We start from the raw sequence: 72089 nt of genomic DNA, 5'->3' as shown, positions 1-72089 counted from the left end.
GCAGCATGAAGACAGTGTAACGTCATCGTTTTCCTGATGTTTGTAAGTTTAGACATATCCTCAAGCTGATGAAGAAAGCTGAAGAGAAAGGTACACTGCAGAGCTTTGTAAAGTGCTGGTCAAACCGCCTACATCTCAGCCAAAATATGTTCCTAACTTCTATGGAACAAAAAGCGTGGTTTGCTGTATGTGGCTTACATTTCATCAAAGACATATTTTTCATTAAGGTGATTGACACAAAGTATTCCTCACTCTCGAATACAACAATAGTTTAGGGGGACAATGGGATACTTATTGCAATCTTCAGAGTACTTTTCTGCCCTTTGAATGTCAGTGAAAAACCTAACTTAAATGGTTTGAGGAACTTAGCCCCACATGATCTATCCTCAAGGATTCCAGATAGTGCTGAATCAAACTATTCAACCCAACAATTTTAAGTTTAAGTTTCAGTGAGGGTGTGCGGGTAAAAATACTCCTTGAAGATTGTTTGGTCTTCAGTTGGTGTTTTTGATGTGTTTTTATCATCTTCATTCAAATAAGGACCATGAAATGGCTTACTAATATCAATGAGAATATCAGTGTGGAAACAGTGCCTGCTCTCAGGCTCACCACCTGAGACACAACACAAAAGGTAAAGTGACTGGGAGGGAGGAGGAGAAAAGCAAGCTCCAGCACTAATTCTTAATCACAGGTACCTTGTGATGAGCAGCAAGAATGAAAAAAATGTAGAAAGCAGCCAGAAGTTAAATCTTTTCTTTTTACAAGGTGTTTCTTTCTTTTCTTTTTGCTGAAACTTGAAGAGGGAGCATGACTGCCCTTAGCAGCCCTGATATGTTCCTGGGACAGAATGCCTTATGGGAATGGCACTACATACTTTGTAGTGTCATTCCAATGGGGCATTCTGCCCCAGGAATGTGGTCAGACAAGGCTTTGATGACCTCATACTTAAAGGTAAGACCGTTTCCCCCACCCCCCAAATCCTTTACATTTCCCCCACCATGGGTCAGTAGTCCCATGAAATGTGTATGGAGAATTAAGTCCAGCTTTAATCTGAGGTGCAACATTGTACATTCCAGTTTAAAACATTTTCGTCCGAAATTGAATAATGCCAGACATTTTGAATTAAAAACAGTAAAAAAAAAAGTACTGTGGTGCCTTAAACCCTAAAGGTTAAGGCACTTAAAAGACTCTTTGCTGCTTTTGCTGCAAGTGACTAATACATCTGTCCTTGAATTAATTACCTCAAATGCCCTTTAGTTTATTCTACAAGCTGCTAAGAATGTTCCCTGTTTCTGATTTGTCTAAGCTAGTAACCAAGTTTTATTGTGTTCCGTAATAGTGATTAATTTGTGAAAGACAGGGAGAGGAAAATCAGAAAGGGAGAGTTCAGTTTTTTAAAAAATATACAATTAATTAAGACTGGAACTTCCTGGCTCTTTCAGTGAACATTACATTGTTTTCCTTTTCTTCTGTTCCATAGATCAGTATCAAGGAACATCACCACAAGTTTTTGTCTTGCAAGTGACTGGTTTCATTAGTTAAGGCCGGTTTGTAAATTGTCATAGCATCCTCTCTTCCCTTCCAGCAATTCACAAAACCATGAATGTTTCCCTTTTCTTGTCATCTTGTCGCTGGTGCTGAATGTCAGGATACAAGAAAGCTTTGGGATAATGGTGACGGCTAAATCAGATTTTGAAGAGCTACTTGCAAAGGAAATCTGGGATGGAAAAATTAATTTCAAGCGTTGTCAAATATTGTAGCTTACAAAAAACAGCAAGCCACCATTCCTATTGGAAACAGGTTATTTTAATTACAGCAAGATTTGCCTTTGTGAAGTTCAAGGGATTTCCAGTGTAAGACTGCACTGCTGGGTTAGATCAAGGCCCAAGTAATCTGGCATTCTTTTGTCACTAGCAGCCAAGCCCATCCTTCCAGAAGCTCAGCAGCAGGCTCCAAAATGTGATGGCCCTTCTCCTGTTCTTTCAGACCCTCCAAATGTCCTTATTTTCCCTGATTTAGAGAAGCCATCTCAGTTTCTGATCTGATCAAAGAATGTCCCACTTTTCCTTAGGATGTCCCTAATTTCATTGGAGAAATGTTGGAGGGCATGGAGTTATCTGACCCCGAACCATCTGAAGGCAATCCTGTTTTTTAAAAAATGTTTAATGTCTTCATATATGTTGGAAGCTGCCCAGAGTGGCTGGGGCAATCCAGTAAGATGTGTGAGGTATAAATAGTAAAATTATCACTATGGAATGGTCATATCTTCATCAGAGAAATGTTGGAGGTTATGTTGCTTATCTTAACAACTGTAAATTTTATTGTTTTACATTAAGCTGTTTTCTACACACACATGCAGCCGTCTTATGCTTCACCCAGGCAAGAATGAGGCATTAGCAGAATTAAAGGGCACATTCTAGCCTAATAAAAACACTAGAGACAGACAGGTAAGGGCTGTGGCCTGGGAAGACGGGGATGGCTAAAGAGAGGCTCCAGCCTTGGGGGAGTCCCAAAGACCAGATAGAGAGGGCTTTAAGGCCACATGTGTCCCCCAGTCTCCGGTTCCCTACTCCTGTCCTAGCTAGATTTTGTTACCACAGAATCAGCAGTCTGGAACTCAATTGTGCATCCATGGTGGAATTCCTCTCTCACCCTATGAACTGATCGGGATCCTGCAATCATCATTTGGGGCCCTTTCTTTTCCAGCTGTGCTGCTAAGAATTTCTGGTGTGGAAGTAGAAGGGAGTTTTTGTTTTATTTTTTGCTTTTGATCCCTCAGATTTGGACAAAACCAGAAAACTGCACAAGCAAATTCGCAGTTTGCAAAATGTGTGCTGTTGCACATTTCTTGTATGGGGAAACATTTTTCCTTTAAAAAAAAAAAAACTATCTACATGAATGCCCTGCCTGTACTTAATTAGCACAATAAAATCATCAAATTGGAAGGCAGGGACAAATACAAAATGGTACACCTTCTGGTATGAATGACAAAGGCCATACAGTGGTACCTCTGGTTACGAACTTAATTCGTTCCGGAGGTCCGTTCTTAACCTGAAACCATTCTTAACCTGAGGTACCACTTTAGCTAATGGGGCCTCCAGCGCCGCCGCGCCACTGCCGCATGATTTCTCATCCTGGGGCAAAGTTCTTAACTCGAGGTACTACGGTACTTCCGGGTTAGCAGAGTCTGTAACCCAAAGTGTTTGTAACCCGAGGTGTTTGTAACCCAAGGTACCACTGTAGTTTCTCCCCATATACAAATTCAAATACATGCAAGTGTGGACTACTCTAGTCTAATTTGAACAGGAAAAAGTGGATTAGCAAATAAATGATGCTCAAATGCGGACAAGTTCTATATCAAGGGTCTTTCTTCTGCCGCATCTCACAGGGCAACCTCAATCCTCCTGTCTCTTGGTCTGGGTCCCACAGATACAGGAAACATCTTTTAGAAGAAGAACACAAAAAAAGAATTTTTGACTCTTAAATGATTCTGGGAACCTCACTTCACTTTTTTAAAAAATGAAAAACTAAGTGGGGAAAATTAAATCAGTTACATAGTTGCATTCTTTGGCAAAAAAAAATTCTTCTCCTTCGCTAGTTCCTCCATGTGTGGAAAGAGAAGTGTTTATTTAATGTCTAATAATAATTTAAGAACATTTTCTTTCAGAAAGCTTCTGCCGTCCTTAAATGTTCCACAGTGCCAATTTCAGCTGAAACGTGGAGGAGAGCAGTTTATTGCCATATTGCCTTCTGCATCTCTAGGATTATTAGGAAATGAGAGGTTGGTTATAACCCTGCAGGGTCACCTGCTTGCTCTCCTTATCCCTTGACTAGAATTGCCAGATGAGTTTGAAAAGGAAATGTTTGGGGATATCCAGGACACATTAGAGGGCTATGAAGTTAACGCAGCAGGTGACATGGGACTTCAAAGCCAACAAGGCAACAACGACAGAAGTGAGAGTAGCTCAGTTGGTAGAGCATGAGACTCTTCATCTCAGGTCATGGGTTTGAGCCCCACATTGGCCAAAATATGCTTGCATTGCAGCAAGTTGGAATTCTATGATTCTATGAAAGGCCATAGTGGGCCATAGTGGCGCTGTGGGTAAAACCTCAGCGCCTAGGACTTGCCGATCGCATGGTCGGCGGTTCGAATCCCCGTGGTGGGGTGCGCTCCCGTCGTTCGGTCCCAGGACCTGCCAACCTAGCAGTTCAAAAGCACCCCCGGGTGCAAGTAGATAAATAGGGACCGCTTACCAGCGAGAAGGTAAACGGCGTTCCGTGTGCTGCGCTGGCTCGCCAGATGCAGCTTCGTCATGCTGGCCACGTGACCCGGAACTGTCTGCGGACAGCGCTGGCTCCCGTCCTATAGAGTGAGATGAGCGCACAACCCTAGAGTCTGGCAAGACTGGCCCGTACGGGCAGGGGTACCTTTACCTTTACCTTTATGAAAGGCCATAAGCCTTAGTAAGCACACATGGAAGTAAACCTCATGGAAACAATGGAAGTTATTTCCAAGTAAGAATGGTTAGGAGTTACTGTGTGTACATGACAAACGGAAAGATGAGAGAACCGCAAATTAAATATCATTCCACAATAAGCAAATTTATTTATTTATTATTTATTTATTTATTTATTTATTTATTTATTTATTTATTTTTCCCTGCCTTTTCCCCAGATGGGCATCTTACAGATAAAGTAAAAGCAACTCTTGGCACCAGTGGGCTTCCTTTGGTACCCCTACAGCCCACTGCCATTCTCCATCTCTCAATCTAACCAACCTCACAAGTTCGTCGTGAGAAATGGAGGGAGAGGACACAAAGTATCATAGAATCATAGAATCATAGAGTTGGAAGAGACCACAAGGGCCATCGAGTCCAACCCCCTGCCAAGCAGGAAACACCATCAGAGCACTCCTGACATATGGTTGTCAAGCCTCTGCTTAAAGACCTCCAAAGGAGACTCCACCACACTCCTTGGCAGCAAATTCCACTGTCGAACAGCTCTTACTGTCAGGAAGTTCTTCCTAATGTTTAGGTGGAATCTTCTTTCTTGTAGTTTGGATCCATTGCTCCATGTCTGCTTCTCTGGAGCAGCAGAAAACAACCTTTCTCCCTCCTCTATGTGACATCCTTTTATATATTTGAACATGGCTATCATATCACCCCTTAACCTCCTCTTCTCCAGGCTAAACATGCCCAGCTCCCTTAGCCGTTCCTCATAAGGCATCGTTTCCAGGCCTTTGACCATTTTGGTTGCCCTCCTCTGGACATGTTCCAGTTTGTCAGTGTCCTTCTTGAACTGTGGTGCCCAGAACTGGACACAGTACTCCAGGTGAGGTCTGACCAGAGCAGAATACAGTGGCACTATTACTTCCCTTGATCTAGATGCTATACTCCTAAAGCATGCCACCCTGAGCTCCTTGAAGGAAGGGTAGGCTAAAAATAATAATGAACAGATGATGTTTTATTTTGGCTTTGTTTTTCTCTGGTAGCAACAAGGGGCTGAAGCAGATTAAGGTACAGGGAAGGCATTCTACGTCATCAGGTCCCAACATGAATTTTGCCAGGCAGCTCAGGAGTGATCTGGCTCCATAACTGGCACTGCACAGCAGTTATGCTGACTACAGCATAGGCATGATTGAGAATAGTGATGCTGCACTACATGTGAGCTTAAGCTGAGGTAATAATAGCAGCCAATGTCTTTTGCACCCAAGCTGCAAGAAGAGTACAGTGGTACCTCGGGTTACAAGCGCTTTGTGTTACAAACTCCGCTAACCCAGAAATAGTACCTCGGGTTGAGAACTTTGCCTCAGGATGCGAATGGAAATCGTGCACCGGCGGTGTCAGTGGGAGGTCCCATTAGTGAAAGCACGCCTCAGGTTAAGAACTGTTTCGGGTTAAGAACGAACCTCTGGAACAAATTAAGTTCTTAACCTGAGGTACCACTGTACCCTCAATCTGGGATGGGGGTAGATCTGGTGACATGACTACAATTAAGGATTATCAGTATACAACCTGAATAAGGGGGCCCTAACATTGTAAGAAGGTTCTGCTAGTAACACCAAGCAGCAGCTCCAAAAGACACTATAATTACTTTCAGTTCAATGTTGGGATGTGTGTGGGGGGGGGGATCAGTGAAATGTATATTGTGTTATTTTCTTTTCCTCCTTTTTTGTGTTGGATGGGTATAACACCCAAGAAGGGGTCTGGCTTGTTCTCTCTGGCATTAGAAGGAAGAGGAAATGAGAATGAAATCCATTTCCAAGCTGACATGAATTACAGATCCTGGAAGAGCATTAGAGAGTGGCAGAAAGCACACAACAACAATGAGGAGATCCTCAGGGGATAGTGGAATGATATAATTCCATTACTTTGACTTTTTACGGTGCTTCGTCACCATCAAGGGCCTGGAGGCAGCACTGTAACAAGAACCTAAAACAAGTGCAGAAAAAAAATATCCCGTTTCAGCATATCCAAGTAAATAAGACGATCGGCAAAGCAAAAGAGAAGGGATGCCAAAATACCCCACACGCTGCGCCCTCTAATACACAATAAATAACAGTCAACTGCACGTTCAGAGTACCACACATCCATGGCCCAGTCTGAAATTGGCAACACACCTCGTCTCACCATTACTATAAAATATTTCACACTGAGTCCTGGATTTAAATTTTCAAAGCCTGATATGTTTTCCTGGCTTCTCAGCCCAGCCAAACTAATGGATTTAATCGAAAGATACAGCTGGGAGGAAAATCATCTTTCAGTGAGAAAGAAGGATTTCTGACAGTGCCACAGAATGTTCCGGAGAGGGTGCCATTTGCCTTCTTCCACAGTCTTCACCTTTGTGTGCCATGAAGAAAAATGAGCCCCTGCTCCAGTCCAGAACAGGCGGTATTCATCCTGACTTTTTGCATCAGGCATAGCAAGGTTTGGAGGTGTTTACAGAAAGCTCAGATGACGCTCTGTGTGTGTGTGTGTGTCCATATGCCAAATTATATCCTGCTGTTTGACAACCAGTTCCCCAAGGAATCGTAGTTCTGTGAGGCGTAAAGCATGGTTCTTTGAGGGAAGCAGTGCACTTTGAATGTACTTTACAAGTATGGTGAATATGCAGCCAGAGAAACAAGGGGATAGAAGGTGTATTCGTTGTTGTCATGGTAAATGCAAGAAGAGGCAGAACGGGGCTTTTCCCAGCCATGGCAAGGCTTTGCCAGGCAAGGATTGCTGGAGAAATGGGTTGGAGGGTAGTGACAGGCATCCAAAGCTGAGAACTCCAAAGGCTAGTCAGAACAAAATGGAGGCAAGCTGGTACCTTCTGACAACTGTTTTGAGAGGAAAGACTCCAAATGATAGTTTGTCCTACCTGAGCCAATAGTGTGTGTGTGTGTGTGTGTGTGTGTGTGTGTGTGTGTGTTTGCCATAATCTCTTTATACATGCACAGGGAGACTGATGATGCACACTTTTCTGGTCCTACCCCTACAATCCAGCTGTTCAGCACAGCATCTGTAAAGGGGAGCCTGTGACTGGACTACAGAATGAGCATGAGTTCTAATTTTCAGATATTGTCATTTGTGGTGGGGCCAGCAGAGCCCATTGGCATGATCCCACATTCACTGCATGTGGACAATGGGCAGTCCGCTCTGGTCTGATCCCTTCTTCTGAATCTACAAGGTGGAATTGATTTTTCTCATTGGATAGAAGAGGTGGAACACAGATAACTCACCTTCATTGTGGACTCACATTGTTGCTTTACATATATTCTAAGGATTAAAAAAAACCCAAAGCCCCTTGATATGGCAGACCTGCCTCAACACAGGCTATAACCCTGAAGAGCCATTTTGGTGTAACTGTGGTTGAAGACTTTCCATATCGTTCATTCTGTGGTTATGCAAAGTGTTTGGCTGCCTCGAGGGCTCAGAATGTGAATCTGAATCATCTGCTAATTAATTCACAGCTAATTCACTGCAGAAATTGTTGACTCCAACAGTTTTGGGGTGAGGTTTCTGCCTGGTGAGCACAATCTTGCCGGCTGGAACTCTGCACAATGAAGAGCTTTTAATAATGTCTATTTTTCCATTCTCCGTATTTAGAAATGTGCCCATGGCCAATTCTTTAACAATCTCCTTTAAACATATTGGATTAGAACCTTATCCACTCCAAATACTGACAAAGTGGATTGTTTATTCTTTTTTTCTGGTTCTCATTATTTGCCTTCTATTTTGCCTTGGGTGAGAACGAAACGGTCTTTTGTCGTCTTCTTGGAGCTGTTTTCAATCGCACACGTTTCCAGAACGGCCAGAAGATTCTGAAGCACCTGATCTCTTTTTAAACCTCAGCTAAAAGGCTAACATTTTACAAGAAGTTTCAGGGGAAATCTATTGTCTTTCAGCAGAATTCACATTAGGTATTTGGCTATTGATATTCAGCTGTGTCCAACTCCAAGAGAAGGGCTCAAGTCCCATGTGGAGAACAATGCCCTTTGAGGGAGAAGGACTCTTAGGGAAGAAGGCATAGATCAAGCGGTAGTGTACATGTTATGAAGTCTCAGGCATAGCTGACAGCTGCATCTCCAGGTAACAGGGCTATAAGAGGCGACTGAGTTACATCCTTTAGATAGCCTGCCTTAGTATGTGACAGTTCCATAAATTGTGTTCTCCAAATCATGGAGAGCCACATGTTGCGATGAGATCACCAAACTGCCTTCTTGTTGCTGGGGTGGGCTCATTTGGATGACCTCCTTGCCTCATTGTTCACCCCTGTGTTACTGGGGCAGATTTCTGTCGCTTTTGGTTTTATTGGCACATAAGGGGCTATTTAAGGGGCTGCACGTGGCGAAGCATCGGGCAGCGGATCTCCTGCCCTCCCTCCCTATAATTTTAGGTTGTGTTTTTGACCTTGCTATGCCTGTCCAGGCATCATCTGTTTTTGGAGCAGGGGCCCGGTAGGAATTTTGCCACTTGGCTGATTGTCTGGTGCCATTTGGTTTTTGCCTACCATGTGGCAAATCGTCACAACTTTGTAAGGTTGGGGGTTAGGCATTGGTTCATTCTTTGGTGGAGGGGATTATGGCTTGGCTGTGCCTGCCCCTCAATTTGGTTGCTGCTGCTAGGGAATTCCCTTAAAGGAATCCAGGGGCTCGATTTGCTCTGTCCAATCCCCTCTTGGGGTAGGCCCATGCCAGAGTTCCTGGGAACATCTGGGGTGAACTAAGAGGCGGAAATCCACCTCTGTGCTCCCCCAGTATGTTTTCCCTTACTGACCTCTGGAGGTTCCAGTTGTCAGTCCTGTTCCTGCCGGCGCAGGTTCAGGTAGTCTGAAACAATGCCTAAGCAACCACTCACATGCTGTAAACAATAAATTTGTGGCCAAATTAATGCCAAAAATCCTAAACAAATCTTCTGTTTCCTGTGTGATTTATTTTGGAGGGGGTTTGGGGGTCTTCACACGCAAGTTCAGCAACTTCTTCAGTTTACTACATTTTAAATCACAATTATAAGTGGCCTGTGCTTTAGAAGCTGCCAAAAAGAGTGAATGCATACGTGCTGACATTTGCAAGCAACAAGAGCACCTTTTTGATTTTCAGCCTGCGAATCTCTCATATATGTTCCATTTTAAAATTAAGGCACATGTGAAATCTCTCCCCCTCCCTCCTTCCCCCAAGATTCTTCTTTCGCATATTAATATTGTCAGTGTGGGAGATAATGCTGAAGAAAAACTGAATCTGCATTCCAAGCAAGGAAGATTCTGATCTGTCTCGGAATGTAAACATCGCTAAAGTTGCATCGCTCCACTATTCTGCCGAGCTTCCTTCAAGACACAAAAATCATGGTGAATAGCATTTGTGCCAAATGCTTTAATTGGAAACATAGTTGTGGTACTTTTAATTAGTGCTGTTCTCCATCTGAAACAGTCTCCATTTCTTTCCTTTTTTTAAAAGGAAAGTGTTTCTATGTAAACACTGAGTGCCAAACCAAAAACTTCTATTTTGCTTCTTTGCTTCCAAATGCAATTAAATCAAGTATGCTATATCGTCTAGTTAATTTGCATGCATATGCTGGCCTTCTCATTAGAAGAGCTTTACGTTCCTCTTACATAACATACTTTCCTTTTTGCTCTTTTCCTTGTATTGCGGAGGCTTTCTGTGCATATGTATCTATCCATCTGCCCAACCACATCCTAAGGGACCCAGGGAGAGAGACAGAGACAGAGGGAGAGAATCTGTTTTATGTCTGTGCAAGTTGTTCCACATCTTCTCTTCCCAGTCCCGCAGTGTAACTGAAAACCTATTAATTTATGTTCTGCAGCATGTATTCCGATCCACACTAATTAAGAATGCCCTTCTCCTCATCCTTGACCACATGCCTGCAGGGCTCTAGAAGCGGAAGCAATGAGGTTCTCTTTTTTGGCACATCCCTCCCTTTCTCTGAGGTTCTCTGCACATTTGGGACCCTCTGTGGTTATCTCAACAATTTTGACAAGGATGTTTGTGGCCGGAGTTTCATAGCTTGAAGGTGACAAAATGAGTAAAAAATAAATCTGTTCACAAATAGTTTTAAGCAAGCTGTGAAACGATCCATTTTATAATTACGTTTTCCTTCACAGAAGAATTTTCCAGTAACAGCTAAATTTATCTTTAGCAACCTTTTCCTCCCTTTCCCCCATTTTCAGGCGGTCAAGCGTTTTCATGTGGCTGAATTATACATGTAAGCTAGCTCGAAGGCCCCTTTAAAACTGGAAATGTCATTTGGGGAGGGACAGCTGAGATCAGAGAAGCAGCAGTGGAGAGAAGAAGCAGATAATAGATGAGATTCTAGTGAAGAAGGTCTGCCAATGAGATGGGGAGCCAGGTACCAGCCAAGGCAACAAGAATTATCTAAATCCTCTAAGGAGCCATCCTAGATCTCATAGTCATTTATTGCCCTTACTTGAGATGGCACATTCTTTACATTTGTATATTTATTTGAAAGCTTATAGAATGGGCTAGCAGTGAGGCTCTTTAGAACTTTAGTAAGATTGCATATGCACAGACTGGGGAGAGGCAGAATGTCTTTGTTCAATCCCCAGTACAGTGGAACCTCGGGTTACGTACCATCCTCCTTACGAATGCTTCAGGTAATGAGCTCCGCTAACCCAGAAGTAGATGCTCCTGGTAGCAAACTTTGCCCCGGGATGTGAGTGGAAGTTGCACGTCGGTGGCGCCGTGGCAGCAGGAGGCTACATTAGCGAAAGCGTGTCTCATGTTAAGAATGGTTTCGGCTTAAGAATGGACCTCCGGAATGAATTACGTTTGTAACCGGAGGTACCATTGTATCTTCAATTTTTAAGAAGGAAGGAAGGAAGGAAGGAAGGAAGGAAGGAAGGAAGGAGGTGATTTGAAATACCTCTGATAGAGACTCCAGAAACCTGCCTCCAGTCGGAGTAGACAACACTGGAGTAGATGGAGTCTGACCTAGTACAAGGCAACTTCCTACCTGCTCATATAGCTACGTTGGTAGAGTATGATCCTCTTAATCTTAAGATTGTGAGTGCAAGCCCCATATTGGACAAAAGATTCCTGCCTTGCAGGTGGTTGGACTAGATGACCCTTGAGGTCCCTTCCAACTCTTCAAGTCTATGATTCTATGATTAAAAGGAAGCAACCCACATTTGCCTCTTTGCACCACACCAGACCAAGGCACTGGTTGGAATATTTTCCTATGAATGCATCTTGGAATGTAGGGCACTAGGGAGCGGCAGCCGCTGTTAAAAACCATGACTGGCAGTAAGAAGCAGCAGATGCTGGGTTCATCCATAACCTCCAACATTTCTCCAATGAAAATAGGGACAACCTAAGGAATTAATCTGATTTGAATTAATTTTATAATGAAATGGTTTTAGAATGTTGTATTTATTTTACTGTTGTTAGCCGCTCTGAGCCCAGCTTTGGCTGGGGAGGGAGGAATATAAATAAAATTTGATGATGATGATGATGATGATGATGATGATTAATGGAGGGAGTGGAACATTTCAGCTTCAAATCAGAAACTGGGACAGCTTCTGTAAATCCAGGACTGTCCCTGGAAAACAGGGACATTTTGTGCCTATATATATCTGTCCCTAATCAGAACATACTTTTCTTCTGACAAGGGATGGTGAGTTGGGATCCTGTGATGCTTACTAGAGAGGCCCGATTGCATATTTTAGTTGGGTTTAATAGTTTATAACATACAAAAAAGACAAAGGTGCTTCGTACAAAACAGCAGCATCAAAACAGTAATATTTTCAGCAGGCCGAAGAAGCTACATGACTATTCAAAGCAAGCTTAGACCACAAAAAGAAACAGACTCAGGCAGAAAAAGCTGGAACCTAATACCTGAAAAATGATCTGGGGAAAAAGGCACTGCAAGAAGACATATTTCATTTTCAGAGAAGAACATTTTGGGAGTAAACATTATTCATACCTTCCCAGAATCACTACAGAGAGGAGGGATGAGGGAAAGAATGAAAAAGAACAGGAGCTGTTATATGTAAATACCTCAGATGTTCTCTGAGCACGTTTGTATAAATTTGCAGAATTAAATGATTGCGGGTTTTGTGTTCTGCTTACTAGTCCCTTCTTTCTTCATCGGCCTCAGTAAATTCTCACTTCAAATTAATCCTAGTGCTTCCACAAGCCCCCCCCCCTTAAGCAAAATAAATGTTTCCCCCCATCCCAACCTATATCAACATTTCAGTAGACATGCTTTCATTTTAAAAACACCTTTTGGCTTTCAACAAAATGAGCACCGAATTCGTCCCCCAAAGTGTCGCCATTTTGTGTGCATAGTTTGTGTTCCCAGATCTTGTCATGACCATGGTGAGCCCTTGGAGAAGCTGGGCTTGAACTAAATGCCTTTTACTTCAAAAGGGAGCGCACTTGCTACTGGACCACACAAGTGTCCATTTGGCATAGAAATCCATTCTATATAGATCAAATGTCAGATATACACACGCAGCACATCTTAAATAACTTGTACGGAGTTCCACACAGGAGTCCAACTGACTCTAATAAAGTGTTTGACATGTGGAAGACTTGCAAGATCAAGTCAATGATATCTGATATTGGAAATTTTGCTTTATAAGCCCATAGCAGATTTTTCCCCCATGGCTTGGCTTTGAGAATAATTGAAAAAGTGCTCAACAATTATTTTTAAAAGCTCTCACAAAAGGAAAAACACAGCTGTTCAATAAAAAATATTTATGATTGGCAATTTTGAAGTGTTCTATGATTTACATTTTAGCAGAATTTCCAAATGCAAACAAACAACATTTTCTATTATTATTATTATTATTATTATTATTATTATTATTAAAATCTGTGCCAAGCATGTGTTTCCATCATCTCAATTCAAGCACAACATGCTTTTTGGGCGAGGATGCAGATTAAAAATCCAAAACAAAACCCAAAGCAAGTTCATCCCTTGATAGCATGGAACTGAAAAGTTAACCTACATTTGACTTGTTATTTTATCAACTTTGGGGCACCCGAAATGGATGCAAAAAGCCAGTAGCAGAGCAGAGTTTTAGATACAAGAATGAAAAGTATCAGAGTCCATGAAAGGCATTTGTGTGCCAGGCCCTGGAATGGGCGAATGCCGCCAACATTAACAATAATTTTTACATTAATTTGTTGTATTTCTATTCCATTAAGGGAAAAAATATGTATAAACCATTAAAGCAGCCAATGCTTTAAATTAAATAGCTGGAGCTAATCTTCAGCCCAGGTATAGCATGTTATTTCAAGCACTGACTGAATACGACTCCTGAAATATTGGTTCGCTATTTTCAGTTTGTGAGCTTGTATCATAATAATGGTGGACAGTCCTTTCGCATGCCTAAGAAGAACCTCTAGTCCATCTCTATGAGAAATAATGCAGTTAGTAACAGGACACACATTGTTTGCAGCCTTCTGTTGGCTGTTTTAAAAGTTCCCCTTTGGAAATTGGAAATAGTATTTATTGGGATATAGGCTGCCGTGTGTATGTGCATATACAATTCATCTGTGGAAGGTATGCATGTTCTCGTTCCTCCTGGTGGCTTCGCATCTCTGCTCTTATAAAACCGTCAGTTTTTCTATTGAAGACCTGCCTGTTTTCCTAGAATTTCTCAGGAATGTTCCTCAGTGGTTGCGTTTATTGTTGAGATGGAATATGTGCTACATTTGGTTATATGCTGCAATCGGGTTCTTTTCCTGTGGGTTTGCTTTTGAATTACAGTGTGCTTTTAAAGTATTAAAGGGAGCTCTGGCTTGCAGCTACTTCTGAAATAAGGCCACCATGTGTGAGGGGCCCATATGGCAGCTTGCGGGACTCCTGTCTTGACAGATGGAGTGGAAACCAAGGCAAGCAGGAATTTGATGGGCTACTGTACTTCTCCTGGCAACAGAGCCTTTGTTGCTTCCTGTGGGTGAGACTTAAGTCCACGAAGAACTTCAGCATTTCTGTCCTTTTCCACTGAAGACAAGGGGACACCTGCAAATTGGTCACTCAGTCCTGGCTACTGAATTTTGCACCAGCAGATGTTTGTGAACCATCTTCACAGTCAGCTCCCATGTATAATATGTTGCAGTAATCTATCATAGATAGGCTTGCCACATGTCTTGAAAATTCCGGACATGCCAGGAAATTGGATGCCTAAAATGGCATCCTGGAGGGAAATTTGAATTTTAAGAGATGTCCAGAATTTCCTGTATTTTCTGCTGAGCAGCGGAAGGAACATACCCCCTTATATGGGAGACCCAAAGCGTGCTTGCTTTTTGATAGACTCTGTGGGGATATACACTGAAAATACAGTGGTACCTCTAGTTACGAACTTAATTCATTCAGAGGTCTGTTCTTAACCTGAAACTGTTCTTAACTAGAGGCATGCTTTCACTAATGGGGCCTCTTGCTGTTGCTGTGCCGCCATCACATGATTTCCGTTCTCATCCTGGGGCAAAGTTCTCAACTCGAGGTAACTCTTCCAGGTTAGCAGAGTTTGTAACCTGAAGCGTTTGTAACCTGAGGCGTTTGTAACTCGAGGTACCACTGTAAATCTTTTCTTCCTGACATGTAGGCTGCCTCCATGTACAAACCAAATAGAAAAAGGAGCATGGGAAGAGTTGAAGTTTATCCCATCCTGAATGTTGTTGTTGTTGTTTAGTCGTTCAGTCGTGTCCGACTCTTCGTGACCCCATGGACCAGAGCACGCCAGGCACTCCTGTCTTCCACTGCCACCCGCAGTTTGCTCAGATTCCAGTTTGTAGCTTCGAGAACACTGTCTAACCATCTCGTCCTCTGTCGTCCCCTTCTCCTTGTGCCCTCCATCTTTCCCAACATCAGGGTCTTTTCCAGGGAGTCTTCTCTTCTCATGAGGTGGCCAAAGTATTGAAGCCTCAGCTTCACGATCTGTCCTTCCAGTGAGCACTCAGGGCTGATTTCCTTAAGAATGGATGCGTTTGATCTTCTTGCAGTCCATGGGACTCTCAAGAGTCTCCTCCAGCACCATAATTCATCCTGAATGTAGCTAACAGTAACTCATAGATCAAGAATCCATGAGGCAAAACTGTAATGTTTGCATGTTTATTGCCCAGTCCAGATTCAGGTAGTGGAGCAACATATGTGACGCTAATTGATGCAACCTCAGCTCCCCATGAATATAAAATGAAAATGGTAATAGCAACCTACTTCAAAGGTTTCTTGTGATACTTGAAGCTGATAATAATGGTTAACTCAACCTTTCTCTTTTTGTGTGATATATTGACAATGTCTCAGAGACAAACTATGAGTTGACAAGCCTCTTTATATACCGTACGCCAATTTGGCTAGCTCCTCTGCATTTGTTTCATAATGTAAACTTTCATACAGTGAAATGAAAACAGATGTGTGTGGGGGGATTCCATCACTCAAGTTTCTGAACAGTGACCTTCAAAAATATATATGTAGTGACTGTGTATTGGCAAAAGGGGGGGCAAAGGTGCTCTGAGAAAGTTGTTTCTTCTATAATTCTGTGTTAGCGCTCTCCAAAGTTTCATATGTTTAAACAAGGATTACACTACACTGAATTTGTTGTCCCAAATGACCATTAAGAATGATGGAGGTTAGTACTCTACAATCTGAGAGTATGTGATAATGACTAATACTTGTCATATATCCAAAATTATGCGGGCCAAACATTTGTACACTAACCAATTTGGCAAGTATTTCCAATAGTAATAACTTTTACAGTGCCAAGAAACAGCATTACTGTATTCAGTATGTTGTACTTTAAGAATAGTATGCTTGCATTATCAGTTCCTATCCGTATTGCCATAAACTATGCATTTGGATTTCTCTAATGTCATGAGGGACAATTAAGAGAACAGCAAAGAAAAGCATATTAATGATTTCCAATGATGATAGGTCTACACATTGTCCTGATTTTTTTCAGGCTGCCTCTCTGTGTGCCAAGATTTTTAACATTATAATATATTTTAACAAATATATTCTCAAACACAACATACTGAATTATTGTTTGTTTAGGTTTTAGGTAACAGTGCTGCTTCAGCTGTTGAACATGTAAGTTATTCTTGGTCACATCTGGAACATCTGCAGAATGAGTTCCAATGGACAGAAGAAGATTGCTCATAGTAGAATACTAATTCATTTTAAAAAAGCAGATAGCTGGATATGTGACCACTTCTAGCTCTTTTCAAGTGATCAGTCTAGAGTAACAGGCAGTGGCGTAGCGTGGGGGGTGCAGGGGGTGCAGGCCGCACCGGGCGCAACATCTGGGGGGGGGGCGCTCGCACTCACAGCTCTCTGCCCCTACCTGGCTCACTCACTCTCTCTCACTGCAGTGCTGGCTGTGCCAATCCGATCCGAGCCGCCGGGTCGCCGCCCACTGTGGAGGGGAGGGTGCCAGGCGTGCGGTGCGGTGTGGAGAGAGAGCGAGGGACTATCTGGGGGAGGGACAGTGCAGCGGTGGGGGGGGGGCGCAAATTACTTGCCTTGCCCCGGGTGCTGACAACCCACGTTACGCCACTGGTAACAGGGTTTTCATTTTTATTGTTGAAGCTAAACAAGACTGCCTCTAGAACAGGATGGATGGGAGACTACCTGTTAGCCATTTGTGCTCTCCTAGAATTGAAGTTATAAGTGTGACTGTGCAGGTAGAAGTAGCTGTGAGATTGACTGCTGAGTCTTTTCAGGATCAGGTCTATGGCAGTATTGGTTCTACGGTAGAGCCAGAAACGAAGTTTCTGAAAGAAAACAACTTGCTATGTGGTACAAGGAATCCTGTGGACAAGTCTACCTTCCAGCTCTTTCCACACCCATGTGCAGAGATTGCTGGGAGGCCAAGCCCAGTGAGGCCCAGGCAACTGCTTTAGTCTTTGGTATAACTCAACTGAGCTTAGTGGGGCAAGAATCATGCATTTCCCTATCCTACGCGGGTGGTGCTGTGGGTAAACCTCAGCGCCTAGGACTTTCGCATGGTCGGCGGTTCGAATCCCCGCGGCGGGGTGAGCTCCCGTCATTCAGTCCCAGCTCCTGCTCATCTAGCAGTTCGAAAGCACCCTTAAGTGCAAGCAGATAAATAGGTACCGCTTTATAGCGGGAAGGTAAACGGCATTTCCGTGTGCTGCTCTGGTGCCGGTTTGCCAGAGCAGCTTCGTCACACTGGCCACGTGACCCGGAAGTGTCTGCGGACAGCACTGGCTCCCGGCCTCTAGAGTGAGATGAGCGCGCAACCCTAGAGTCTGTCAAGACTGGCCCGTACGGGCAGGGGTACCTTTACCTTTACCTTTATCCTATGCTAATGGAGAAATTGTTTTGCGTTATGTGGATTTGTGGGTTTTTGCAGGGTGGCAGCCAACTCCTGGCTAACCAATACAGTGGTACCTCGGGTTACATACGCTTCAGGTTACATACGCTTCAGGTTACAGACTCCGCTAACCCAGAAATAGTGCTTCAGGTTAAGAACATTGCTTCAGGATGAGAACAGAAAATGTGCTCCAGTGGTGCGGCAGCAGCAGGAGGCCCCATTAGCTAAAGTGGTGCTTCAGGTTAAGAACAGTTTCAGGTTAAGAATGGACCTCCGGAACAAATTAAGTACTTAACCCGAGGTACCACTGTATATGTTTTGAAAGCGTAAGATTTTTCTGTGTTGGGCTGAATTAGTTTCTGATAGTGCATCGACTATAGTGTAGTGCAGGCATCCTCAAACTCAGCCCTCCAGCTGTTTTGGGACTACAGTTCCCATCATCCCTGACCACTGGTCCTGTTAGCTAGGGATGATGGGAGTTGTAGTCCCAAAACAGCTGGAGGGCCGAGTTTGGGGATGCCTGCTGCAGTGATTGTGAGGTTAGCACAGTTGGTTGGAGCATGGTGCTGAAAATCACAAGGTCGCAGGTTCGATCCCCATTTATGGACAGCTGCCTATTCCTGCCTGGCAGGGGGTTGGATCAGATAATATTCAGGGTCCCTTCCAACTCTACAATTCTTTGATTCTATGTCTGGCTAAATGGATTCTGATAAACGTGCACAAATGAGAGTAGTTTTCATACTGTGAACAACAAACCTTAGTCATAGAGAGGAGAGGGTGGGGTGGTGGGGTGGAGCTGCCATTCTGATGCCAGTATCAGTGCTGCTTACCAGGGTCAGACTATGTGAATATACCAGCAAAAGCGCTATCCTGGTTCTGCCAGTACACCCATGCAGCCTGAACCTTACTACAAACCCAGCTAGAGGCAGCAAGGCCTGTGTCAGAAGGGCAGCTCTATGGCACCATGCCAGCTTCTGTGTATCTGTTCAGAAAAGATGAGCCTAGGGAAGAAATGCATCCATTGTGCAGATGCTGATAAAAACAACGAAAGCTCTTAATCTTCTGAGCACTGAAAAATAAATAAAGGAAATACCGTCCACCACAAATGTCTCCAGCACAAGTTGCTTCCAAATGACTGGGGTTCCACGGGAGGATAATTGTGACATTGGTCCATCCTCACTGGATATATAATAGGATCAAACTGAATTCCATTGCTACCAATTCTGGCTGCTTAAGATCATGTGTTTGGTTTCAACAATGAATTCCAAAAGAGGGGTTTCTTGGGTTTGGTTGGTTGTGGTATATATATTAAGCTATATAAAAGTAAAGAGAACACTTTGAATAAAACCTTTTTACAGTTTATTGTCTATTATTAAAATGTATAAAAATGAAGATTTGAATAACTGAGGGACATTAAATGGTGAAATTCTATCCGTGCAAACAAATAAATAGTTATTTACAGTCTTTGGCAAAACAGAATGTTAAGTCTTGTTGGCATCTTGTGCTTATCCACATATATTCTTTCTCCCCTCCCCACCATCTCTCTCTAACACACACTCTCTCTCTCTCTCTCTCTCTCTCTCTCACACACACACACACACACACATTCACACATACAAAGGAAAAAGGAAACAGTCATAAATAATTTACATAGTATAGGCAAATATGGTACAATCGAAATATTAACATCTTAGTCCCATCGCTGATGTCTTCTTTTTATTTGAAGGATACAATAAGCATTATTACATGAATGAAATTTCCCTCACTTCTCTCTGGGACTTGGGGCTACACTTTTAGAAATACTAAAAATATGAATTGCAAAAAAACACACACTCTGAACAAGCTTTTTTTTTAAAAAAAAAACTCTCATTAAGAGGCCTTTTAAAAAGGTTGTTAATATGGCAAAACTAAGAATGTGCAGTAAAGCCAGAAGCACTGGATTCTTGATAAAGGTATATAACATCAAAATCTATTCAGAAATTGGTTTGAAAACAGCTGACATTTGCTCACTGTATTCTCAAACAAGGCAGGAGATTGTTATCCCAAGCCCAAACCTGGCTGTGAATGCAGCAGCTGAGATGCTAATGTAGAAGCCTCAGCTACAGAAGCTGTCGCATTCATTCTGATGCAGCGGTAGGGACAGCCCTGAGCTTGAATTGCATCCTTTTGCATCCATGAAGATGCTTTGACAATTGTGTGACTGGAAGTACTCACCTGTGGCTGAATTCTTTTGCCACAGTCCTTCTTGAGACATCCACATGCATATCCCTGGCTGGCTGCAAAAGCTTCCACGCAATTCCCCAGCCTCACCAAGCAGCCAGGGCTTTAATACATATCTTAATGTGGATTCCCACATGGCAGCTGTTTGTGACAGAGAATGGATTCTGCCCCCTCCTGACTCCAGCCCAACAGCGGATTGGCAGGTTTCTAGATTCTTTTACACAGCTGCGCATGCAATCCAGAGAGACGCATGCAGCAGAGTGCACAGAGGACTCCGCAACAAGGCCATTGTTCTCTTCTCTTAGTAACGCTCATCCACAAACAAAACCACACCAGCAAGTTTACCTCATGGGCAAAGTTCATTCAGTTTAAAATAACAAAAAAGAGTGTTAAATATGTGCATACTATTGTATAATGGAATAACTGTTGTATCTGGTTAGGATAAAGGCTGACATACCTTCAGCATTCTTTTCTTTAAAAGTCCTATATACAGCAGACATACGTAAAAAATAATAATACAAAAATGGTGGGCAATAGTAAATATCAAGGTTCCACTTAGAAGGTCTTGAGGGCTACTTAATTATTTGGCAATTTAAGATTATTGTGACGTATAATTACATATATAACATATATTCACCGGTTGGACCATTAAAGGCATTATGTAGTCATCTCTTCTGTGAGTTCTTCCATGGCTAATGTGCTCTATGGCATGCTTTCAAATAAATTACTGGAGAACATAGCTGCGCATCGCAATAAATAAATAGCACCGACGTCCTTATAACTGGAACCGTAATATGTTACCAGATTTTGTTAATGGTAGCATTGCCACCTTATCAGAAACCCGGATCAAAGTTTGGGGTTTCAAAGTGCTTGCTGCGACAGCGTCAGGAAAAAGATTTCACCTGGCCAGGAACCATTTTCATGGGACACCTTAAGCACGCTGCTGTTCATCAGGTCAACTAGTGCACATTTAAGTTCTCACCACTGCTTATCTCCCTAGACAAAATTCAAAGGGCTGATTATACGCTTTACATGACAGCCACATTTTCTACTTTCCCACCCCCTGGGTTATAAGCAACCAAGTTTTACTCAGAGTAGACCCACTACAATGAATTCGTCGTGCCCGTCTATTAATTTCAGAATGTCTGCTCTGACTGTGACTACTAGCATGGCTCCCAATGCGCACTCATGGATAAAATGTCTCTAAACGCAATGGCCAAGCACCAGGAATCCCCCCATACAACCTTTCATAGTACACTGCATGGTATACAATGATATACTGAGTGTGTCTTTGAGGCAAAGGGTGAATTCATATGGGAAAGGGGTCATCAAGTAGTTGAACCCATTTTATAAAAAGGAGCATCCACAAGCTTTGGCTGACATTCGCAACCCCCCTCCCCAATTTATTACAGGGCAGTCCTAAAGTCACAAGAACAGCTCCAGAGTATAGGATGCTGAGCTTCATATAATGCCAGTTTCCTCCAGAGTGTAGCATATGAAGATGCCTCGTACAAAATCAGACCATTGGTCCATCTACATCCGTATTGTCTACACTGGCAGGTTGCTCACCAGTGACTCAGATGTCCTACCCCAAGATTCTGGGGCATGAACCTGGGATCTTTTGCATGTAACACACATGCTTTACCTCTGAGCTGCAGCACTTCCACTAGAAGTATTACTTTGGAGACATGCAAAATAAACATTTAATAATGTTGGGTTGTTGATGCAGCTTCCCTGCTCCACTCCCCACAAAATTATATGTGAGTAGGATACTAGATGCCTGCCAGCTCCTGCTCATGAGGTGTCAAGATTCCCTGATATCCACATACTTTGAAAGAACAACCCTGAAATAACTGGCATTTTAATTTGTATGCCCCCAGGAGAATAATTCCAAATTCACTTCTTTAAAACGGATACAAGATCTAAAGAGCCCCATTGGATGTTAAGCTGTCGTCGTTCTCTCTGCAGCCTGCTCACGTGCTAGTATTTGTCATTAGAAGAGAAGCATTATTTTAAACTTCAAGCATGTGGCTTACCTAAAAAGCTGTTAGAAGATTAGTAACATTTGAAGTTTGTGGAGCCATCTTCTTGGGTGGCCGTTGCCTTGGTTTTCCATGGCTTCTTAAATGAGTAGGATATTTAGGGTTTGGTCCTTCTCAGTTTTGATGAACTATATCTCCCAGATTTTGTGTCACCAAGGCCCAGCCCTGATCTGAGCAAGTAATGTGGCCTGAAGAAGTGGTCTTTCTTACAACCACATCCTCCCTCTTGATGTAATAATACCCCCCTCACATTCTTCCATATCTATATCCATATAAATACATTAAGTAATTACACTTTTACACTTTATATGTAAACGTCATTTTAAAAACAACAACAACAACCCTAAACAAATGACTGAATAAATGTGTCTGCCAAGTTTTCACTCTATACGTCAATCAGTTTTTGCTTCCGTGGTGGGTTTGATGGTCACATTCAGGCCCTGTCAGTCCAAGCTCTTAGAAGGCACTGGGGTGTAGAATCGGAGGGATCTCTCCTGGCTGCAGGGAGGCACAAGGTCTGGGGAACATGCCAGAGTTGAAAAATAAGTGAGGGATTTGGAGTACCAGGATGAACAGAGGTGTCTAGTTGAACGGCATCTACAGTACTTTGCTGGTTTTACAGCAGCTTCACCTCAGACATCTGCAACAGAAAGAAGCAATTGCTAAGTACAATTCCCACATTCGGATTGCATTGCAGTAAACATGGGGGGGGGGAGTTACTTGTGTTTGGACATTTAAAGCTTTTATCCCATCTTTCGAAAAGCAAACTATTACAATGCGATAAATATGCACAGTAAAAATCAGGTAAAAACCAATGGGTTCCAATGGGCTGTTACTTCTCCCATTTGCATCTTGCCCTTCTGTCAAGGAATGCAGAGCGGCCTGCACAGCATTGTCTCGTTATTCTGACAACAATACTGTGATGTAAGTTGAGCTAAGAGATAGTGACTTGCCCCAGGGTCACCCAAATTAATGACTGTACTGAAATTTGAACCCGGGTCTCCCAAGTCTGAGACTCTACTCTCACCACTACATTGTCTCTTGCCACTTGTGTAACTCCAGTCCTTCGGACCATACTGCTAGCTACAGATTATATGGTTGATTCTCTGGTCTTGGGTTGCTGACGGACCCAAGGTGATAACAAGAGCACCACCACCATGCAAATATATGGTAAACGATTCAGAAATTGGTCCCCAAATGCATATTTGGGTTAAAGGTGGGTCCTGGGTCTGAAAAGGTTGAGGATGCCTAAGTTAATGATGGTCAGGGAAAATGCTTAGCCTTATGTCATAGGTCATATTTGCTTGGGGGGGGGGGAACCTCACATATGAGGAGTGGCACATGCAAGTCAGGTTGCCTAATGCATGGAATCTGGCTCTGATTATGACAATTAATTATGCTCAATGCTTTTTCGGGGGGGACGCAGGGGTATGCATACCCCTAAACATTTTGTAAATCTAAGTTTGGCCTCATTGAGGGGCAGTATTTCAATATGAGTAGGAAAATGATAGTACCCCTAAACATATTTTTTTTTGAGGGGGAGCACTGATTATGCTTGCTCTAGCCTCAAGCTGGATACACACAATTGCTATTAATTGCTATACACATTTGCTATTAAGAAAGCTGTCCCACTGAATCCATTTTCATTCATAATGTAGATACATATCTAAAAGATTGTTTAATAAAAGGAATCAAAGGCACTCAGAAGGTTGCTTCACAAATACATGGCCAACACTTGATACTGCAAAATCGGATGACCTGCAAGTTTGAATGAGCCATAAAAACATAAGACCCTGCTGGATCGGGTCCATGGCATTGAAAAAGTCTGCAACCCCCCTGCAAACACTAAAGTAGTTATTGCCATTATGATGATGGATGCATTAACTTACCTTTGCATTCATACTTGAGGTCAGAGAAGTAAACCATCTCTTGTGAAAAGACAAAAAGACCTAATCGCCCACCAGCATAGGTTTTGTCATAGATTGGTCCAGAGTCTGCCATCACCTGCTTTCCTTCGTACACTAAAACCCTTTGAAAGGGGAACAAAGTCTAGATTAGACACCGTTCTTGAAACGATACACTTTATTTCTAGTGGCAGTAAAAGCTCTAATAAGAAAAACAAAGTGACATCAGATTCACACCCAGGTTTCTAGAGTATACAACTTCTACCTATCTAACACACAGTCTGCTCAAACACTCCTCACAGAAGTAGTTTTATGGACACATCTGAAAAAGATTTCCCAGTTCTTATTTAGGCCAGCCAAGTCCAATGAAGTGAATCTATTCTGAGGAGGGGTAAGATGCATATTCTGTTGGAAGCTGCTCAGAGTGGCTTCCAACATTGTTGTTGTTGTTGTTGTTGTTGTTGTCATGCACACAAGTTGAAGAAACAACTCCATAGTCTTGAGGTCACATTGTGCACTGTGTGATCTCTGACAGCTGATGTTATTGTGCATTTCAGCTGAAATTGCTAAATATTCCATAATACATTAGCCTGTTTTCAGAAAGAAACATTCCCACTAACCTCAGACAGTTAATGGTTGGGCCTATGCAATGAAATAAGTGGTATATGTGTTCTATTTCAAAGCCCTAGGTTTTGTTGAGAACATAATTATTAGGATTTGTTTGTGGCACTGCTTTCTAGATGTGAGAGCATGGGAAAATATAGCTGTCAAAGAAGGGCTAATTGAATGTGAGAGAAACTCACAGAAATATATATATATATATATATATTTGCTTTCGTAGATTTTCACGGGTACAGGAATGCAGGTTTTGGTGTCCTCGGGTGTCTTCCCGTGTAAAAGTTGGGGTGTCTAGGCGACGTTTCGACGAGGTCTCACTCGTCATCTTCAGGCTGGTGCTTTCGGCTTCTTGTTACTGGAACAGAGCAGGATCTCAGTGTTTGAGTTCCTATAAATACTGTTGAGGAGGTGTGGTGTATAGCCTCCAATGTTCTGGGCAGAGAGGAGGTTCCCAGGCTAGTGTGCCTTTTCTTCTTTTGTTCCTTAATTACTTGAGGGATATCTTGAGTGATTTCTTGAGTGATTTCCTGAATCCCACTTAGGTGGGTCATTAGGTGTGGATTAGTTGCTAAAGCCTTCGTGTCTTGAACTCTTGAACTTTGTGAAGAGTTTTTCTGAGAAGATGGCTGTACTGCACTTGGTTGTGCTCTGGCTTGGCTTCGTGTATAGGGGCGAGCTGTGGTTTTGTGGCCTGTGCCAGCCAGATCTGTGTAGGGATTGCAGGGGGGTGCAGCATCCGGAGGTGCCACCCTGGTTTGGCTACTGGATGGTGTCTGTAATTTATCTGTGGAGAGGGTCTGGGTTTGGGTCTGGTGTGGTTGATTGGTGATGGCGTTCTGTGTGCCTCTGGATCTGGTGTCAGATTTTGTGGGGAGGGCTAATTTCCAGATGTCTGGCAAGCGGGATGTGTCGTCACGCTTGTTCATGTTGTGAGGGTGTTTCTCTATCTCGATGGCTTCCATGATTATTCTCTTGTGGTGATGTTCCATGTTAAAGAGCAATTTGGAATCTGCAAAATTAATTTCGTGTCCTGTTTCTTTCATGTGTTGGAAAAGAGAGGAAGTTTTTTCTTCTTTTTTGACGGCATTCTTGTGTTCTGCGATCCGTGCATTTATTCGTCTGTTTGTTTGTCCAATGTACGTGGCTGGGCAGACTTTGCAGGGTATTTCATAGACCCCTTGGTTTTCCAACTGAATTTTATCCTTGGGGTTTCTGAGGATATTGGCTATTTTTTGGTTGGTGCAAAAGGCTGTTTTGATATTGTGTTTATGGAGGATTTTGCTAATTTTATCTGTAGTGCCCTTGATATAAGGAAGGAGGGCTATGCCATTGTTTTCTTCTGTGTCTTGGTTTTTGGGGGGTGTTTCTTTTTGGATTAGCTTCGTAACCCTGTTTTGCTGGTATCCATTGGCAATTAACACATTTGAGAGATTCTGTAACTCAGTTGTCAAGTGGTCTTCGTCAGCCAGGCGTTTGGTTCTGGAGATGAGAGTCTTGGCTACGGAGTTTATTTGTGCAGGGTGGTGGTGTGATTGTGCATGTAAGTAGCGGTTGGTGTGTGTTTTTTTCCGGTAGATAGTGTGTCCTAGGGAGCCATCAGGTTTTTTGTAGATTAGGACGTCAAGGAAGGGAAGTTGGTTGTTGGCTTCTATTTCCATAGTGAATTGTATTTTGGGGTGTAGGCTGTTGAGATGTGTGAGGAAGCTATCCAGTTTTTCCTTCCCGTGTGGCCAAATTACAAAGGTGTCGTCAACATATCTGAGCCAAAGTTTGGGTTTGTGTTCTGACTTGTCTAAAGCATTGGTTTCAAAGTGTTCCATGTACAGGTTAGCGATGACCGGTGAGAGGGGTGATCCCATAGGTGCTCCTTCTATCTGTTTGTATCTTTGTCCATTGTGGATGAAGTACGTGTTGGTTAGGCAGTGGTTGGTCAGGTCCAAGATGTATTCGGGGGGATTGTATTTGTTTTGAATGGCTGTCAAGGCTTCATTAATGGGCACTTATCCTCAGAATAGCCAATATCCTCAGAAACCCCAAGGATAAAATTCAGTTGGAAAACCAAGGGGTCTATGAAATACCCTGCAAAGTCTGCCCAGCCACGTACATTGGACAAACAAACAGACGAATAAATGCACGGATCGCAGAACACAAGAATGCCGTCAAAAAAGAAGAAAAAACTTCCTCTCTTTTCCAACACATGAAAGAAACAGGACACGAAATTAATTTTGCAGATTCCAAATTGCTCTTTAACATGGAACATCACCACAAGAGAATAATCATGGAAGCCATCGAGATAGAGAAACACCCTCACAACATGAACAAGCGTGACGACACATCCCGCTTGCCAGACATCTGGAAATTAGCCCTCCCCACAAAATCTGACACCAGATCCAGAGGCACACAGAACGCCATCACCAATCAACCACACCAGACCCAAACCCAGACCCTCTCCACAGATAAATTACAGACACCATCCAGTAGCCAAACCAGGGTGGCACCTCCGGATGCTGCACCCCCCTGCAATCCCTACACAGATCTGGCTGGCACAGGCCACAAAACCACAGCTCGCCCCTATACACGAAGCCAAGCCAGAGCACAACCAAGTGCAGTACAGCCATCTTCTCAGAAAAACTCTTCACAAAGTTCAAGAGTTCAAGACACGAAGGCTTTAGCAACTAATCCACACCTAATGACCCACCTAAGTGGGATTCAGGAAATCACTCAAGAAATCACTCAAGATATCCCTCAAGTAATTAAGGAACAAAAGAAGAAAAGGCACACTAGCCTGGGAACCTCCTCTCTGCCCAGAACATTGGAGGCTATACACCACACCTCCTCAACAGTATTTATAGGAACTCAAACACTGAGATCCTGCTCTGTTCCAGTAACAAGAAGCCGAAAGCACCAGCCTGAAGATGACGAGTGAGACCTCGTCGAAACGTCGCCTAGACACCCCAACTTTTACACGGGAAGACACCCGAGGACACCAAAACCTGCATATATATATATATATATATATATATATATATATATATTCCTGCCAGAGAATGGTTACACCACGACAGACTTTAACATCAACCCAGAGAATGCTACCATTCTTGAGCCACATTAAAAGTCAGCCATGATTAACTTAAGTTTCACTGACTCCAAAAGGTCATAGGGATGACAAATTTTCCTGGGAACTGGTTGTCCATACTTGTGTATTCTGGGTGCTGTGTGACTCATGGAGATTGGATGCACATCAGAACGCATCTGGTGTGCATCTGACTTCTGAAAAATGCTCAATTATTCTTAAGAGTCAAATTAGAGTGCAAAAACCTACTTGAATTAACAAATGTTACAAGTTTAAAGGTTCTGGATAAGCAACTGTTCAGCAGTGCCAAGAACAGATGGGGGCCTTGCATCTGGCTGTGTGTGAATGATGATCCAGCTATAACCTGAAGAAGTTGAGTTTCTGCTGTATCCTTATGCGGTTATATGCCCAATAAGTTATATCTTACAACCAGTTGAGAAATCTTCTCTTATGTCCTCAAACAATATAGCTAAATCCAGGAAGCAGGCTGGTGTGCTGTATGGCTACATATTCATCCAGAACGACAACAGCTATATTGGGCTAGACCAATCTAACTAGGTTCCCATCTTCAACCGCAGACCGCAATAGCTAACAGCCACTCATATGTGCCCTACAGGTTCTTTTAAGGTGCCAAGATATTTAACCAGAGCCATAATTATATTTTATGTGGTTGCCCAGGCGGGCACATTATGTGACCCATGACAGCGGCAAAACAAGAGGACTATACAATGGCAATGGGATAAAATCAGGCCAAATCTTTAATTGACAACAGCAGGCAGGGCAAAGGGTTGGCTTGGCATTGGGTCCCATGATCCCTTCATCATTCCACATGCCCCATGTTGATGGAATGGATCCACTGGGTTTGGATCTCTCCAAACCTGTACCATGGGAGTTGGCCAGGGTTAAACCTTGCCATGGTGCAAGTCAAGCAAGCAAGTTCTCACTGGGGGACCAGGATGCAGATTCCAACCAGGCAGATACCAAACCCACGATTAGGTTTGCTGCGGTCAATCCTCCCCACAGGCCCCTTATGCCCCCCCCCCATATACTATGTTGATCCTGACCAATGCCATTTCCCCACTCAAACAAAGTTGTTCCACCTAACAAGGAAGCCATAATTTCACTGAGGGAAAGGAGGGGGGAAATCCAACCAAGTGACAATCAGGTTGAGAAGGGTGGGAGGAATTCATTTCCAGCTCTGATAACCAGCGACCCAAAATTGCTCAGTGAAGGCTCTAACACGAGGGTGTGCGGGCAGGAAGCTCTCAAAGAAAAGTGGCTCTGTGCTCCAGGGGAAGCAGCCTTATATAGGCTTCTCCTCCTCTCTGCAGCAAGAGCTCATGGGGCAGCTTTTTCCTATGATGAGACCATTGCAGAGAGATTTGCCCAGTATTTTGCTGCAATCTATGGGCTACAGCGCTGCCGGGCAAATGTGCTTATTGGGCACAGAACGGGGTATATAGAATAAGAAGAAGAGTTTGGATTTGATATCCCCACTTTATCACTAAGGAGTTTCAAAGCAGCTAACATTCTCCTTTCCCTTCCTCCCCCACAACAAACACTCTGTGAGGTGAGTGGGGCTGAGAGACTTCAAAGAAGTGTGACTGGCCCAAGGTCACCCAGCAGCTGCAGGTGGAGGAGTGGAGACGCGAACCCGGTTCCCCAGATTACGAGACTACCGCTCTTAACCACTACACCACACTGGCTCTCAAGGGCTCTCTAGGGGGTGCTATAGCGGTTGTTTGTTACTATGTTATATATTTTTCTGCTTTTATATTGTAAACCACAAAGGCCCAAACTATATACTATTTCTTAAAAACTTGAATTTGCCTAAAGGACCCATGCGACTGAGTTTACCAATGACAAGAACGTCTGTTTTATTTACTGAATAGGCATATTGCCTGCACCATTCTCACACAATGTCACATTTGCATGGGAGTCCTGACACTGCAGGCATTTTATCATGGAAAAAACATGTGAGAATGGGGGTATTTCACTGAAATAATTTGTGTGAATAAATGGCTGCATGTCTGCATTTAAGCTAAGACTGGCTTCAGATGGACAAATCAGAGCTAACATCACAAGTCTAGAAAATATTTAGAGTTGCCTTAATCTCAATTCCCTTTAGTTCTAAGAAGGGGGAAATCAGTTCTTCCAATCTTCATTTTAGCTTTGTTTTGACATTTTTCTTTTCCCCCCCAAAATTCAGATTAGTACAGAAAAACAGTCCAAAAATTTAGAGGTATCATTTTTTTATCTAATAATGGCTGTGTTTATATGAGCCATTCGAAGGAAATTGAACACATCTGATGGCGCGGAAAGCTGGAGAACACTCCCAAATCTTCCAGTGCCGAAAGTCTGCCATAAATGAAGTGACAGTGCTGGAATTTGGTTACAAACCACTAAATAAAACCTCATTTATGATCAGATGGAAAAGCAATACAGTGTATTACAAGAAATGTCATACTTTATTAATCCCGTCTTAGGCCTGTGGACCAAATGCCACCTGTAAGCGGTGTAATCTTTCCAGCCGATATTCTTGGGGTCGTGCCACAAGGTGCGCACCTGTGGAAGAAGTTAAAAAACAACAACACTTCAGTGAGTGATTTGCATTAACAAGTGGGGCAAATCCAATTCCTATAAACTCTGTCTTTTAGATAGAAACCACAACCCACATTTTAAATGCACTGCCATAGTTTCTATGCCCCCCCCTCCAGTTTCGTCAGTTAATATGAGATGTTCATTCTGCACCTTTCCCAGCTAAATGCTGTTGTGATTAGACAGGGAGCAGAGGGTGTGTTGCATATTTTGGGTAGCTGTAAAGGGTGCACCGTCTTTCTACACAAAGGGATCCCTGGGCTGCTCAGGGTTGGATGTAAAAAACCCATTTGGCAAAAGTATTCCCAAGCGCAGTACAGTGTTACCTCAGAAGTCGAACGGAATCCATTCCGGAAGTCCGTTCAGCTTCCAAAACGTTCGGAAACCAAAGCACAGCTTCCGATTGGCTGCAGGAAACTCCTGCAGCCAATAAGAAGCCGTGGAAGCCACCCGGGACGTTTGGGTTCCAAAAAACGTTCGTAAACCGGAACACTCATTTCCAGGTTTGCGGTGTTTGGGACCCAAAACATTAGACTTGCAAGGCGTTCGTGATCCAAGGTACCAAAATGTACTTTCTCCTGCAAAGAGCAAGGGACAACAATTCACTAATACGGGAGAAAATAATTGGACACAGGGTCACTATTGAAGTCAAACCTGGAGGTGGAGGCTTCTTGGGTGGGGCAGTTTAATCCCGGCCAAAAGTTTCCAAGACAATATCCAATTAAAAAGAAATAGAATGAGATAAAAACTTGGCCATTGATTGATCATTATAATGAAAGATAGGACCAAAACAATGGTTTCCAATGCTATGTCATGATGTTATATGAGAAGGGGACAATTTGAAGAACACTTAGCTGAATGTGACTCATATACCTCTTACCTGTCCAGGTGTGTTTCCTGTATGCCAAAGGGCATTTCTCAAATGTTCGCCAGTGCCAGTTGTAGAGTTCACTACTTTAAGTGATACCCCTGAGTAACCATAAGCTCTGGTGGGCTTGTCCTCCCAATATGTCTGAGAAATTTGTTTCCACATCAGGACATAGAAGCGACTGCTGGACTGGTAGCCAAAGACAAACCCAGCATAGTCATCATCCCGGTCTGTGTTGACATAGAACGTACCACTGAAGTCAACAGAACTGAACTCATCATAACCTGGAGGAGGGTAGAAAATGTAGGTGTTCAGTTCCCTAAAGGGATTGCAGCTTGTTGAGAATTTAGGCAGAAAGAAGCTAGATTATCCATTTAGTCTCAGGCACTTGCCATTACTTTCTATTATGATGCTATTTGATTTGGTTCACCCCTTCTTTCTCCAGTCATATTATCAGTTCTTTGGTTTCTAGGCTTCATCAATCACTACCCTTTCTGTTACTTCATACTTGCTTTATAATGAAATCATTTTTAAATCAGCATATTTATTGATGCACACATGGACCTTGATATAGGAAGGGCCTTCACATTTTTCAGTTCAGTTCTACAGCCATGAAAAACAAAACTTCAAAATATTTAAAAAGAAAAAAGTGACAATTACAGAATGCTTTTGAAATGCTTGTATACCACATGCAAGAGCAATATTATGGGTTGTGTCCCACAGAATGATGCAGAAAGATTAATACATTCCATCCAGATATATATATATATATATATATATATATATATATATATCTCAATGTAAATCATCTATGAATGCTGACTTGTTATTAGGCAGCTTTTTATTATTGCCAAACATTCCTCAGAAGTTATCTGTGCTTCCAACTTTTCCAAATCCATTTCAGAATGTTAAGTTTAGAAAGAGATTCTTAAACTGAACATATAAACTGCCTCAAATATTTCAGCTTCTTCTGATCAGCAGCTCGGACAATCTAATTTCTAGCTAATAGTTGTGCACAATTTGGAGAACCGTGTGGCTAATTTCATGCATTCTGTCAGGTTCTGAATTTGCAGTGTTTAACCTACAGCCCCAACATCACACAAGGCAGATGTGTTTCAAAAGCAGTTTATAATATGTCATGGGGATCTGTTTCAAGAAAACAAAGTCCAAAAAGCTACTGAGTTTATGGACGCCCTTGTGAAACACTAAACTCTGTCCTCTTGGTGTAAGTCTGTTCATATCATCAATTAATCAATTGATTAATTTGAATCATACTCACCTACAGCTATGCCAGGATCTGAGTTAGCCGTCTGTACGAGTTCTTTGCCCTGATGTCGAATAACCCAATTTGGGTCAATCTGAGCTGTTCCTTTAGGATCCAATGGGACCATCTGGAACTTTCTGAAATCAGTTTCACTAATGGCATCATTTTCAGGACAAACATCAAAAATATCTGGGACTTTGTCATTGTCAAAGTCATCTTTGCAGATGTCACCTCGGCCATCACCTAAAATGCACACAAAACATTGAATGGTTTTCACGTTATATTCACACATCTCTCTTTCTGTAGGAAGAAGCCATGTTCGACAGGAAGGAAGGAAGCAACCATGCCACCTTCTCTAGACAACAGAATCAAATTTAAGGGAAGAAGAGCTACCATCTTCCATTCCAGGAGAATGGAATGGATAGCGCAGTGGGTGAGTTGCAAGGGACCTTGGTGGGTGACTACTCCAACCTTCCGTGCAAGATGGGATCTGCAGTGCAGACAGGACTGTGCAAATCTGGGGATGGGCCAAGGCCATCTGGGAAATCAGTTGCTGACAAAAACAAATGACTCTCATATAACCTAACAAGCCAGGAGAACCACAATATTAAAAAGGAGCTTTGGAATTTTAAAACTCCATATTATCTCCATGTAATCAGATGCCTTCAGCATTGTTCTGTCATGAATACTTAAGACTGTGACCATGTACTTTTGTCACATCTGTAGCAAATGAGTGAAGAAGGCATTACAGTAAATCATATTAAAACAGCTCTTGGCTACTCTTTATTTATGAGAGACTGTGTGAGAGAGGGAGGGAGGGAGAGCAGTGATAAGCTATGGGATAAATAATCATTTCCCCCCCTAAAACTTGGAATGTGGCTACAATGAAATCTTGAGTGATTAATGTAGTATTTAAGGCAGAGCCATTCAAGTGAACAGCGACTGCAACCACCAGATCTGTTATAAGGAAGCCCTGATGTTGGCAATGTGGTAAATACTTTGCAAGCTGTGTGTCCTAGAATGTAATATTTATATTGGTTTGGGTTAAAGAGTTATTTGGGTTGAGGAACAGTAGACATTCAAATAAATGTCAAAACAACAAAACTGAAATGTCACAAATATGTTTTCTGTGTTCACAGACAACATGCAAATCCTGTCCCACAAGTCCTACACACACACATTTTCCCCAAACTTTTTTCTTTGATAAGGAAATACAATTCCTGTGTTTCTCTCCAATCATGAGGACACTAAACTTGGGGGGGGGGATGATGAGAATCTCAGCCAATTATGTTTATGCAGATTCACGTATTGTTGTCTGCATTCATTTCTCTTATCAGTAGAGACTCATACCACATGTTTCGCAGGCATGTTTCATTAGAACACTGTCTCTCTACTCCAATCTTCTATTCTAATCCTCAAGGACAGACTTTGTTATGGAACTGCCAAAAAAGTTTTTTTTAAAAAAAATACAGAGTCAAGCATCTCAGATGCTTTTTGTAGTTCATCTCTGTGAGAAAATGGCTCCACATTCCACGGACTGACTGGCTGGCTGGTTGCCAAGTTGAACTCCAAATTCTGACCAGCTGTATGCTCCTGAACGTGTTTATCTTTACACTTAAGGGGGAAAGTGTATGTTCCCAGTTTTATTCTCTTGCCAACATCAAAGAAGCAATTTCTTTGTCCAAATGAGGTTTTAATTTTTCACCACATATGTTTCTTAAGTTCCCTGTGGTGCTGATTGCTGACAAGGCTGTTTTTTCATCAAAAAGTTTAGAAAGCATCTGCCCCACCAGCCATGACCACAGGCTCCTTGGAGGTCTGCTCTGTGAAAGATGGCTGTGAAAGAGGACACAGTAAAATTCTGCCTTATTTCTTGACCCTACATTCAAATGACACTGTGGGGTATCCGTCACAGAACAGCTAACCGGTGAGAAATCTAAACTCCTCCTGCTCTGTGTGATTAGAGACGTAACTGGGCAGACTACGTAAGTGGGCAGGATCTGCTGTGGTATTAACCCGAGAGCCAGTGTTGTGTACTGTCTGCTAAGGAGCAGGAAGAGCCAGATTCAAATTCTCCACTCAGCTATGAGGTCACTGGATGACCTTGAGGCAGCTGGCTTATGGATTGGCTCACTCATTTTCAAAGCACTACTTTCAAATATATTAAAACTATTTAGTAAGATTATTCCAGGCAGAAAACCCTCATAAAGATTTCAGCAAAAGGATGTGTTTGGGTGTACCTTTGATGAGCTAAGGGATGCTAAACATATTATTGCATAACTATTTGACTTTTAGAAGACATCTGAAGGCAGCCCTGTTCAGGGACGTTTTTAATGGTTCTTGTTTTATTGTGTTTTTAATATTTCATTGGGAGCCGCCCAGAGTGGCTGATGCAACCCAATCACATGGGTGGCTAATAATAGTAATAACAACAACAACAACAACAACAACAACTACTACTACTACTACTACTATAATAATAATAATGCTACTTTTATTAGTCATCTCACTTCAGTACTCTGTTCAAGCTATAATTCTTTGCAGAAGTTATTAATCCCAGTTTTCTTTCTTAGCTTCTCAAAGAATATTTTATGAAGATGTCTCATAAACAACCTGTACGAATGTTTTTCATTACAGTACAGTATTGTCAGATTCTACTACAAAGGGATGCTCTGAGCATCACAAAGCAGTCGTGGCCTTCCTGCTTGATCACCTACAAAATCAACTTGCTAATGCCATTGCGCTTAAAAGAAGTACACCATTAAAAGGAGACCACCTGTGAATTCTCCAGACCTAGGAATACTTTCAGAACTGGATGCAACACTACAGGCATGCCAGCAGCTGGGTGCAAACACACCTGGACAGACTCATCTGTGATAGAAACAAGTCAAACTTTGATCAGCTTTCCAACACATATGCTGAGCCGGTAGCAGATGCTATCTGCTGACCACTCCCTGTGGATGAGTCACTGCTGCAAACCAAGATGGAGATACAAGATGGAGATGCAAATACACTGGCTGAGCCAACCTGGCATTTCTGCTGACACGTTTTCACTAGGCCAACCTCGCTGCCACCTCCCCTGTCCTGCTTTCAGTCCCAGTACGCAGCAACGATTCAGCTGGAGAGAGATCAAGGGCACCACACCATCTACTGCTGGGCTCAGCTTGGATTGAGAGGACCATCTTTAGTCTTCACTCAAGAAACCCCTAAGTCTATGGTACTAACAAATCTACTATGGCATAAGCTTTCATGGACTGCAGCAGGGAAGGTGGGCTTCTGGCCCTCTAGATGTTGTCAGCTTCCAATTCCCATCACCTCAGCCAGCATGGTAGAGATGATGTGATTTGTAGTCTAGCATCATCTGGAGGGGAATAGATTCTCCATCCCTGGGACACACCATCGTATGCCTGAAGGTGACTGTAGTCCACAAAAGGATATGCCACAGTATATGTCTTTAAAGTGCCCATAGTCTTACCATCGGAATCCTTCTGGTCAGGGTTGTATGTGAGTCGGCAGTTGTCCCGGTCATCTGGGATGCCATCGTTGTCATCATCAGAATCGCAAGCATCCCCTTTACCATCTTTGTCATGGTCAGCCTGATTGGCATTGGAAATGTATGGACAATTGTCTTTGTTATTCTGGTGGCCATCTTCATCTATGTCTTGATTGTTGTCACACTGATCACCAACCAGGTCATTGTCCACATCAGTCTAAAGGTGGGGACAGGAAACAAGATTTGAATTTTTGCAACAGTGAACCAAAAAAAGGCGGGGGAACCACATGATCACACTGTTAATGGTTCCCTTCAGAAATGTTAATGTATAACGAAGGCAATCTGAAAAGTAATATTCTATAAACATACTGAGATATCCCAAACTTGCAAAATAGATTCTTATTTCAGATTCCTCATTTAAATCTACTGACTCTTAAGCCGATACCCTTAATTACTTACTTACTTTTATTTATCTGTTGTATTTATATCCCACTGCAGGAAGCAGTGGAAGACAGGAGAGCCTGGCGTGCTCTGGTCCATGGGGTCACAAAGAGTCGGACACTACTAAACAACAAATTTATATCCCACCTATAGCCCTAAAAGCAAACAAATGCAAGCCCGTAGCATCCCTCCAATTTTAATGGAAGGAGGAAATGTGTCATTTATCGGAAGTTTGGAAAGCATGGTTTCTACGTGATTTCTTGCATAGAACAGAGGCTGGCTAAGCTGAAGAAGTGGATTATCAGGGTAGGTGGCGGTATGCTTGACGAGATGTTTTCTAACTGATCTTTAACTCATACAATTTTTCCAACATAACATTAATTCTTCCAGAATCGTGGTCTTTTCTCTCTTTTTTGCATCTGTTTTCATACTGTAAGCATTTGGCATCTGCCCCCAAAGTATCTGTTAAGAAGAGTGCAAGATGAAAATGCAATGCAGGCATTTTAATGAATGAAATTGGTGCCAACACACAGGAAGACCTTTGACGTCCTCAACAGATCTCAGTTCTAGCCTTAGGCCCCTTTGTAAGATTTTGCAGATGAGAAAAGTGGCGCTGCTCTCGTGAGAAACTTCTCTTGCCTAGGCAGCATTCTTATGTTATGAGTGACTGCTATTGACCTCAGCTGCTTTCAGGGTTTTTATGTATATATATGCCCCGAGAAGCCAACGGCAATAACTTTGCGCAATTAGAAATTCCAGACCATTCATCCAAATCAAAGGCAAAGCTGTTGTGTCAGAGCTTTGAAAACTTGAAAAGCTGCGCTCTTTCTTTTTTAAAATAACCTGGGCATTCAATTTACCTCAAACCATGCAGCTTGCCACCAACATTTGCCTTTAATATAAACATGTGCCCTGTGACTGAACAGAACCATATTAATTCTACGTAAACTGGGTGGTTTCCCCTCCCACTTCCCGAATAGAATTACAAGTAAGTCTAGAACGTAGCATTTCTAAAATGCAGAGCTGGAAAGCCCATTGTGGTCTGGGAGTTGTGTTACCCATTTTAAAGTGCCTGGTGGGCCAAATAAAAAAGCACATACATATACATAATCTCTCCCATAGGCACACAGTTTGTTTCACACATAAATCTCATGTGCTCCCCACCTTCTCCTTCATCAGAACCAACCTGGCGAGAAACTAGTGACAATCAGAAAGAGGCAATCTCTTGTATATATTGGGGCTTAATTGAGAAAGGGAAACGGGTGACACTGTGGTCTAAACCACTGAACCTCTTGGGCTTGCTGATTAGAAGGTTGACAGTTTGAATCCCCGTGGCAGGGTGAGCTCCCGTTGTTCTGTCTGAGTTCCTGACAACCTAGCACTTCGAAAGCACACCACTTCAAGCAGATAAATAGGCACCACTGTGGCGGGAAGGTAAATGGCGTTTCTGTGTGCTCTGGTTTCCGTCGCAGTGTTCCATTGCACCAGAAGTGGTTTAGTCATGCTGGTCACATGACCCTGAAAGCTGTCTGTGGACAAATGCTGGCTCCCTCAGCCTGAAGCGAGATGAGCACCATACCCCATAGTCAAGTTTGACTGGACTTAACCGTCCAGGGGTCCTTTAGCTTTTTTTTTTTTTACCTTTAATTGAGAAAATAGCAGGAGATGTTCCTGGGGTGAAACTGAGAGTCAGATTTTCTGAGTTGACATGCATAGGATTCTGGTGGTGGATGACTTGGAACTGAATGTGTGAGCTGCCTCCATTGAAGATAGTGCAGGCTGGGAGTGGAATCTCCACATGTGGTGTTGGATGTATGATGTCACACATACAAGTCACATACAAGTCACGGTGTTGTTGCTGGATGCATGTATGTATGAAACTGCACTCAAACTAGAAGACTCCCTGTTAGGAAGAGGGATGGAAGACTATTCATGAACAAAAGCTCTCCTTTATTCTTGCTTCCCTGCATCTTGAAACAATCTACCCCAAAAAGCAAATAATTGGAACACTGAGTATCTCTGCAATAACAAAAACCTTCTTTACCCCTAAATCCAACTAGGTATGGATTTAGATCTTGAAAAGGGGAGAAAGGAACAACAAGCCTTGCAAGCAGGCAAAAGGCAGCCTGTCTTAATAGCACACAGTACAGTGTAGTGGTACCTCTACAAGGGTGAAGGCAGAGGTTCTTCACATCTATTCAGTCCCCCCATGTATGTGCTACTTACCTGATCAGGATTGTGCACCAGTGGGCAGTTATCGCAGTGATCACCAACTCCGTCTCCATCTGTATCTCTCTGGTCTGTGTTGTAGACATATGGGCAGTTATCGCGTTCATTGAAAACATCTGCCAGGATGGGAAAAAAGCAATTCAAACAAAAGCGTTATGTTCAGATTCCACTTGCATCAAGCAACATGCACTGGTTTCCAAGAAACTAACACAACCATGAATGAGGATTTTCCCCATTTTATTCTCACTGGAAACTAAGTGTGTCCAAGAGACAATGACGGGACCATGGTCACCCAGTGAGCTTTTGTATTTAAGCCTGGTCTCTCCATGCTAGGTGGCACACATTATATCTTGAACTGATAGAACTTCTGCTTTGTCCTTTGCTTGTTAACTGGGGTGCGATTGTCTTGCTGTGCCTTCCCTAAATTACAACCCCTTTTATACAAGGCTACAAATACTATAAAGTCTGTAGGGTTGTACTAGCTGGTCCCATGGTTGGTGAAATACTTTTAGAGTGGATCTTTCCCTAATTCAGCTCTGTGGTGACCCCTCTCTACCCAACTCTTGGTCACATAAAAGCTTTGCCTGACACATTTTCTGGTGACGGTGAGAAGGTAAGAACAAAACCACCCTGTTTTGTGACAAATCAATTGATGACCTATCAGCTTCCATTCTCAATTGAAGGTAGTTGATTCATCCAGACCTTTCAAGATAGGGCAGCCCAACTTTTCAGATTTTATCCAATACTGAATGGGAGAGAGCAGTACTCTGATGGGCAGCTTATGAAACAACTTGGACCAAGGCAAACAGTTTTCTGAAGCAGCAAAATGAGGTCTGATCCAAATCTTGTGGTTTGTGCAGTCCCCTAGTATATTTTTATTGTTTGAACTCTGTGTAAACAGTCCAGAGCAATCTGTTGATTAGGCGGTCAACAAATGTCCTAAATCAATACTATAAAATTTACTATGAAATGTATCCCCTGAGCTGACCTGAGGTTTATGCAGTTTTGTTTTAGATTTCAGATTTCATTTATTTTTTAGTAATAAAAGTTTTTTGCTGATTCTTACAATATTTGCAGGAGATGAGAACAAAACCCTTTCCAGGAATACTGGTTTATTTATTTTATTTTATTTTTGCAATGATATATATTTTGATTGTAAGCTGCCTTGGATATTTAGATATGTCTAAATAAATAGCCACGAGTGTTAATGGAAACTCCATACTATGGAAAACCTTCAAGGGTTTTAGATATCTACTGATACACACATCCAACACTTTACACATTTATTGAATCAAATCTGAGGCTTAACAGGGGTTTTTTCTCCAGTGCTGAAAACTGGGATTCATCTGCCAGGAAATGCAGCAGCAATGTCCCTCTAAGGACACTGAAGCTTCTGCTTCCAAGTCATGCCAAAAACCACAAGCCTAGAGGCATTCCAAAAACACCAAAGATATTTAGGTTGGTAGGTTTTTTCAGTACTGGGCTACTGTTCAGGTCAGGTTTGCCAGTTTAATAACCTGAAATGTCACTGTTGGTTTTTTCCTCCTTCCCGAGCCAAAAATGTAACTTGGGAACCTTATTATTCTAGCATCCAAAAGAAATTTCCTTTTTTCTCCCAAGGCGTTTTGGCAAACAGATTGGGTGAAGACATTTGATTTGGCTGGCAGTTCAAGTGTGGCTCTTCATGTGAGCATATTTGACAGCATAAATAATTAGAAAGAATATGGGTATTGCTGGGCCATAATTTTCATTACTTCTGAAATTATTATATCAAGTGAATGTTATATTCTTAAAAATGGGACGTGGGTTCTTAAAGAGTACCTCTCCCGTTCATTAAAGACTTGTCAGAGAGACTATGCAAATAGTCCATTCTGTTCCAGAACTGGTTTGAAGAAATGGCAAAAACTTTACCATGAAATTATTTGCCCAGTAAACCCCACCAAACCATAAGTTTTAGGTACACCACTAAGATTTCGTTTAATTAAGAAATCCTTCATAGACATAACTGGTGGTTGAAAATGCTTGCTTTCCTCTTCTCTTCTCCTGCCCCCCTCAGCAATATATCACAGCTTTTATAACCTACATATAGGAGGGGTGTTTAAAATGAGAGTCATCATAGCGTCCTCCTTTTTGCAAATGAGGCAACCCTATCCTTTGCCTTCAATGCATGGATTGATTTGATAGAGTTGTTCACAAGGGTGAGGGCAATAGCTTATTTTGAACCAGTTTCTCCCACGTTGAACAGAAACAAAATATATGAGAATGAATAAGAATTTACCATCGCCATCAATATCCACTGCACATGCATCACCCTCTCCATTATTATCGGTGTCAATCTGAGCAGGATTGTGCACATAGGGGCAATTATCGCAGCGGTCACCAACTTCATCCTTGTCATAATCAAATTGACGAGGATTAAAAATAAGGGGGCAGTTGTCCTAAAAAAGGAAAAAAATTAAAGAAAAGAGGTGTAAGCATAGCTCAGAGACCATTATATTTCCAATCAACCTTTCCCCTTTCTGTAAATCAAATAGCAGACACCTACTGGGGTTCCCAAGGGTTTCATGTAAATACTGCTAATAATAGTAAATTAGCATCAAATGAGGCATATGTGAGACTATCACTCTCTCACACACTCTGCTAGAGTCAATGTCTTTCAACCTTTCCCCATATGAATACGACAAGCCAACCAAACAGCTGTAAAAATCCCATAGAGTGCACCATTCTTTGAGAATTTCTGTTGGTCTGAAATGTGGAACATGTAATGATCAGCGACATCTGTAAGCAATAGTGGTATCCCAAATGGTACAGTTTAAATTCTGATATCTGACAACAGACGTAGAGAAATGAGAATGCAGCAAATATACCAACAACTTCTTAATGGTGTCCATATTTATTTCTTCTGAAAGGAGAAGATGGGTTAATGAAAACAAGCTTACTTTATCATCCTCAACACCATCGTTATCATCATCCTCGTCACAGGCGTCTCCCTTTCCATCTTTATCAAAGTCTTCTTGTCCAGAATTAGGCAGAAGAGGACAGTTATCCTATAAAAACAGACAACCCCAGATTGGCACATGCTTCTATTTCACAAATTGATAATCATGCCAAACTCTGACTAAATGTTTGTATGCCCCTCCGGAGACCAAAATACGGCACTGGGCGAATTCAAAATGGGAATTTTGAAGTCTTTTCTAAAGTCAACATGCATATGTATCCAATTAATTTTCACACACTTTTAGGCAGCCTTTGGTTTGTGTTGGATTATATTGCTAAAGTGGAATGATATCCGATGATGGTTACCACCTTATATTTTTGCTAGATTGCTTTAAAGGAAAGCATTTAACCTTTATTAAATCAACATATGTACTACAAAAATAATGGGTTTGGCTTTTGGGAAGAACCTCCCCTAAATGAATTCCGCATGTTTGAGTTTTGCTTTTTTGTCTTTTAATGAAAGCAGTTCTTGATTCTACTTGAATCAAATGAAGTACGTCCTGGTGACAGGAACCAAAAAGAAAGAAAGAAAGAACCTTATATGCTGAGCTGGTCACATTAACAAATGAGCAGACATTAGCCAGGGCTGAAAGAATTTGACATCTCAATTGTATGCTCAAGGAACATTTAATACTCCCTCCCTGTTCATGGAAAAGCAGGAAAAGAGAAATCCATTCCTAGATCCATCCCCCAGTCTTATAAAGTCACATTCAGCTTCAAGTTACAAGCATTTCTCGCAGTTTAAAGTAAGGCACAAAATTCTGGTTTGTTTCAATTCACTTGCTGTTGGGGTGTGATATACTTTGGTGCTGTATTGTTTTTGACGGTTTGATAAAGGTTGCCTTCAGCACTTACTCATCTGCTTTTCACTGGTTTATTTGGTTAACTTGTTGAGAGGGTATGTTATCAGTAACCTGACTAACCCATACTTTGTGATGAAAGGATGGTGTACCAAGGTGACAGAAGCACAGCCCTTGCATGAAGCAATGAGATGCCCTGAGACCTCCGGGTATTGGGCAGTATATTAATAATAATAATAATAATAATAATAATAGATTCTGCATTCAATTATTTCAGTAGAATGACCCTGATTCTGACATGTCTATCCAGTCATATCTTTTTGATGGATCATAAGAGGAATATAATTTTTGTAGACTAGGAGCCCAAAATGAACAGATTCTCTAACTGAGAGACCTACCAACCTTGGAAAAATATTCATTTCAACAGTGGCCTAACAAATCATTCAGAAAATGATGGTCATTGGAGGCTATCACTAGACTTGCCCTTCATTAACTGCCCTTCATTGAGACATTTATGTGTTTCCATGACTTCTTACTTACTTTTATGCAGTGATAAGTTGCATTGGCAGCACAGACCAAGTTATGATTGGGCCATCCATCCAGGTCAGAATCTTCGCCACAAATGAATCCATCACCAGCATAGCCTGTCCTACATTCACACTTGTACATGGGGTCACTGAAATGCCCAAGGTAGATGCACTCGGCTGACCTGTGACAGTTGTGTGTCTTGTCTTTGCAAGGATTGGCAGGTTCACATACCTGAAAAAGCAAATCATAATCACTCAGACCATGCTTCTGTAGGGGCATAAGGGTACTGCAGGTCTGGGGCTAAATTAAGCTAAGTTAACAGCAGCACCAGACCCCAGCTAAATTGGAGGAGGAGACAGTGAGGCTTTGATGCAAGGTATCCCATTTTATTTTCTCTAAATAAATGTATTATGAGCTACAGGGACATGAGCTTGTTTATTATATATTTGCTTTGATGTCATCCTCATCGTAGCAAGTTACAATACTTGAAAAGAATTCGCAGGATGCTTTCTGCAGTACAGGTGACTTTAGGAACAGGACCAGGAAAACCTGCCTGGAATGGCTGGGACCACAACAGTATCTGTGGGTGAGAAATGTGCTAACAACACAAGAGAAGAGATGCTTTGGATGGCAAGACCTACTTAGTTCCACATGGTGCTGGAAAAACCATTCAAAGGCAAATTTGAATTCAACTAAGTTGGCCAAAAATGTCTGTTTTTCAAATGCCTCATCTTAAACATTTTCAGTACAGATAGTCAAGCAGGCAACATACTACCCTCAAATGACACATGAAGCATCCAAAATATCTGATTATTTAGAAGAGTAGATAAACAGCAGTTTTAGTTTCCCATAATATTGTTGAGCTTTGAGCCACACATCCTTTAGCTGGGCCCAGATTTAACAACCTTTTATTAAAATCCTGGGCAGAGCCTCAAGGAACATTTCCTTGCTGACTGAGCTAATTAGCTGCACACGTTTGTCAATGCAGTAATTATGAATAATGCTTTATTTAACTAAAGAGTCGCCTTAAGCAGAATTTTACATTACTTCACAAAATTCTCTTACATCTGCTGATTCTGGATGTCATTAACTAACGTAAATCAACCCCACCCATTTCCTTTGCAGCAGTTTCAGGATGTAGCACCAAACCAGCTATTTAGCTGCCTTTGGGTTTTTGTTTTTGTTTTTACATAGAGAGACAGCCTAATGGACTGTGATTTCTTTTCCACAAGTCCTGACTGGTACTTCTGTATTGCTATTGTTTTGATTGACAGCTTTGCTAGAGTAGTTTAACATTAACGGATGTTTCACATTTAGACTTCACAAACCGTGTCAGCCAGAACACGGAGAACTATGAAGGGACTGAGTAAAACCCAGTGAAACTATTTTAAAATGAGGGTGGGGAATGTCTTTTTATCAAATCTAATTTAGTTGCATTTTCTCGTGTTCACTGAATAAAGATCTCCCCAAAGCGACCTATTTCATACAGAGTGTGTCAAACAATCCCTGATATTAATTGTGTTGGTTCTCAAGTGCAATGCATTAAGAATATGTTAGTGAAGAACCTGTGGCTAACAGGCTTTCTGGATCAGCATTTTGTTCTCACAAGATGAGCATGAGAAGCCCAGAAACAGAACATGAGCATGAGAGCACTCTCCCCTTTTGTGTTCAGTCGGAAAGGCATATTGCCTTTGTTCCTGGGGATAATGTATAGCTATCACAACTAGTAGCATTTCCATAGATTTCTCTAAGCCCATTTTAAAGTAGTCCAAGTTAGCAGCCATCATTACATCCTGTGGTACATGAAGAATTAATCCCTCTCCTCTTATGCACTGTTACACCTTCTTGGCCCTTTTCAATTGGCTCTAATCTTTTCTTTTCTTTTTAATATAAAGAAATGACTTTTGAGATCAATTTATTAAAAAGTTTGGAGTGGTTTTGAATGTCAGGTTTCCAATCTACACTGGTACCTCGGGTTAAGTACTTAATTTGTTCCAGAGGTCCGTACTTAACCTGAAACTGCTCTTAACCTGAAGCACCACTTTTGCTAATGGGGCCTCCTGCTGCTGCCACGCCACCGAAGCACAATTTCTGTTCTCATCCTGAAGCAAAGTTCTTAACCTGAAGCAATATTTCTGGGTTAATGGAGTCTGTAACCTGAAGCGTATGTAACCTGAAGCGTATGTAACCCGAGGTGCCACTGTAAAGGGTACATTATAAACATGCAAGCTGCACTCTTGCTCATTTAGAGATGCTCCAGGACAATGAAGTCTTCAGGACTGATGCTTCATCACCCTCTTTGTGCCATACGTTTATAGCAGATGTATCACATTTTCCATCCTGTTATTGGCCTTCTTTCAACAGCACTTACTTGTTTTTCTTTCTTGGCAGCCTCTAGGCCCACCCCATAAGGCTGACTTCCTTTGTAGCGAGGAGGGCATGGCAAGCAATGGAATCCAGGATTGGTGTTTACACAACGGTGGTTCTGATTTAACTTAAAGCAAACATCTGGCACTACTGCACACTGCAAAAAACAAAGACACACACACAACCAGAAAGAAGTATTGAGTTATATCACTGAGGAACCTCCAACAAAGTTGGCTAAGTGTTTCCATTGGGTGGGGTCAAAGCGGCATTTCTGTATGAACCAAAACTGCGTCTACCTCATCAAGGTCTTCACAGACTGTTCCGTTTCCAAGGTAACCAGCAGGACATGCACCACAGGACCAAGAACCATCCGGGAAGCTGTTGCATTCTGCTCCGGGAAAGCAAGGGTTTGACAAACATCCATCTGCCAAAGCAAAGGGAAAGAGCATTAATTGTGTCAGTACTAAGCCAATCTCCTTATCTGAATACAGAGGAAGAAAAACAGCTTTACATCATTTCTATATTAAATCTCCCCACCCACTTCGAAGCAACTGTGTTAAAATTTACTACAAATATATTTTATGCCAGTCCCAGATAGACGATGCCAAAAGGACAAGTTGTATACGAAGGCACAGCAGTAAGGATGGAGTATGTCTGAAACTGCCTAGCTCAAAATGTCTACTCCAGACTGCAAGCTACTCTCCAGTTTCAGGCAGGTGCCTTTCTTAGCACCCTCAGCCAAGATCCTTCTAACTGGAGATGGCAGTGACTGAATCTCAGAGGAGGAATTCAATATAGCATTAAGGAAATTGTTCTGTCAGGCTTGTGCTAGAGGAGCAATCTCTCCTCTCCTTCCCCCATGCACTGTTCTTGGCGTTCTTCTGACACACAGTTCCCTAGCCAATCAGGAGTGGGGAGAAAGCCCCATTGTGCTGGCAAGTCCTTGTGTGAGCTTCCACAGGTAGGACCCATTAGTTGAACCCAGCCCAAAGTCTGCTGCATACAAATCCTATGTGCACTGTGCAGTTGCTGCTCCAAAAATCTTAGGCTGGTCTAGCAGAATGGTTTGGAGTACCAGATCCCATGTGAGGCATGAAGTATACTTGGGTATCTTTGTTTAAAACACTATCCAGCACATTCCACACTCACCTATTGGACAATCCTGTTTGTTGCACATATCGTGCTGTATGACATCTCCCATACATGCCTTTCCACCATACTGAGGCTCTGGGCTGTTGCAGAGACGAGATCTTTCCCGAATCCCTCCACCACAGGTAACAGTGCATGCAGACCAAGGAGACCAAGGGCTCCATCGACCATTGACTGGAGTAGGACAGACAACAGGAAAAATTAGCATGGGCAAACACAGTACAGTCAAGAAAACAAAACACTGACCACACAGAGTGGTGTCATTCAGTGATGTCAAGAAGCTATTTCACCTGGCCACTTCACTAGTACAGTGAATACAAATTGTGTTTCTGGTCTAGTCAAAGAATCTGAAAAGAATCTGCTCAAATTGCAAATCTGCTCAAATTGCAAACTCTGCTTTGGCCATAATCCACAATCCTCCTAACTCAGAAGTACCCCGTTCACTTCAATGGGGTAACTAAAACAAAAGGGTTGTCGATGGCAGCCTCTTCAGTCCCCTGAATCCAATAAGACAACTGGCAGTCCGGAAGGAAAATGCAGTGCAAGAAAGAATGCATATTTTTGCTCACATAGTAATCTATCTATCCCAGCTTTCTCTCCACATGACTTTGCCCATGCATATATACAAATACATGCAACAAATCTGAATTATGTCGTTTTTATAGAAAAGATGCTGGGTGTGATTTTGCAAGTGGGATTCAGATGCACCCTGGCAAATTCAGATTGCACAATTAAAGTAGTTTTGATGCTCTTGCACAACAAATCTGCTCTACCCTTGTATCCAACCCCCCCCCCCCAAAAAAAAACCCAATACATTTTGCAATACATAAATTGATGGAGGAAAGATCTGGAAGATGTTGTTATATAGCCTCCTAATCAGAATGAATGCTCACTATAAAGCTGACATTGTTTAACCTCCCTGCAAACTGTAGGCCAACAAATCAAGAAGAATGATCAACAAATAGGTTGTGAAGAAGCAATTAGTAGTTGAAAGGTAGATATCAGTTTTTGAAAACATTGCACATCCTCAGGCTATAGCAGTTTCAGCCCATTTTCACTGAAATAAAGATAATAGGAAGATGCAAATTTCATGACAGAGACAGAGGTTCTTTTATTTGTATTTCATTACTGGTTAAATATGGAACTGTAGATTTCACTCTCCTGCTAGAACATGCTTTTCATGCAGATGTTGTTAAACTCAAATAATGAGAATAATGTTAGGCTTCCATTATAGAACATCTATGATAGAACATCTACACTATCCAATATAAACCTAGGAAACCTCTGAGCAAATAGTGGACTCCTACATAGGTGAGTTCCATTGATTTCAGTGGAACTTGCTGCCTCGTAAATGTGCACAGAAATGCAGCCTAAGTCTAGTAGAATGTTATGATATTCTATTCAGTAGTGGACCACATGGTAGGGCACCATCAGTCACCTGACTTCTGCATCACCACCTCTTACCAGGAATGGGAGGCAGTAGAGTGAGTTGATCTGGTGTTCTCACTGGTGCATTTCCACCATGCCAACTCATGCTTTCCCCCTCTACCTCCTGGTAGACCAGAGGTCAGATGAGTAATGCCACCACACCACCTGTTACATAATCTATGTATTGCCTTGCACAGTAACTAGCTTTCCAGAAGGGGTACTTTGAAAAGTGAGTAAAAAGTTGTCCGTTCAAGGTAGACCCTCTAAAATAGTGTGCCGGAAAGTTCTACTGCCATAGATTCCTTTATGGCATGCATACTTTTTATCACTTTATCTGAAGGGCCAAGTAGATGTGGATTCAGTCTAACAGAGCCCCAGTTGCTGATCCCAAATGTATAGGATAGGTTCTTTCAGCTTGAGTAATGTTAACATCTAGACTGCAGCCTTATCAGAGGCTGAGAATGCAAACCAAAACACTTACTCGGACATGGGACTCCTTCACATTCTTTTGTTTCTCTTCCACTTCCTTTGCAGCCTTTCCCACCCATCTGCGGGATGGGGGAATTGCAGAGACGGATGCGAGTTATGTTGCCTACCCCGCAGGTCACAGAACAGGAAGACCAAGGGGACCAGTGGCTCCAGCCACCATCTTGCCGTACTGATCAAGGAGAGAAAAAGAATCACAGTTCAACGCCCTGTCCCTAAATCCTCAAAGGCTCTAATGGAAATTCCCCTTTAATGCCTAGCAACGTAAGGAAAACTGTATCTGCAGTACAAATACCAATGGCAGCTGTGATTATCTGACAGTCCACACCAACTTTCAGCCATGTCTATCCATGTCAAAGTGGCCATATGTTTACTGCCCCCATGTGCTAAGCATAGCTGGATATGTGGGCCACAAAGAGCAGTGTCCTCACCTGTCAATTATCTACCTCTTTTCCTTGTGGGTAAGGGGAGTAGTTCAGGTCACATCTTAACATCTGATGAATCTAAAACAAATGTCACACAGGCGCTTTCATGTGTGGATGTGTTTCTTTTGCATACAAGATTGATTCCAGGTTAGTAGCATTTGCTTGTTTGAGAAGCAAAGGAGAAGTTACAAAGACAGAAGTTTGACATTACAGACACTCACTGCGATTGTCGCATTTCCCGAGGGAACAGGTTCTTGTTTGAATGGAGGGCCCTCGGCAAGTATTGCTGGTGACATCGCATGACCTTCCTCGCTGCTGTGTTCCAGATCCACAAGTGACAGAGCATTCTGTCCATTCAGACCAGGGTGACCAGCCTTCTTCACTGTCGTCAGCTGCAAATCAGAAGAATCATAGAGGTGCCCTGAATTGTCTTGTTCACATGTAAAAGCCTGCTGGAATTTGCAGATACATTAGGGAGCCAAAAAATAAGCCAAAACAAACAGGTGAACCAGTGCATCTGTTGGGTTAGCTCTTCAAAGCTTAAGCCCATATACAGCCTGAAGCACTGAATGGACACAGCCCAACCAGCTACACATTATTATTGTTGGCACTGTTTGTCTTACACATCACTATCAAAGCATATTGTCCATTTGGTCTGTAAAGCTATGTCCTCCAATAGTGTTCTGTGTTGGGGCTGCTCACAAGTATTCAAATTCTGGACAATTGTCAAGAAGTGACCAAAATACTCAAACATCACATTCCAACCTCATTGCCACTTTGTTTACAAAATCTATGGGGCAAACAATTTGAAAGGTTTCAGCTCTCAGGACCTCTTGACGTGGCTACTAGTGGCTGCCAAAACCTCAGTTGCCCCCAAATGGAAAACCTTACAGGACTTGTGACATTCGCTTTAGTATAATAATATGTGGATTTTAGCATTAACTGAAAAAAGAACTCATAAATTACATGTTGCCAAAGGCTTGATGGACCCTGGAAAAATTCTATGTGGTTTGATGGGAATATATCTTATATACAACTAAGGTAGACACAAAGGACTCCCTCTGCACAGTGCAATGTGATATGTAGATTTCCTAATGGTCTTAAGTACAATACCAACTTAATAGTAAGTCTCTCCCAGATATACTGTGTTGCTTTTTTGTACCTCTGTTTTTTTTGTTTGATTTACTTCAATAACACCCTCTTTTTAAGTATCCCATTTGAAAATTTGCTCTCCACATGCAAATCTCTCTCCTCTCTGAGAGAAAGGTAGTTCCTCAAGGCTTCTCACTGATATACTTGGTTTGTATAATGCAACGTGAGCATCACACAGGAGTAAACCGGCAACCTCTTCCCCTTGTAAAAACTGAAGTGGGAAATCCCTGTATGAAGATGATCACTTCAATGTGGACTACAGCTCCCGTCAGCCCTGACTCCTGGCCATGCTGGCTGAGGCTGATGGGAGTTACAGTTCAGCAATAACTGGAGGGTCACAGGTTCCCCATCCCTGCCTTAGCATAACGGCAACATCCCAGAATTCAGAAACCTTGCACCTCTCTCCTGCTCCTCCTTCTGTCATATGTTATTCCCTGTGGTAGTTTCATCAAATGAAGCTTTTAACAATAAGCTATGCTTGCATGCCATACTTACAGTGAGAGCAGACAGGGCAGCACTCGCCATCAATAAAAGTGGGGCTGACACAGTGAACAGCTGGGCATGTGATTTTATTGCATATCGTTTTAGAGTTCTGTATGTGCAAAGGGGGGAAAAAAATACATGGAACCATTACTCCAATATCAGTCAATCTAAATACCCTATCTTTTGGCAGGACATTCTTCAAATGAAGGAAAAAGTAATATAATATTGAATTGCAGAGTTGGGAGGGATCCAAGGGTTCTCCAGGCCAACCCTCTGCAAGGCAAAATGTTCTTTGCAAGAATTATGCTTGAATACCTAAGTTTGCCTTATTGACAAAAAATGCACATCAAAAAGTGCAACTGGCACCATGCTATTTTCCATCAGAGACTTATGCAACTGACAATATGAGATGCCACACAGAAGAATGGGCTATAACATCCTCTAGTCGATCAATAATAAAGCTTGTAGTTTTGCATCAGTGACAGCAGGTGGGCCAAACTCTATAGCTGCATCCCCATTAGGGTTGATGACACCAAATTTAATTAGTGGTGCAGCATGAGGGATTGAGGAGGGCCCTGGCTACTAAAGTACAAGGAATTCAACATAGGGTGAGGTGAGCAGATTTCCATCTGCACAATGGAAATTGCCCTTCTTCGCCACTCTGCAGCTCCTTACATTCCTCCAAAATCTGCTCTGGAGGGTTATGGAAGAGGAAGGGGAAATCCCATTGTGTGAGTGGCAGTCTGCTCCACTGATGTATTGATTCAACCAGAAGAATATGTAGCCATCTGTCATAACAGTTTATCAAAGGCAACCTGCCAAATAAATAATAATAATAAATTGAAATTACAGGGCAGTGCAAAGCCCAACAGAAAGAGATAGATGCCTATTAAAATAGCCCATTACAGTGGTACCTTGGTTCCTGAATGACTTGGCTCCTGAACAAATGTCGCAAATGCAGAAGTAAGTGTTCCAGTTTGAAAAAGTTTTTTGGAAGCCAAATGTCCATTTCAGCTGCTAACATTGATTCCAGGGCCAATCAGCCAATCAGAAGCCGCGCCTTGGTTTGTGAACATTTTTGAAGTCAAACAGACTTCCAGAACGGATTGATTTTGGGAGCCAAGGTACCAATGTACTCCTGATTGGATGCAGAGCTGAAAAGAAACTCTATGTGATTGGGTGGGGAAGAGTAAATTATTCATTGATGCCTTACCTGGCAGTGACATTTTGTGCAGCTGTCCACAACCCAATGTGAATTATTCATAAACTCACGGCCATCTTGCCAACAAGCCGACTGGTTCTTGAGTGTTTTGTTGGGGCCAAGCAGTTCCGACACAATTTTCTCATTCACCTCAGACTGTACAATGAAACAGGTAGTGATGAATTGGCCGTTTTGCAATGCACCATGGTCAGAGAAGGGTGAAACTCTCACTAACCCTCAGCATAGAAAGCTAGGCTGCTCAGAACAGATTCCTTCTTTCACCCAGCTAAACTGAGCCAGAAAAGAAGCAAACAATTCATTGAGTGTACTGTTCATCTGGGCGCAAACGTCCCAGCTAATGTTACAATCTGGGCTTGCAGCGCTTACACATATCTCCATAAATTCTACTGAAGAGATTGTCTTCCAGGATCACTCATCTTCCTTAAAATGGAAGATGATTTCACTCTTGAGACATGTGCTAGACTACTTCAGGTTTATTTCAAATATGTGAAGTTGATTCATAACACAGACTGAAGCAGATAATGGAACAAAAGCCAGACAATGACAAACAAGGCACATTCATGTATTTTCTATATGATTTATCAGGGTACCTGCATATACATTAACACTGTGCAATGATCAGGGCTGGCCTGATGACTTCATGAGGTGGGGTGAAGCAGCCACCTCAGAAGGTGGGAGCCCCTGAAGGCACCCCACCTGCCCCACCACTTCCATCACTGGCAGAGAAGTGGCATGCAGCATCAGTGCTGATTTGCTGTGAGATCTCACCAAATCTTGTGAGATCTCACCAAATCTTGTGAGATCTCACAGAGCACAAGAGATTTGGTGATTTTCAGTGAACTCTCATGAGATCTCGCTGGATATTGATACTGCTGTCAATGCTGCTTCTCTGCCAGTGGCAGTGGCGCAGTGCAGCAGGCACGTTCCATGTCATCTCAAGTGGCAACATGGGACATGCCACCCCTGGCAGTGGTAGTATGTGCAACACACAAATACTTTAAGGATTAACCACCAAGAGGCTTTCCAGGGACTACGGTTTTCCAGGAGATGGGTAGGCATGGAACTGTGTAGGGGGTCATTTATCCTTTCCTCATCTGCCCCTGTGACGTTGTCCCAGAAGGCACAGCTATCTACTGGCAAGTCCCTGCGTCCCAGTAATCAGACTCCTAAATGCAGTTGCTGGAATGCAATATTTGCACCAGCAAGTGCAACAGTACCCTGCATGTGGTGGAGAGGGCAGTTTTGCCAGTGTCACACAGGTATCTAGATGGTGCCAAATCACCTGGCACTAACCTAACCACACCATTTGAGCACGGAGGCAAATCTGGTCCTCTCAATTGTCACCCTCTCTCTCCACCCCCCAAAACCCTGGGGCCTGTGTGTTCATCCTTTCTCTGGCAACTAGAACAAAATATCATCCAGCTGTCTCCCACGACAAAGTATTGTCTTAGCAGCACCAAGGCTGTCCTTAATGTGGTTCACATGAATCATTCCATGTGCTGAAAAAACATATGGAAGCTGGTTGCGGAGCCCAGCAGTCTATCCCATCATTGCCATGCTCTACGGATGTCTGCTTATTCAACAGATGGCAGACATTCTCCCCGCCTACTGATGTAAGCTGGTATAATAGCTCCTTCTCGTGAGCAGGGACCCTGCCCAATGAAGGTCCCCCTCCTTGCATGGCTGAGATCTACCTGTGTACGTTGGTACACACATAACACCTTGCATTGTCTTTCAACTTGTGTGTTGGGCAGCACACAAGCACACTCAAAGCCCCAGCAGGCTAACTGGCTGAAGATTGCTAACTGATTGTTGGGTGGAAGGAGAATGGAAAGCTGAGGGAGAGAGAATGGAATGGAACATCCTGAAGAAGGGCATGGCTGGATGCCTGGAACCTAGAACAGAAGCCACCCCACCCTTTCACAGCACTCAGAATGTTCTACCTAGTGTGTCCTCCCATAACATGGGAAGCTCCTGAGGTGACATCAAAACTAATACACCATCCCACTATTCTCAGACAATTTTCATACAATACTTTGGCATGTTTCCAACATGTATAAGTGTTCTCTTTATCAATGTCTGGTAGATACCTAAACAAAGGGTTTATTGAAGTGCCAGTAACTTGACTGTTCATTTGTTGCTGCTAATCTTGAGGAGCAATCGCTGCAAATGAATGACCAGACATCTAGAGCAGAACACACTGATGATACCTACCACTTTTTCTAACTTTTCTGTTAAGCTGTTGACAACAATACGCAGTCCAGTGAGTTCCGTAAACATAGACCCTAGCTCTTCACAAGAGCGATCACAGAATTCTGCCTTTTTCTCTGTGTTTTCACCAACATACTCTGTCATGACAGAAGGAAGGTGAAGGATCTCAGTGCTCTCGTTGATTGTGTTCACTTCAGCTGGAAGGGAGGAAGTAAAATAAAACCCATTACGTATACGCAACAGCTTTTCCCTGATTACAACTTTTGGCTCAAATTATACATTGGTACTAAAGGTGGATTGTAACTGTATCTCTCTTGGAACAAGTCTGATGCCAAATTATGCTCAAGGGTATAACAGAAGGATTTGATGTCGGCCCCTTCCAATTATAGTCATTCCTTTTCACAGTTTAGATTCCAGCTCTCAAAGAGGTCTGCAGGTTTAGAGGCAATGGGGAAGTCTTTTAGGAACACAGGACAGGGCAATTGAACATATGCAATGTTAAATACTATCCACTTAAAAGCTTAACTATGCTGATTGACATCTGATGCCCTTTTAAATGCGTTGTGGGAAGGGGGATTATTGGTTTGCTTTTGTTCTGATTTTTATTATGTATTTTGTGGTTTTTATATTGTAATTTTGTGTTGTGAACCTGAGATCTACGGGTAAATGGTGGTATACAAATATGATGATGATGATGATGATGTAGTCTCACATGTTCCCAAGGTTTCATGATCACTCTGGCAGGGGGCAAGAATGGGTTGAATGCTTGTTGACATTTTAGTCCCAAAGAATTATAAGAACACAGTGCTGATAAGATGACCATTTTGGCTCGATTAATTGAAAGCAATAGCTATAGATATAAGCAGTGGCAAGAAGCCACGAAAAAGGATGAATTAAGACTGCAACCCTATGCACTTTTAGTTGGGAGTAAGGCCCATTAAACCAAGTACAACTTAATTCTGAGTAAATGTGCATAGGCTTTTACTTGCAAGGTTCTTTTTTCAGGGAATGTTATTCTCTCCAAGCACTACTTTCTGGCTTCCAAAATTAAGGAAGTAAAGGTTCGGCATAGCCCTACCCAGCACAATTTATTTTAAATGTGTCTGAAGGGAATGAAGAAGCACAAGCATCATAGCTTTTTCTAAGCAGACGCATTTGCAGCAGATGCTTTTGCAGGCAGCAATATACGTCAATCAAAGCATACTTGCTGCTGGCACAGTGCTTATGCCAAAAGAGCATGTACTGACAACATAACCAGACTGTAAACTCAGGGACGCTTCCTCCCCTAGTTGTTATGTTTCTTGGCCAAAACCAAATCACTGAATGGGGAAAGAGTAGCAAGCATTTCCTTTGCACGCACGGAGCTGTGTTACTGTCATCCTCTTGGAGTCTCAGCCACGTATTTAAAAATAGTGCAAATTCAGATGACGTGCATCTCATTGTAGACATGCAAGAGGATACTCTGATACCTTTACATCATTATGATTTTGGGCAACTTTCAGTATGACTTATAGGATCTCATCTTTTATAGTTGAGGTGGTCACTTCCCACATTCTTGGGAGCCACTGCATTATTCAGAGAGCAGTTGGGGGGCTGAAAGTTTATTCTGCTGCACGAACTAACCCCCTCAGGAGTGGAGAGACCCTACAATAAAATTGGCACAATTTGGCTGTAAATGGAGTGCACATCATCAGGTACAGCATACTATATACTAAATCACAAGCAGAAATAAATGCTGTATTCCTGTACATCAGTGATCGGGAACTTGTGGACCTCCAGATGTTGCTGGACTTCCAGGTGTTGCTGGACTCCAATTCCCATCAGCTCCAGGCAACATGGCCAATGATCAGAGATTATGGGAGCTGGAGTCCAACCACATCTGGCAAGCCTCCCCTGCTATGCTATTGGAGCAAGCTGCCCTCCTACCATTCATCAGGTGGAGAGCATTGAACACTTCATAGGCCACAGGCAAGCATGGCCATCCCCATTCTATGATGTCAGGTAGATGCTATGCATATGTACCAGGGAGGATGTCCTACTGAAATTGGTGTGTGGTATATAACTGCTGTGTCCCAGCAGTGTAAGGATCTCCATTTGTGTAACAGGACTTTCCGCATTCTCCTCCCCCCAGCATGCCCTGTGCTTTCCCCCAAATCTGCTCCAGAGGGGAACCCCTAGAACAGATTTTGGGGAAAACAGGGGAAGGAAAGCAGGAAACATTCCACTTTTCAAGGAGAAATCTTTGCACTGATGGAAGGAGAGACTTAGCACTACATTGGCTTCCACCCACTGGGACCTACTTCTGAGTAAGCATGTAGGCTTGATCTGCGCATCATACCTCACATATTTTCACTAAAACTGATGTTCCTTAGGTACCCTCAAGAAACACTAAAGTAGCCATATGTTTAGTGGTAGTGAACAGAATACAAACTTATTTACCAAACGGCATTGCATTATAAAGGCCTCGTTCGCAGTAAGGATTACCAGGACCACACAAAGATGTGGTCTCCCAGAGAAGAGCTCATAGCTACCTTGCTGAGCCCTGGTCTTTTTTACTCCTGAACTTTGCTGAGCTAAAACAAGGTTTGGCTTAGCATGTTGGGCAAACCCAGGCTCATAGTTTAGCTCTCTCCTTGCGACCCATGAGCTGCAGCTAAGAATAAACCTTGACGGTACCTTGGGCTTAGTGAGGAGAGAGCTTAACCACAAGTCCTGGTTCAGACAACACAGGATGCCATACCACAGCTTAGTTCATCACAGTGTGGGATGCGGAATAAAAAAGACCAGGAAGCAGCCGAGAGCTCGTCTTGAGGAGCCTACACATTCATGTGGCCTCAATAAGCCATAGTTTGGCTTACCATATCATGCAAACCATGCCAAAGTCATTCTATTTTTCAGTATTACAACAAAGGGAGGAACCCACTCGAGGGTGGCCCTTAAAACTTGCTCCTAAATCTGTCACTCTATTCCTTTGCTTGTACTATCAATGGCACGGTAACAAAAATAATCGAAGAAGGTCGTGATCTGACTTAGATGTATTAATGTAAATCAGGAATGATTCCAGGACAGCAAATAATACTATAAAGCATTCTAAGGGCAGAACTGCATATTAGATCTGAAAATAAACAAAGACATAGACATACAGCTAAAGAATCAACAAAAAACTTTGGGAAGGGAAATGATTAATTGCTGCTAATGGAGCTAATCAATCTAAACATGGTGACAACAGTTAAGTAAACATTTTCCAAAAGTTTATAATGAATTGTTTCCAGTGCTAAGAACTTTAAATATCTTGGCTGTAGACCGGAAACCCTAAAAATGCAACACAGCACAATAAAGTAATTTATCATGAAATGCCACTTGCTTGAGTGTCATCTTGACTCAATGAAAAGATGTATTCTTGCCATGAAAATTTATGTAAGTCCCACATGTGACACTTTTGAGATCATTAATTTCAGATTTTGAACTGAGTGTTTTTAAGATTACTAAAGTCAGTGCAGTAGCTTTGTTGGCACAAACTATGGCAGAAGCAATAAGGGTAGACAGCCTGTGGAAGTAGAAGGCAACATCTGGGACCAGCCTATGATGGGAGTCTTGCATCTTTCCACTTTCTCATTTTTCCCCCCTGGTAGTAAACACGATTTACTCTGAAAGTCAAAATGGTTCCAAGTGGAAATGCTACTACTAATGTGCAATTTTATTTATTCATCTTGAAAAGTAGAACCTGGCCTTTCAATGCAGCTCACCAAATACTTCACATTTGATCACAGATGTTGGCGTTCACTTGTCTCAGGCTTTGTGTCTTAAGAGAGAGGCAAAAAAGGGGGGCAAGCTTTAGCCTTTTAAAATAAGTAATAAATAACATGTCTGGGGAGATGTTTGGACCTAAAATCGTCTCTTGTATATGTGTGCCAAGGATAAATGATGCTTCTTTAAAGATCAGCATTCATACAAAAGAGTCACCTGGCAATATCATTCTTTATAGTACAAAGGTGATACAAAGCCCTGAACAATTTAGGTCCAGGGTACCTTAGGGACAGCCTAAACCAGACATCCCCAAACGTGGCCTAAACCCATCCTAAGCTCCGTCACAGAGGTCATCTGTAGATGTGATTGGTTGTAGCCGTAGTTGGTGAAGCTCATCTGACAGCAGCATGAAACTGAGCCTTTGCAGAACTCTCTGTCAGTACAGATTTTAATTGGTTTCTTCATTCCGCATATTATCGGAAGGAGCCAATAGAAACTGATGGTATGTGTGGCCACGCCCTCAAATTACTGTGAGCAATAAGAATGGGACTTTTTCTTCTTCTTACCTGACTGGCTCCTCTGGCATCCTTTGCTGCGCAAGACATCCTCTATTGATGTTCCAAAAACTAGATGAATATTTTGGAGGAGACCCTGCAAAGAAGACACACACATACAAAATGTTTGTATCATTTAAGGTAATAGCAGATCATTAGTCTACTTCCCGCCTCCTTCAGAACTTCTTCAACCTTGACTGAATTTAATCATGCATAAATTGTTTGTTTATTTTATTCATTTAAATACCAAAAATTCCACCCTTCTTCAGCAGACCCCAGGGCTGATCACCACATAATTAAACAGAGAAATGAAGCAAAAAAAACAACAACGTCCTGCACAACAACCAATCAAATGCTGTCATCAAAACTGGTCAGATATCACATTACCCACAGGCCTGGAAGAAGAAAAAGGATTCTAGCTGGCAATGAAAACCATGGTGCCAGCCACACGTCGGGGGGGGGAGTGTTCCAAAGTCAGGGTGCCATTGCTGAAAAGACCCTCTTGCAAACTATGAACCTCCCTTAAATATAATTCTGCTAACAGGGCTGCCACAGACAACCTTAAACCTTGCATTTTTTCAGGTAGATGGGTCCAAAGTCAGTTAGGGATTTTTACATCAAGTCTAAAACCATGAATTTGGCCCAGTGTCTAATCAGCAACCAGTGCAAATGTTTAAGAACAACTGTATCATGAACTCACACAGACACCTCAGGAATCTGGCTGCAGTGTTTTCAACTAGTTTCAGTATTTGGAACATCTTCAAGGGCAGCCCCACATACAGTGAATTACAGGAATCCAAACAGGAGGTTACTAGAGCATGGGTTCCTGTGGCCAGGAAATCCCTGTCCAGGAAGAGCCATAGCTGGTGAAGTAGTCGTAGCTGGAAAAAATCACTCCTTGCCACTGTGATCACCTGGAACTCAAGTTTAAGAGTTGAATCCAATAGTTCCCTCAGACTTTGCAACTGGTCCTCCAGAGTGAATGCAACCCCCTACAGAACAGGCCATCTTCCTAATTCCTGAACTTGGGAGCTTTCTGTCTTGTCAGAATTCAGTTTCAGTTTGTTGGCCCTCATCCAACCTAGTGCTGCCTTCAGACACTGGTCAAGCATCTTCACAGCTTCATCTGAGGCCAATGTCAAGGAGAAATCTGTATTCTGCATAGTGATGACACTTTCCCTCAAATCTTCTAATGACTGCTTTGAAAAGTTTCCTATAGATCCCTAATGCTAATAGTAATATCTGAAACCAGAGAAACCACTGAAAAACCCTACCTCCGACTCCCAACTCACAGAGTCAGTTCAGGAGGATACTATGGTCACAAGCCATTGTGAGATTTGAGGAGCATCAATAAGGTTGTACACCCCTTGTCCTGACACGTCATCAATCAAGGTGGCCAAAAGCTACTTCATTGCTAAAACAAAGCCTGAAGCATAATGGAATTGGGTCAAGATAAGCGGCTTCCTCCAAGCACGCCTGCAGTTGCTCAGCTTCCACCCTCTCCAACAACTTGTCCAAAACCTGGATAGTTGCTACTAGCTGACAGTTGTGTCTTTAGGGTCCATTGAGGGTCTTTGGAAAGGGGATGTATTGGCCAAAGACTCAAATTCCTTATCCATGTTCCCATGTCTCAATAACTGAACCTGATCCCAAACCAGCCAAGACAGTGCTCTAGATGCCTCCACCAGAATGCATTAACAGTGGTGTCAAGGTCAGACCAAATATGTGTGACTTTGCCCTCAGAGTGCTTTGCAACTTTTCAAGGTAGGTTTATAAGGGCTCCGAAAGCTCCACCACCCAGAAAAGCTCTCCTGGGCAGTACTCGAGGTCACAATCCCCCAGAGCATTCAGGATTCCATCATATTCAAGCACAGACAATCCAAATAGGTCCTCCATCCCTGCATAGGGGTACAGTGACCACATATCCGAATTGCTAGAATAAATACTATTGTTTGTAGATAATATGTTGGTTCAGGGCAGTAATTTCTCAGCGTGGGAGACAATATTCCACCAGCTCTCTTGCTAATGCATTGCCAGAAGTTCTAATTGTCAGTTTCCCCAGCCACTCTGGGCAACTTACAACACATAAAAAAATTGCAAGACATCAGACACGGACCTCCTCAATCTTCTTAAGAAGATGACACCTTTGATCCACTCAAACCAAAAGCAATAAATGAAGAACAAACCTTGTTTACAACTCACGATTTGCCTGAAGTGAGACAAACCATGAGCCCAGATTTGAATGCAATGCTATGCCAAACTTTGACTTAGTCCTGAGTAACACGGTGGCAGCAGAACTGGAGGAGTGCAACAGTCATGACTTTTGCTGTGGGAACCCACATGGATTGGCTTAGTGTCACATGCAAACCAAATCCCAGCGTTCAGCAGCCAATGAGCCACCACGGAGCTTTCAGTAAAAGCACTCCAAACCATCCAGCTGAACTCTGGTTAATTCAGGTGAGCAGTGGAGGTTGGCATGTTAGGACAAAGTAGCCACTGCCCCACCAACTTCAGTCTGTCTTCAGCCAGCCCCCACCTGTTTGTTTGCTTCCTTCCTTACATCCAGACCATGGGATGGCACTGCCTATCAGCCTCCTCCCACTGCCCCTCAGTGTTGGCTTGGGAAAATTTCTTCAGGGAAAAAGCAAAGGAGAGGAACACAACCAGAATTTGCCGGCTCCATCTGTCATTGGTTCCACCTAGTGTTGGTCACCTTGCCATCCCAACGAACACCAGCCTCTACTCTATGTGGTTAAGTTAATTCTTTAGCCATCAGAAAGTGGAGCTCTTGGCTCGTGCTCTGAGGAATCATCCAGTTGAAGGAAAAGCAAAGGTAGTATTCTAATAGCCAAGAGATAGAGTGTCCATGAAGGACTTCTTCGGGAATGCTATGGGGTTCATTTTTACCTGACCATGACATTTGCCATTGAGGCCAGAACAAGATGCAGTGCAGAACAATGGTTTCCTGCCAAAAGCAGCAACCCCGTGTCTCCCTCCTCTCCTCATAAGTGTAGCAAACAAAATGTGTGGCTGATATTATTGAGTCATTCCCGCATCCTACCCCAGACATGACAGCCAGTGTGGTGTAGATGTTAGAGCAGCAAATCTTAACAGAAGCTGCCAGAGCAATTCTATACATTTCTCCTCAGGAGCGAGCCTCACTGACTTTAATGGAGCTTACTCCTTGGTAAGTGTGTAGAGGACTGAAGCCTATACGGCCTCCATGCTGCCTATCTACAACTCTTGGTGGACATTCAGAGGTTTGGATATAGCAAGTGGGCCAAATGTGTCAGGGTTTTAGACAGCTCCTTCTCCCATCTTGGAGTGGCTTCTAGACAAACAGCAGAAGAGACTTGTTGCATCGTGCTCACCCACCTTTATGGAAAACATCTCCATTTTCACTTCTGTGACCTTGGCACAGAGCGAAGATGAATCAAACAGAGATACCCCTTCCTCACTTGGGGCAAATATTTCTGCATCCATTTATAATTAGACTAAGTATGTGTGAAGAGTTTTCAGAAAGAGAACAGCACTGTCATTGCACCAAAGTCAAGGGAGAAGCTGGTTCTCCAAAAGTGCCAATTGAATCCCCTCTAATTCTGGCCTAAGAGTTTACATTGTTAAGCATACATAAGGCAAACTAAACAGGATCCAGGACCAGCACAAGACATTCTGCTGTCTGAGGCAGAGCAGCCACCATTTCACCACATTCTTCTCATGCCCACAGATTTATCCCTCTGCTGCGCAAATTTGCCACCCTTCCCATTGCACAGTCCAAGACAAAAGTCTCAGTGGGGCTACTATATGGGCTGCCTTCTGTCAGGATATCATTATAAGGCTGCAGTCTTATTCACACCAACCTCAGAGGAAGCCCCACTGAATTCATACCAAACCTCTGGGTAGATATGCATAGGGATTGAACTGCACGTCATTAACCTCACAGGTGTTGTAGGTTACCTACCCGAAAGTGAGTTTCTCTGGCAGATCCTTTTGTCACATACATTCTACTTTTCTCTGCTTTCAGGTTTTCATAGAAAGGCTCCTCCAGGCTCACACTGTCAATGAGGTCGCAACCAACATAGAGACTGTAGTTTTCCCCGGCTACTTGTACTGTGATGTTCTTCCATAGTGAATCGGCTAGGTCCACGTCTTCCAAAAGATACTTCTTCCGGAAGCCATCTACCCAATAGGAAAGTTCGAGTGAATTTTCTCGGCCATTGGAAACAATCTCAAACTGGCGCTGACCGGTGCCAGGGCCTTCCAGTGCCAAGAGGGTGCCCCTGGCCAGCCTGTCCTGCCTGAAGGTGGCTACAAGAAGGAAGCCCTCGTTTCGCTGGATCAGTTTAATAATCTGCTTTAATTTCTCCGAGTTAACCGGAGGTATGTGATCAAACCGGATGAAGCGGTATGCTGGGAGATTGGAATTGTTGCCCCGAAATACTTTTGCTCCAATTGTCTTCCTGTTTATGTTGCTTATTTGCAGCAAGTCAAAAGTGGACTCGTCCTCTTGGCCGTCATCTGCAAAGGCAACAACATGAAGGAACATGATTAACAAAGAAATGTAAGGCATGGGGTGATCTCATTCACCCTCATTTTATGAGGCAGGTCACAGATACTCCAATTTTCATAGATGGAGTAAACTTAAGTTAATTTGTTCAAGGCCAGCCAGCTAAATGGAAATGGACACTCGAGTCTCCCTGATCAAAATCCAACACACTTCCAATGAGCCACACTGACTTAAATGATGAAGAAAATGATCTGATGCTTAGGGTGGGTGCATGCTCAGGGAACCATCAGACATTATTAGAGAAACAGTAGTAGCAGTCCATACAAATGAGTGATCAATCAAACTTGGCAGTCCACCTAGCCTGACAGTCCTCTTAAGGGACTTGTAGAAGATTCTCTCCTAGCCCTGCAATCTGGGATTGTACCAGGGACCACATACAGGCAATCTTACGAGTCCTACCATTGAAGCCCCCATCCAATTGGGATGCTGGCAATCTGAAAATGGTGGCTCTTATGTGTCTTTGCCTATTACTTCTTCCTAATGGGATGTGAATAATGGCTGTTCATTTGGCACAAAACACCAAATTCAGTGACTCCATCTACTTGGTACTGCTTCTTGGAAAATGTGTGGAAAATATCCTTCATGAAACTGAATGGCTTAGATCCAGAGGTGCCTTGCTCAAGTTGAAATATACATATCTGCTTGTGCATGACTGCCTCAACAAATTCTCCTAATTTCTCTGTCTTGATGCAGACTCTCAAACCCCATCATGTGCCTCAGCTCTCAGGATTGATTTGGGGGGCAGAGATAATACAACAGAGTGAGCAAGAGGGGTGCAGGAAACTATACTGTAGTTGGAAGGGAGCCAGGTAACCCCACTGGCTGTGTAGAATTCTTCTCTGGATCCAGTCCAACAAAATTTCAAATCAAACTGTCTGCAAATATCCAAAGTGAGAACCTGGAAGCCATAGGGATGCCATATACAAGCTGCTCTTAATTTTCTTAGGGAATAGTAGGGTATAAATGCAACAAACAATAATAACAAAGCATATTTTTGTAGTTTTTCAGCTTGATAACTGAATCCTAATTTCCAACAAGGAGAACCAAAATATAAATACATTTTAGCCAACTAAGTAGTTGGTGCTGTAAAAGGGGGAGGTCTTTACACCACAAATTAATTTGACCAATTGATGCCAACCCTCAATTTGATCTACATACATATCCCTCCACTTTCCTTGATGCATTTATAGTAAGGTATATTATCTATGCAGGCTAGTTTCATATTTCAGGCATGCTATGGAAAGAAATAATTGAGCAATTATTCTCAAGACCAAGCCAAGTGAGTGAGCAGAAGCCAAGCTCCTTTTAAGCATCAGGCTACGGTTGCCAGAGCTTTAGTCCACTCTGGAAATACTTGGCCTCAATGCTACAGATATTTAAAGACCTACCTTGAGCCTCTGAGGAAATCCACAAAGCTAGCAAGATCGTCAGCCACAACAGCCAGCTCCTGTCCTGCATAATGCCTATGAACAAAGCAAGATGTGCACATTGTTGATTGTCTGTTTTTAAATTTTCCCATGTCTCCCACAAGCTTACAACAGAAGCAACTATTTTGAAAGCAAATGTTGGTTCTGTCAGATGCTATTTTATTGTTTATGTCACCTATTTCTAAATCGTTCTTCATCAATTAATTGCCATTCTATATTTATGTTTCTCTGTTGTATTTTTTAACTTGCAAACCAGAAAACTTTCACTGTTGTGTGGTAGACAAAGATTAAAAATCAACCCATCATTGGGGCATTTTTAATGAATCCTGGTATACACTGCAAACAGGACATTTATTACTTCTGACAATGCCTCTATATGTGTGAGAAGCCAGGTGCTTGATCCTGGCTTGACTATGATAAAATTAGTGAAAGCACACGCTTTAAATGCACAGTGCGGGGGAGGGGGAGGCTCAAGTGTTTAATATCCTTCCTAATAAATTCAAGGAAATATATATGATACAACCAGAATTGTCTTCAAAAGTTTTCCATGAGACGTCTGGGCTCTCAGATAGTCTACTAGTTATTGCATCTCTTAAATCCACTTTTGGCAAGCCGTAGAGCTACATTCTTGAAAGATAATGGTATTTCCAGCAGCATTTCACATGTAATTTAACTTATATATTAAGCTACAATAGCAAATTCCAGTCTCTCCCTGTCTCAGTCACACTCATTCACACATACATACTCTCTTACTGCTGGAAAGACAGAGACAGCCTGCTTCTCTATACCAATTGTGTCACATCAAGATGAAGTGATGCTGCGTCTCCAATCCAATCTCCAGTTACCTGAGAGTAAACCTCATTGTATTTGGCAGCATTTACTTCTGAGTAGACACTATTAGAACTGCAGCCCAGATCTTAGAAAAGTCAGTGGGATTTACTTCTGAGTAAACAAGCACAGGAATGGACTACACCTCTGTCTTGTGTCTGAATGGACTCAGGAGAGTAGACCTAGCCCTCTGCCGGATACATTTCTTGATGATTTCTCTACACCCAAACTTCTTGAAGAGATGCAAATTTAAATCTCACGACCTGCCCTAGCCAAAATTATAGGTTCGCAGCTGCAATCCAGAGTAGATTCACTAGGTGTCCCATTGAACTAGGTGGAATTTGTTTCTGGGTAAATCTCCCCCATCCACAGCTTGCATCCTTATCTGCTGCACTTTCCCAAAGAAGACACCAAAACTGGGTATTTTTGTGCAAGGTGAATATTTCCAGAAGTGGGGTTGTGCACATAATTAATTCCTCTGCTTCATTATGGTTGGATTGTACGGGCTACAAGGATCGCACCGTACTTTGAAGTCACCTTATCAACCCATGCCCTTATCATAAGAAAATCAGTGCCATCCCTAGACACAGAAAGTCTACAATGATGCTATATAGAGTGACAAAGACCGGGTTTCCCTTAGGAAGCTCTGCTGTCCTGCTTAAACTCCAGTGAAAAGAAAGAGTTCCCATCACTCTCACAGGGGTGTGTACATGAGAACTTCCTCATGACAGTGCCCCAAAGGAGTTCCTGCATCTTAGCCTTGAAAATTTTTTCTGGAAGCTATCTAGGGTTGCACCATACAATGCACTAGATATTGATCAGACTTTGCATTGGCCCCTGTCCTGTCAAGCTGCTGTGAGCATTTGCTTTTTGTGTGTGTTCCCAGCTGCCATTCCTGACAACGGGGCTTGCACAAGAAAACTTCCCAGTGGTGGGTGGTGCCCTTTCTTCATCCTAAAGATCTACGCCCTTTTTCAGCCCAAGTAAAAAAAAGTTTTCTTTACAAGGAAGAATTAGGGAAAGAATGGGAAAAAAACCGGAGAAACTACCCAAGATTGTTGACAAGAATCGGGTCCAGTGCAATCTTAATCGTCCCATTCTACTGAATGGCATTCCCATACGATTTACTCAGAACAGACGCACTGAAATTCACATGTTTGAGTTAGGTCCATTCATTTCAATGAGCCTACTCTGAGTAAAATTTAGTTGCATACCACCCGCTGAATTCAATGGCCCTTACTCCCAGGTAAGCGGAGTTATGATTGCAGCCTTAGGCTCCGGTCCTAGGCACCCTTCTAGGTTGGAAAACTGCATACATAGGATGCTTGCACTTAATCTCCTTTGACTTAGGTCCTGCGATCTCCCCCCCTTGATTTGGCTCCAGCCCATTTTCTTTATTTTTAAGACGACCCTAGGGAGCAAGTCTCCTTTCACTCCTTGGAGGTGGTGCTGCCAGGGTCTCTCGGGGGCGTCCCTCTGTTGACCCCCACCCATCCACCCACAATCCGGCTCCAACCTGTCCGCACTGGTCCCAGGGCCGTTACCTGGCACGCAAGTCCCCCGCGATGCTCTTGAGAGCTGCTGCTTCCCAATGCAACTCCAAGCAGGCGGCGAGTTTCCAAAGTCCCGTGGCGAGAGCGCGAAGCCAAGTCAGCTCCCTGCAAGGGCAAGTCCTCGGCCGGGGAGGTGCGCGCAAAAAACCCCGCTTCGCCTCTTAGCCGGGCTGCCTTTCAAAGCGGCGCTCGGCTCGCCTGCTTTATATAGGCTCCTCTCGCATGCGAGGCCTGTCAATCAGCCAGCGGAGGAAACGTTCTTGGAAGGCGTCTCTCCGCGGCAATGACATAATTCCCCATTCCGAGCGGACAATTTGCTCGCTCGCCTACCTGGAAGGCGAGCCCACATCCAGCCACATCCTGAACCACAAGAATCCCCCCTCCTCCCCCCCACCCCCAATTTGGCAGCTTTTCGTCTGGGGAAGGGGAGGAGCGAGGGGGAGAAAGGAATGAGGCATGGTCACACCTCCTCCCCATTCCTAAACACTTGGGAGGAATTTGGGTGTTTGGGTTTTTTTGCCTTTGTTTTCATCCAGCGATTTGATGATCCCGTTGGATTTCCTGGTGGGACAAAACGGGTCCAGATTCTGGATGGCCGCTTGGAGAAGAAGCAAAGGATGAATGCTGAGGAACAGTGAGTTACAAAGTAATAATAATAATAATAATAATAATAATAATAATAATAATAATAATAATAATAATAATAATAATAATTAATAATAATTTTCTTATTTATACCCTGCCCATTTGGCTGGGTTTCCCCAGCCACTCTTCACCCAAAGCTGAAGAAGTGCCTTATAGGCCAACTCCCCATCCCTACTTGGTGTAGATTTTTTTCTGCATTTATTGCATTTTTAATCCCACCTTTTTTCCTTCAAGTTGCTCCAGGTGGCATACGTGGTTCTCCTCAATTAACCCTGTGAGGGAGGTCAGGCTGAGAAGCAGCGACTGACCTGAGGTCACCCAGTGAGTTTCATGTCTGGGTGGGGATTTGAACCCTAGTCTTCCAGGTCTCATTCCAGCACACTGCAATATACTGGCTCTCCACACAGAAGCTACATCAGCCTGTGCCAACGTAGTGGCCTCAAGATGGGGCTAGTGGGAGTTGTAGTCTAAAAACTCTGGAGGGCACCAGGTTGGCACAAATGGATTGAGCATTCCCAAATCCTTACAGATGGCTGGCCAGCCTTTGCTGGAAGATCTCCAGCAAGGAAGAGCTTTACATTCTTCTGCCACACAGCTGCACACAGGAAGTGGGAAGAAATCCTCCAAGGGTACGGCACATGACCAAGCACAGCTTCCTTACCTCCACTCCCACCCCAGGAGGAGAGAGAGTCAGTCTCAGGATATTATTATTATTATTATTATTATTATTATTATTATTATTATTATTTTGTAGCCCACACATCTGGCTGGTTTTCCCCAGTCACTCTGGGCAGCTTATAGTATATTTTTAAAACATAACAAAAATATCAGACAATAACCTCCCAATACAGGGCTGTCTTCAGATGTCTTCTAAAAGTTGTGTAATTCTTTATCTCCTTAACATCTGAAGGGAGGGTGTTCCACAGGGCAGGTGCCACTACCAAGAAGGCCCTCTGCCTGATTCCCTGTAACCTCACTTCTCACAGTGAGGGAGGAGGACCTCAGTGTCTGGGTTGAACGATGGAGGTGGAGATGCTCCTTGAGGTATACTGGGCCAAAGCCGTTTAGGGCTTAAAACAGGCATAGGCAAACTTGGCCCTCCAGATGTTTTGGGACTACAGCTCCCATCATACCTAGCTAACAGGACCAGTGGTCAGGGATGATGGGAGCTATAGTCCCAAAACATCTGGAGGACCGAGTTTGCCTATGCCTGGTTTAAAAGGTCAGCACCAACACTTTGAATTGTGCTAGGAAATGTACTGGGAACCAGTGAAGATCCTTGAGGACCGGTGTTATATGCTCCCGGTGTCTGCTCCCAGTCACCAGTCTAGCTGCCACATTCTGGATTAGTTGTAGTTTCCAAGTCACCTTCAAAGGTAGCCCCACATGGAGCGCATTGCAGTTGTCCAAGCGGGAGAAAACCAATGCTTGGACCATTCTGGCAAGACAGAGTGGTCATCTTTCTAAGTCCTTTCTTTGTATATAGGAAAGACTAAGTTAGGTCAGTACTTGTTCTTGAAGAACAGCTGCCTACCTGAGCCCTGCACTCATCAACTGTACAAAGGTGATGCTGGTGGGTGCAGGATGGGAGAAGAACATCAGATTGATGCTAGACATTACTGTAGGATTCAGTGAGTTCATCCTGTTCACACAAGGACCTCTTCCACTTGTACTGGCTGCCCATCTACTCCTGAACCAAGTTTAAGGTCCAGGACCATTTTGCTGGATACAGCCCAGTGACTTCTACCTCTCTGTTCTCTGCTTCTGATGCTCATTTTATGTCGTGTTTGTTAATAATAAAAATGTTTTTTAAAATAATAATAATAATAAAGTTCCCAGGATGGACAGGCATTTCCACACGCCGTTTACAAAATTGTCCACACTGACTGGCAGCAGCTCTCCAATGTTTCAGACACAAGAGACATTCCCAGCATTGCCTGGAGATGCCAGGGATTGAACCTGTGACCTCCATGCAAATGTTCCATCACTGAGCTACGGTCCTTCCCCAGTCACCCATACAAGTACGAAGGAGCCTTTGGACAGGATGATGCAGCCAGCCACCTTTTTATTTACAACTGAACATGAGGAGGAGAGATTCAGAAGCAAGTGCAGAGGTAGGTATTATATATCCATTGCAGGGAGAGAGAGAGAGAGAAGGAAGGGGCTGAACTAGATGGCCCTTGGGGTCCCTTCCAACTCTGCAATTCTATGAGTCCCAATCAATATCAGTCTTCTCCCTCCAGAAAGCTCTTAGCAACACACACTAGTCCGGCAAAGCTACTGTTAAGGCAGAGAGTTGTGCAGAGACCTCCATGCTGGCAGGTGGATGTGATTGACGGGACATTCCATATGCTTGGAACAAGGGCCTTCTTGTTAAGACCTAAGAGTGCTCCTTGTCTCTAACTCTGATGAACAGGATGGCTCACGGCGGTATGCATGGTCCAAGGTAAGATAAAAAGGAAGACTCTCTTTTGAGAACCTTCAGAGGATGCTTCTTTCCCAACCAGCTTGCACGTATTATCAGTAATATGGGAAGGCTTCTAGACAAGTGTCCCGATAAACTTGTACTGTTGTACCCCTCTTTTTAGACATTAAAAACTGGGTGCATTGTGCCTATAGAGCAGGATTTCGGTTATTGACAGTGCAATCTTTTTATGCATGCCTACTCAGAAGTCAGCCTCATATGCTTCCATGGGACTTCCTCCCAAGCAATTGCATATAGTAGTGTTTCCCAATTGGTGGTCCACAGACCCCAGGGGTTCCATGTAACCCACCCAGGGTCTTCATGGCACATACCCATCAACTTCAGGGACATCCTGTTTGTGGGGGGCTGTGCTTTTGTGTGAGAGCACAGTGGCCAAAAACATGTGAGCCAAGTGCACATCTTGCGCCAGTTCGTGGCGCCCCAAAATGGTGCCATACTCTCTTGTGTGGGTCACCTGACTCACGCAGGAATGTGACCTGGAAGATGTGCACCCCAGTTTTGTGCTGGGATACCTCGAAGGGTGTGGTGGCACTATTCACATATCAAAAACTTCCACAGAGACATCAACATTTTCAAAAATAGGGGGGGGGGTCCATGGCTCGGCTTTTGAAAAACAGGGAGCCACTGGTGTACAGAACTGCAGCCTAAAAGTATGTTTTGCTACAAACCAAGATGAAAGCACAGGATCCATTTTCTCTCAAGGAGAAGCCTGTCAAAAAAGAGATGGGCGCAATGCAATTGTGCGTGATTCAGAAACATGCCTACCACACTTACTGACTGTTCCAATTGCTGAACTTCAAAAGTTGTGGGAAGCCGTGCCTGACGTGGATTCCTTCTCCACTTTTCTAGCAACACTGTCTCCTTGGCAGGCGCACTAGCGTGTGGAATAAACCTGGCCCTCATTAGCTGGGTTGGTGCAAGGCTTGAGGCCAGATAGCAGCAGCAGCAGCAGCAGCAGTCACCGCCCCTGCCTCCCCAGCTCCAGTGTCAGGATAGAGCTGGGGGGAAGGCATGGAGAGGGAATGGAAGAGCTGCATATTTCACTTCTGGAGATGCTGGCATGCTGGGGAGGGGAGGGGGAGAAGCTGCAGAGCAGCAGGAGTCCGGAGGGAGGGAGACTGACAGAGCGCTCAGGCAGGATCCAGCTGTAAGGCAAGAGCCAGAGGGAAATCTCTTCAGCGCATAACGCTACGCTACACAGGCAGCCTCCGAGCTCCAGACAGGAAATTCTCCACCTTGCTCTGCCTCACCTCTAGATGTGTAGAGTGGTTTTATGAAGTGGGGTCATGCTTAAAAAGCGGCTGGAGAATTTAAGGTTCCTTTTTGCCGTTTCCTAGTTCAGGTCTTCTGCTCCTAATTCTCATGGATAGCAGATGGTGGTAACCTTCTTCCTGAACTTGCAGCCTGCATCAGACAAAGCAGTCTCTCCTCACAGAGGTCAAGACACATGCATAGCATGAACATAATAGTACTCTCCTGCCCATGATGCGATTCCCAGCCACTGGCATTCAGAGGCACATTGACCCTGATTGCAGGGGTTCCCAGCGCTGTTTTGGTGTGGCAACCCACAAGTCCAGTTAACTTGGTTTGGTGACCCATGAATTAATCATCACATGAATTCTGGACTGAAGGCCTTCTTTGCCACCAGCGAGCAATTCCTAAGTATTAAAATGTAAGACTCCGGGCTTTCTGGGGTTTGGTTACAAGCATCAACACTGCACTATAACATGCCAACAGAACAAAAAGTTGTAAGAGGCATTCATCATACCACTTAATGATTGCAGGTGATAATTATTTGGGGTTTACTTATAAAAGCTATGACCTACCACAGATGAATCGTGACCCACAGTTTAAGAAATCCTGCTCTATAGTCACTGTGACTAGTAGCTTTTGCTAGCCTTATGCTCCATGAATAGGAAGCCCCCAAGAAAATATACAGTGGTACCTCGGGTTACATACGCTTCAGGTTACAGACTCCGCTAACCCAGAAATAGTACCTCGGGTTAAGAATTTTGCTTCAGGATGAGAACAGAAATCATGCTCTGGCAGCGCGGCAGCAGCGGGAGGCCCCATTAGCTAAAGTGGTACTTCAGGTTAAGAACAGTTTCAGGTTAAGAACGGACCTCCGGAACAAATTAAGTACTTAACCTGAGGTACCACTGTATATAAAAAAGGTAAAGGACCCAGTCAAGGGCAACTATGGGGTTGCGGTGCTCATCTCGCTTTTAGACCAAGGGAGCCAGTGTTTGTCCACAGACAGCTTTCTGGGTCGTGGCCAGCATGACTAAAACTGCTTCTGGCGCACTGGAACACCATGACGGAAACTATAGCGCACGGAATCGCCATTTACCTTCTTGCCGCAGCAGTACCTATTTATCTATGTGCACTGGCATGTTTTGAACAGCTAGGTTGGATAGCATACAGAGCAATGGGAGCTCACCACGTTGTGGGGGTTCGAACCACCAACCTTCTGATCGGTAAGCCCA

At 43.0% G+C, this 72089-nt stretch overlaps 1 protein-coding gene across 1 annotated transcript; it reads right to left on the bottom strand.

The window, feature by feature from the left end:
* Positions 1-19135: 19135 nt before the first annotated feature.
* Positions 19136-66854, bottom strand: THBS2 (thrombospondin 2). Its single transcript, XM_083434045.1, has 22 exons — positions 66465-66854; positions 64054-64128; positions 62060-62616; positions 58111-58195; positions 53801-53994; positions 51578-51721; positions 50377-50473; positions 48951-49121; positions 48300-48476; positions 46391-46564; positions 45538-45665; positions 45246-45398; positions 42887-43105; positions 41489-41596; positions 40828-40987; positions 38547-38665; positions 35862-36096; positions 32402-32629; positions 31135-31406; positions 30124-30221; positions 23951-24090; positions 19136-22701 (listed from the first exon to the last, which is right to left on the bottom strand). The coding sequence occupies exons 2-22, from the start codon at positions 64121-64123 to the stop codon at positions 22694-22696; spliced, it is 3537 nt and encodes a 1178-aa protein (XP_083290171.1). The 5' UTR covers positions 64124-64128; positions 66465-66854; the 3' UTR covers positions 19136-22693.
* Between the last annotated feature and the right edge of the window lie 5235 nt (positions 66855-72089).

Source organism: Podarcis tiliguerta (genome assembly GCF_965153285.1).
Source record: "Podarcis tiliguerta genome assembly, chromosome: 3".
Taxonomy (NCBI): domain Eukaryota; kingdom Metazoa; phylum Chordata; class Lepidosauria; order Squamata; family Lacertidae; genus Podarcis; species Podarcis tiliguerta.
This window is presented reverse-complemented; position numbering and strand designations above follow the sequence as displayed.

What these genes read in the sequence shown, in the direction of transcription:
- THBS2 (XM_083434045.1), bottom strand. Translation starts at nt 64,123, where the DNA reads ATGCAGGACAGGAGCTGGCTGTTGTGGCTGACGATCTTGCTAGCTTTG. An exon ending in CTGCCAAGAAAGAAAAACAA is followed by an intron (nt 43,106 to 45,245) that starts GTAAGTGCTGTT and finishes TTGCTTTTTCAG; the next exon opens with GTATGTGAACCTGCCAATCC. An exon ending in AGATCCTGGCATAGCTGTAG is followed by an intron (nt 31,407 to 32,401) that starts GTGAGTATGATT and finishes ACCCTCCTCCAG; the next exon opens with GTTATGATGAGTTCAGTTCT.